Consider the following 70,235-nt stretch of genomic DNA (forward strand, 5'->3'; position numbering starts at 1 on the left):
CAGCCCTTTATCAGACACATGGTTTGCAAATATTTTCTCCCGTTCGGTTTGTTTCCTTTCCATTTTGCCAACAGCGTCCTTCGCTGTGCGGAAGCTTTCAGTTGCATGTCTATTTGTGCTTTTGTCGCTTTTGCTTACGGTGTCAGACTTTAAAAAGTCACCACCAAGGCCTATGTCGAAGAGTTTACCCCTTACCTTTTCTTCTAGGAGCTGTATGGTTTGAGGTCCGACATGCAAATCTTTAATCCACTTTGAGTTGATCTCTGTGTGTGCTGCAAGACAGTGATCCAGCTTCATTCTTCTTCATGTGGCTGTTCAGCTCTCCCAATACCATTTATTGAGGAGATTCTCTTTTTTTCCTATTTTATATTCTTGGCTCCTTTGTCATAAATCAATTGACCATATATAGTGGGTTTATTTCTTGGCTCTCTAATCTGTTTCATTAATCTATGTGTCTATTTGTGCCAGTACCATACTGTTTTGATTACTGTTGCTTTGTGATATAGTTTGAAACCAAGATGCTCGATCCCTTCAGCTTTGTCCTTCCTTCTCAAGACTTCTTTGGCTGTTCAGGGTCTTTATGGCTCCATACAGATTTTAGGGTTGTCTGTTTTATTTCTGTGAAAAATGCCATTGGAATTTTGGGAGGGATTCCAGTGAATCTGTGTATTGCTTTGGGTGGTATGAACGTTTTTACAATGTTCATTTTTCCAATCCGTGAGCTGATATTTCTTTCCATCTGTTCGTGTCTTCTTAAATTTCTTTCATTAGTGTCTTGTAGTTTTCAGTATATAGGCCTTTCACCTTCTTGGTTAAATTTATTTCCAGGTATTTATTATTTTTGATACAATTATAAGCAGGATTATCTTTAAAATTTCTTTTTCTGATAGTTCATTATTAGTGGTCTGTCCCAGCATCCTCAGAGCCAAACAGCCTGCTGCCTTCTGAGAGATGCAACACCTGTGAAGTTTTCCTGCCAAAGTAATGAGCCTGAGTCTAATGGACCCTTTAGATCTAAACTCTCATTTACAGGAAATCACAGGGAAAGGGAGGCAGAGGACAGTTAGACGTCATCTCAACAAACAGAGACATCCTGAATGAGGGGTTTTTGACCTGGCCTCTTCAATAAGCCTTGGCATGCAAGAAAAAAGGGAGGGGCTGTTTACAGATGAGGAGAAATGGAAGTGACATAAAAGCAAATGCAGGGTGGGGACTTTGTATCATTCTTCAAACAAACCAGCTGTGAAACAGCATCTGGGGGACCGTGGAAATCTTGAACATGGACTAGTACTGGATGACACGGAGGAAGGAGCCTGCTCTGGTTACCTGTGGTGATAGCGTAGAGGTCGTGTAAGAATTGCTTGTCTCTGCCAGAGATTTGAAGTGTTTGTCTCTGCCAAAGATTTATCCTAAATGTTTAGGGGTGAGATGCCAGGCTGGGTGTTATCTCCTGTAATATATTTCACATACACACAAATAATAAAGCAAAGCAAATGTGGCAACAGGTCAAACCTGTTCATTTGTTGCTGGGACATTAGATTATTCTCCTATTTCTGGATGTTCAAACATTTTCAGGATAAAAAGGATTTAAGACTCTGGAGGAGGGAGGAAAGGCCCTGGCTCTCACAAATCTTGGTGGGCCCAGGTCATTTGGCAAAAGCACAAGGAAGCCCTGCCCCCAGGGGTCTCCCTCGGTTTACAGACGAAGTCACCTGTCCCTGTAGGCACTCCTCCTCCTGTCACCCCTGCGGCTGCTCAGAGCCAGAGGCGTGAAGCGTGCTTCCCAGCCCCCATGCAAGTCCTGGCCCACAGGGACCCGGGGGACACGGCCAGAGAGACCGGGTGGGGGAGCCTACAAGAGACTAGGGCTGGGTGCACTGTGCCACCCACGCCCCTCTCTTACACGGTCCCTAGATGCATGGCCAGAGAGCAAGGAGCAGGACTGCACCCAGGGCCCCCCCATCCCATGGCAGCTGCCCCCCACCCCAGCAAGGACAGCACAGCAGGCAGGTGGCTGGGCGACCGGCAGACTGGTGTGTGCGGGAGGACAACGCCAAAGACATTTCCCAGGCTCGACCCTTCCCGGGCAGCACCACACTCTACAGCGACACAGCCTGGGATCGCAGAGATCGCAGCTGGCCTTCGGGCCTGGGAGAGGGGGCAGATCAACGTCTGAAAGCGACAAGGGAGCGTGAAGGCCTCTGTGGGTTTCAGTTGGAAGTTTAGCCTTAGGGAATGATCTTTCAGATGCACAGGTTCTTTTCTAAGACTATTAACTACAGTTGTCACAAATCTATCATAGTGAAAAACTGAAAACAATCCTAATTTCCTAGAGGACAAAGCACGGTAGAGATACAGCATGGCCCCAGTTTTTAATTGTACTATATTGATAAGGTAAGCTGAAAACACACTGAAATGTTTCAGAACCCATGTCCGCTGGACGGCAGAGCGGCAGGCGCCTTTCACTCTCGTGCTGTGTGGTTTCCGTGTTTGCTGGGGCAGGACCACTTGCCCGACACCTGCTATGGCCCAGCACCCACGCCTAGAGCATTCTGCGCAGGCTGCGGTGAGACTGGCCTTTTGCAGATGAGGAAGCTGAAGCTCAGAAACACTGAGGGATGTAGCTGGTGAACCAGGGCCCCAGCCCGAGGCTACAACACAGAGCTCAGACATGTTGCAAATTCGGGGCCTTGTGAAAATGTAGCTTCCTGGGCCCCACCGCAGGGCTTCAGATGGGATTTGTCTGGTTGCAGAATGCAGCTCCCAGAAGCCGGAAGACCCAGGGTCTGAAATCCACCCACCCCCCGAAGTTCCCTCTGCTGCTTAAGTGCCCGCTGCCTCATCCTGGTGTCAGTGCGTCTGAACCGCCATGGAGGGGGCATTCACGCCCACAGCCCCCCGACACCCGCCGGCCCCAGGAGGGGGCAGGATCTGAACTCAGATCTGTCCGAAGTCCTGTGAGTTCCTAGGAGCAATGGAACCAGGAAGAAAAGGAGCCCCGAGACTGAGGGATAAGTGGGGGTGGACTGCGTGTCAGAGACGGGCTACCACGGGCCTGCGGGGTTCTGGAAGGTTCCGACATCTTAGCTGAGCACCTACACAGGGCCGACTCCCCGCTGGGGCGTGGGTGGGGTAGCGCCCGCCCTGCTTGGCCTGACACTGACCCAACTTGGATCCCCGGGGAGAGGGGCACTGTGGTCGCCCTGGGCCACTCCAGCTCTGCCCTTGTTGGGGGTGGTCCCCTTGGCCAGACCAGAATGTCTGCTGCCCATCAGGGGAGGATGGGGGCTGCTCCAGGACGCACCTGAGAATTTCACTGGGCGAAGGGAGCATTTTAGCCCCTCTTGTTCAGAGCTGCGGCGTCCCCGGTGCCAGCCACAGCCGGGCGCGGACTGGCGGTCCGGATGCCGGCTCCAGGCTTCCTGTCCGGAAGGCTGGGCTGACGTCAGCCTGCGTGGGGCTCGCCCTCTCCCGGCCTGTGCGGAGGCAGGGAGGGTCTGGAACCGGGGCTCTGGGAACCGGTGCCCGGCCCCTGGGGGGAGCCATGGACCCGGGGCCACGTGGGCGCACCTGGGGGGCCCCCGGCCCACACCTGATAGCGTCCTGGCAGGTCCAAGGAGAGAAAACAGGAACCAAAACCCTGCGGGAAAGAGAAGCCCTTTCAGACCCCACACTGGATGTGGGCTGGACAGGAAGCTGAGGGCTCTGGGTGGCAGGCTGGCGGCCCGGCCACCGCCGGAGGTCCGGCCTCCGAAGGACCGCTGCCCCCCCTGCCCCGCCCACCTCACCCGTTCTCACCCCCACCTCTTGCGTGGCTCTCCTTCCTGTCCCTCCTCCTGGGTTTCCAGCCCACTGGGTAAAAAGTCTAAAGAATAATAAACCTGAAGACTGGAGCCGGCTGTCCTGCACCCACTGTGCGGGGGAGCTGGGGGCGTCCTGCCCCCTGAAGGTCCCTCTCCTGAGCCAGCGCAGAGGCCCTGCTGGAGAGCCCAGGGGGGCCCACCCGCCTCCTTACTTCCAAGGGAGGGGTCAGCTCAGAGAGAAGCCAGACGGGAACCCAGTCAGCAGGCAGACTGCACGCGGGCTCCTGGCCTGGGTGGGAAAGGGCCTTCGAAGGGAGGGGCCTGCCTGCGCTCCGCACAGCAGGTACGCAGCCTGAGGCCGTGAGAGGAGGGCATTCGTCACTTCGGTGCTGGCTGCCGGCAGGTGACTCTGTCCTCCAGGCTGTCCTGGCTTCAGTACAGCCGCTCCGGGCCCCCTTGGAACAGAAGCCCAAGTGGAGGGGCTGAGAGTGGGTGAGGAGGGCCCTCCCAGATCCTGGGGCTCTGTGAACCATGTGAGACCCCGTATCATTTGTAAGGTGCAGGCACAAGGCTTGGGGACACCAAGGGGGTTCCTGACACTTTTCAGAGCCCTGGCACAGAAGTGTCGCAGTCACCGTGCAGAGCAACCCTCAGTGTGGACGACAGGACCTGCCTGAGTCTGGGAACCATCGTGACGGAAAGCTGTTTGCTCAAGTCACCCCTCAGGTGTGTGGGTGTGGGCGTGCGTGTGTCTGTGCGTGATGTGCGTGTGAGTGGGGAGGGTGTATGTGGAGTGTGTGTCTTCTGAGTGTGTGCGCGCACGTGTGGTGTGCGCGTGTCTGGGTATCTGTATTGCCCACCCTCCCTCTCGGGGTTTGCGGGGACGTCCTTGGGGCCTCACAGCTCTGCCTGGGCAGGGAGGGCAGGTCTGTGCGGAGACCGCGGGGCCTTGGACAGCCACGCCTGCACACACGTGCCCAGGCTCGCACCTGCGCCATGGCTGTGCTGAGATGGAGGAGCGGCGCCAGAGGGAAGGGGGCCTATTGCACAAGTGTGTCTGAAGCCTGTGGATGGTGTGGGCACACAGAGATGACAATGACTTGAGGCCTGGAGAGCAGCAGGCATGGGGACACTTAAATCCCTGTCACTTCAGTCATGTTGACTTCCTGGCCCAACTGGAGGCAGCGCAGCATGTCCCTGTCCCGATGGAGGGAAGTGCACAGTGACCGAGCGCCCCGGAGGATGTGGCCAGCCCGGGATGTCGGGGCCTGTGGGAAGCTGCTTGCGGACAAGGCCTCAGGCTCAGGCCAGCCTCGGCTCTGTGGGGTGAGGCGGGGTGAGGGGGGCGGGTCCCCAGGGGCTTTCTCTGGAGGCAGGTGGGGCTGCTGGTTAGAGGGTCTCAGAGTCCCTGGGTCCTCACACTCCAGCGATGTGGCCTGCAGGGGTCATGGGCCCCATGCACACGTGACCCCAGAAGACGCAGGCAGAGACAGTTGAACAGCCCACAGGGAGGGTCCCAGGATCAGAGAGGAGGCTGAGTGGTGTGGCCACGATCCAGAGGATGCTGGGGCTCCCAGGAACTGGAGGAGGCAGGGAGGGAACTTCCCCTAAAGCCTTGGGAGGGAGTTTGGTCCTGCTAATGCTTTGATTTCAGACTTCTGGCTTCCAGACTACAAGAGAATAGATTTCGGTTGCTTTAAGATCCCCCACCCCAACACACACACACCTGATCTGTTCTGCTTTGTTTTGGGTGGCTTAGTGAGGCCACTTGCCCTGCAGCGTGCAGAGCCTTTGTGGGGAGGGGGGTCTTTCATTAGGGGCGGGGCCTGGGACTCCCACTCTGTGGGGCTCAGGCTCTTGACCCGGGGAGGAACAGCACAGCCCCAGTGAGACCAGGGCCAGGGCCAGCCAACAAGGGACGCTATCAGCTTGTCCTCGGCAAGGGGACATCCATATGGAGCTCCAGGCTCAGCTCACGTCGCAGGGCTCCTCCCAGGGCTGCCTCCTGGGATCCCACCCCCGCAGGACCACCCCACTGTCTCTCGTGTTCCCACCCAAGGCTCAGCCCCAGCCCACGCGGGAGCAGAATGGCTCCAGGCTCTTCCAACTCAGACAAGCTGGGGGCCTCTCATGGGCCCGATCCCCACTGAGCTGTAAGCCATCCGGGGGTCTCTCGCTGGAGAGGAGGGAGAGGTCACTCACAGCCGCTGGCTAGAGGGCTCTTCTGTTTGGCCTCTTCCTTCTGGAGTGTCACCCCCTCCAAGCAGTCCTCCCTGACTATCTTATCTAAAGCTGCACAAGTACGGCTTCTCATTACACTCTTGTGCACTCTGCACAGCACTTGTCTGGTGGGCAGTGTGTCTAGTGCTCAGGGCATGTACTCAGGGTCCAGAGCACCTGCCTTTGGGTCCAGCTCCTGTGTGATCTTGGGAAAGTTGCCTAACTTCTCTGTGCCTCTGGATTACGGTGGCTCTGGCTCCAAGGTTTAGCGAGCTAAGGAGCTCAGAACAGTGCTGGAAAAAGGAAGCTCAGCGGGCACTGTGACCCCAGGAGGGTATAGACAATGGACTTGCAGAGAGTGAGGGTGCTGCACCCGGCACCCCCAGCCTCAAGGTGCTGCCCTGGAGCATGTGAGTGGGTGAATGACCTGGATCTGCTGCTTCCCAGACCTGCTCGTGTCCATCCCCCGGGAGTGACAGAAAACTGCCTGGAAAAGCAGACCTCCAGCCCCTGACTCTGTGTTAACAGACCCCGCCCGCCCCAGTGGGCCAGCATTCCAGGGTCACTGGCCCAGAGCGAAGCTGGTGGACGCAGAGGGTGGGCCTGGCCTCTGGCAGTGGGGACACCTGCTTGTGCTTCCCTGTGAAATTGCGGGAGAGCGAAGAGACGGTCAGGAAGGAGGAGGGGCAGGCACCCCTCAGACAGATCGCAGGGAGCTCCTCCCCCAGCCTTCCTTCCTTCCCACTCAGCTCCCGACTGCGTTCCAGACACAAACACTGAGGGGCTCCTCTTGAGCCCAGGGGACTCAGGTCCCCCGGGGAGGTGGTACAGCGGATTGGCATTTGCACCTCAGAAAACACCGAGCAAGGCCACTGGATGCCCCATGTTCCCACTGCCTCCTTCCCCCAGAAAAGGTGGAGGGTGGCCACCTCAGGCTGGCTCCCCAGGGCAGCAGGAAGTTGTCCAGCTCCACGGCTGACCTGCTGTCTTAATGACCGACGTGGCCACTTGGCAGCCAAGCCAGCTGGCTGTGACTGTAAAGCCTGGTGAACAAAGTAGACCATTAAAAGGCGATACGGAGGCACTTGCCTGCACCCCAGGCAGACGAGCTGGAACGAGGCAGGCACGCTGCTTGGCAGGACAGCCAGGTCTCGCGTCCTCGTTCACAGGCTGCGGGCAGGACTGGAGGTTTAGGGCCTGACGGGCAGGGAGCAGATGGGGCTGAGTCATGGCGGATGAGAGGTCACATTCTGAGGAGAAAGTAGTTGACCCACATTGTCCCCAGGGTCCCCCTCCTTGGTAGAAGCCTCCGAGGACCCTTCCCACATGCAGTCCCTCCACTGCCTCATCCATCCATCCATCCATCCTTCAGGAGCCAGGCACTGTCCAGGGTTCTGGAGACACAGTGAAGATCCAGCCACAGCCCCTGCCCCAAGCAGCTGAGGCCAGGGCAGTGACTGCAAACCCAGATGGCCAGCAGTGCCGGGCAGTGATGTGAGGCAGCAGGCGGACAGCTTGTGGAAAACCACAGGAGAGCAGGATGGTGCGTGACAGTGGACCTGCAGGCCTGGCTGTGCCCCTCAGGGCCATGGCTCTGGACGCCTGGACCCAGTAAGTAAGGTGGTGCGATGACTGGGGCTTGTAGAGAGAAAACACACAGGAGCGTAGGTCCTCTACGGGTGTTACCCCAGGCCCCCGAACCACTAAACACAGAGGCAGGGCCAGGAACGTGGACTTTAAAGGCTCTGCCGGAGGCTGTGGTGTGAACCCCCACCCCAGGGAGCTAATGGGCCACAGGCCCCCACAGCCATGCTGAGACCCTCTGCCAAGGCCACATGGACCAGCTTTGTGTCCTTGGACAGCCCTGGAGCCACCTCCAGGCCTTGTTTTCTGGAGAAAAGGGGGAACTGGGGCCAGAAGTCCTCCAAGAACCTTCTGGCTCTCGGCCTCTGCCCTGGTTTCTGGCCTGGGACCCAGGCTCTGCCTGCAGTACCAAGGCGTGTGCGGAGCCGAAGCCAGGAGCTGCTCGACATGAGCCCGTGCAGTCTCCTCACCCGCCCCCCAGCTGTCACCTCCAGCTTGTGCGGTCCTTGTCACCCTGTACCGTCTCAAACGTCCAGGGGGCCTTTGTGTGGCACCTGCCAGGGAGAGTGGTCGGCTCAGGCTGAGTCACGGCTTGTTCTGCTGTCCTTGAGCCTGCGGTCTCCACCACTGGAGAGAGCCTCCCCAGGGAGGAGCTGCGGACGGACAGACAGACAGAGCAGGGGAGAGGACCCGTGAGCTCAGCTCCCATGTGGACCAGCGTAACAGCTGCCAGCCTTTGAGGGCATTTCTGGAAAACTCAGGCTGCTCTGAACGGGCTGGGGTTTACTTTAAACGTGAGCTTCTTCGTTGCCAAGGCTGTCAGTTGCCCAGAACCAGAATCGACCTGGGGTGGGGGGGGCGGCGACCAACAACACATAACCCGACTTGGGGGGGGCTCCCCATGGTCTTCCTCCCTGCGGCTGAGCCGATGGGCACAAAGCTGCCTGTGGGGCTCTCCCGGGAAGTCCACAGCCTTTCCATTCACACAGGGGACATCAGAAAGGGCTCTTACGGGTGAATGCCCGGTGTTCACGATGCGAGGATGCCAAGAGTGGTTCAGAGCTAGTGCCCACCTGTGGGCAGTGTGCAGGCCTGAGGAAAGCATCCAAGCAGGCCTGCCCCTGCTGAGTCCTGTGTCCCGTGCGTGTCGGAGTGTCCTGCAGGCTGGAGCTCCAGCCTCAGGGAGCTGGGCCCCTCCCCGTGGTGGCCGGAGCACCCACGGTACAGACTGCAGGGCATCAGTGGCTGCAGAGCCGATCAGGGCTGTTTCGTACCTGCTCGCTGACACAGGCCAACTCCCAAAGCATCTCTGTTCAGGCAGCAAGGTGGTATGGGTCACAGCCTCAGCCTGCTCACCTTCTGGGGCCACTGTCACCACAAGAGTTGTGCCTGACAAAACAAGCTAAGGTCCATTCACATTGTCACCGTCCTCACCTGGGGGAGCCCGTGAGGACAGGGAAGGGGGCTGAGGCTTGTCCTGGAGTCAGAACCCCAGGGAGCCACGGGCCAGTGGGCCTGACCCTGGGGCTTCATCCGGCACTCACTGGTTCTCCATGATGGAGAGGAAGTAGGGGTGGACAGCGGGCCGCCCGGAGCTGACGCCGGCGCCCCTCCGCCCCCCTCCCTCCCAGCGGTCTCTAGTGTCCGCGCAAGTGCTCCAGCCACCATGCGCTGCTCTGCCACGGATGCTCCAGCCTCGTGGGTCCCCGTGTCACACCCTGCTGTGCACAGTGACACCCCACTCCCTCCACACCACGTGGACCCCACCCACCCCCAGCTCCACAGCGCCTGGGGCCGCAGCTGGCTCCCAGGCTCCCTGAGACGCGTCCTCACCCTGAAGAGTTTCCAGGATCGTCCAGTCTCGGTGGTGCTGCCCGCTGTCGCCTGGGTGACTCTCCTCACAGACACTGCCATCTGGGCGGGGTGGGGGAGGTGGAGGAGGCCGCAGGGCCCCCTGTGCAGGGAGAGGTGAGTCTCGTCTCAAGAGGGGCCTGTTGAGCCGTGCCTACTTCCCCGCACCCTCCCCCCACATCTCGCCTCCCCACCCACATGCAATCACAAACTTGCATCCAGCTTTACGAGCTGGAAATTTAACATCAAAAATCCTTCCTGCTACTTAAATTTCTACCTTAGGACCCGGAAAGACAGAGCAGATTTTCTCCCCCTGTTTTACGCCGAGCTGATTCAAGTGGGCACGTTGCCAGGGTGAGCATCACCAGGGAGCCTCTTCCCGCCGCCTCCGGGCGATGCGTGAGAACTTCACAGCCTCCTCCATCTGGCCAAACACAGCCCGGAACGGCCTGAGGGTGAGCCCAGGGGCACGGTCTCCTTGGTCTCCTCCGGAGGCGGAGACGTCTGGAATTGCGTAGAGCAGACGCCGAAAGCGTCACAGGGCTAGCGCTCCCCTGAATGTATTCCATTGTTTTAATCTGAATTGGTTCTTTTGAGAAAGGAGACGCAGATCTCATGGTGTGTCCCTTTCATGTGCGGGAGCTCTAATCACGTGGTATTCTGTAGGTGCCCGAAAACTTGTATTTCTAATTCCTCCGGAGGCCCATCATGAAAGAGCTTGTTATGACTACGGGCCTTCCCCCAGGACGTAGGCACTGCGAGGGGGAGACAGCGCGAGCCGCTGCCTGTGAGGAGGGGCCTCGCAGCCTTCAGCGTTTACAGCTCAGCCTGCAGTGACCGCTCGGGGTGTCTGCGCCCTGCGCTGGTGATGCAGTTCTAGCATTTGCAGGCCAAGAGGGCAGGGACCATCTCACCACCCACAATTTCATCCCTGCAGGATTGGGCCACCTTGCCAGGCCCAGAGCAGATAAAGGGCCTGCTCCACCCCAGCCCTGGTGTGCAGAGAGGGGATGAGGGGGTGCCCACAGAGGAGGCAGAGACGTCTGGAAACCCCTGGCTGCAGAGAAACGGCTGAGGACTGTGTCCCTCCCTGCTCCCATTTCCTGTCACCTTTGGAGGCCATGTGTCTGTCCTTCACGGCCTTCTCCCAGCTCTGGACAGTCCTTTGCTGCTAAGGGTCTCAAGAATGCCAGGAGGTGAATCTTGCCACTGGGCAAAATGTTCCTTTCATCTGGGATTCCTTAGAAAGAGTTCTGAGCCTCACAGAGGGATGTGGGCTGCTGAGCGGATCTCGTGAAACTCTGAAATGAGAGGAGACTCTGAAATTGGAGACTCTGAATTGGAGGAGGAGCTCTGAAACTGGGGAGATGGCAGACATTAGCACAGGGTGGTAGGTCACCTTGAGGTCAGACGACAACCCCTGGCCTCTGCTTCCCGGTTCCACACTGCGTACAAGTCAGCCTCAGCTCAGCAAACACTAGGCCCATGATTCCTGTTGTTTGCTGGCTGGCAGTCCAGACTCTGCGTGGAACAGGAGAGAGAAAGTTGTGACTCCTACTCTTGAGATGCTTGCAGTGTAGACTTAGCAGAGATGGATTCTGAGAAGATTATGTCAGAACCAGACAGCACTATTATATGTCAAGCTCCGGAAGAGATTCCTGAGGCAACCAGGAAGGTGGATGTAGAACATCCTTCCCATCCCCCTCCCTTAGTATTTAGAACCCCAACTTTTAGCTGGGTACATTGCCTTCAGATGAAAGACTACATCCCCCACACTACATTATGACTAAGTGAGGAATGTCCTCTTGGTTGGAATGCAGAGGTGATGACTGCCGCTCAAGCAGCCATTTTGGACCATGAGGTGGCACGGTCAGTATGAAGGAGCAGCATGTGGAAGAAGTCTGAATCCCAACTCTTATCTGAGCACATTGTAATCTGGATCACCCCCCAACCCCAGTTAGCTGGGCATATTCCCCATCTTCTCTTGCAGCTAGATGTGGCTATGTGCCTAAATTTTGGCCAACAAATTTTAGGCAGATATGTTGCATGCCTCTTCCAGAAAACATCCTAGTGGCTGGGCCACGCCCTCTGCTGTGGACTGAATGGTGTCCCCCACAAAATTCATATGTTGAAACCCTCACCTCTAGTGTGATAGTATTTGGAGATGGGGCCTTTGAGGGGAGACGAGGTTTGGGTGAGGTCATGAGGGTGGGCCCCCCATGACGGGATAAGTGTCTCTATAAGAAGAGGAAGAGACACCAGAGTCCTCTCTCTGCCAAGTGAGGACACAGGGAGAAGGCCGTCTGTAAGCCAGGAAGAGGGGACTCACCAGAGCACAACTCTGCAGGCACCCTGATTGCAGACTCCCCAGAACGGAGGGGAAGAAACGTGTGTTGTGTGAGCCCCCAGTCTGTGGCGTTTTGTTACAGCAGCGGAGCACACTGACACCGCCTCCTCCATGCCGCCCGTCCGCTGGCGGGGAGCCCAGGCGGCCGTGCAGGTCCAGCAGGGAGCCCGCTGATGGTGCAGAGGCGAAGCACCGGGCGGCGTTCCGTCTGGGCCGGGGCGCCTCCCCCCGCCCCCCAGCTGTCTTTGATTTGCAACATATTCTGAGATACAGCATCTGTCTGAAACCTGCGCGTGTCTGGCTTTTGCTCTGGTTTTCCGATGAAAGAAAAATGAATTAATTTGCCTGAAAATTCTCACCCCACAAGTTAATATACATTTTCCAGCTCTCATCTTCCCCAAATAGGCCATGTCGCCTGCGGCTTCCCCAGTAAATTATCACACACGGTGGCTTAAACCAACAGAAATTTACTCTCTCACGGTCCTAGAGGCCGGAAGTCTGCAGTCAAGGTGCCGTCAGGACCACGCCCCTATGCAGCTTTCGGGGGGGAGCCTGCCTGCCTCTTCCAGATCCTGGGGGCTCCAGGCGTCCCTTGGCTTGTGGCCCCCCCCCATCTCTGCCGCCATCATCGTGCGGGCTTCGCCTCTTCCCTGTGTCTGCCCCTGTGTGTCTCCTGTAAGAGCACGCGCCACGGGATTCAGGGCTTTTGGGTAATTTGGGTTTAGGGTGTGTTTGGATCGTCCAGGACAGCCTCCCACTGAGGTTCGTAACTGAATCTGCAAAGACCCTTCCCAAATGAGGTCACGTGGAGGGGTTCTGGGGATTTGACACGGACATGCCTTCTGGGGGCCTCCTACTGGCTGGCCACCGTGAGTCATCGTAAACAGAACACAAACGGCCTTGGAGAAGGCCTTCCAGACCCCGGAAGTCCCCGGCCAGCCTGTGGCAGCCCCAGGAGGCTCCCAGGCTCCTCCCTGCGGCTCGGACGCCCCTGGGCCTGCTACGCCCAGCGCAGCCTGCGGCCACACACCTGGACCCGCCTCCCGGCCTGGCTGCAGGGGCTCGGCCACCGACCTGGGTGGCCCCTGGGCTGAGATAAATCCTTCTGGGTGCTTCCCTAGCTGCTCCTGCTCCTCTCTGCCCCCCGCCTCCCACCCTGAGAGCCGCACGGCTGTCGGAGGATCCGCTGGGCTCAGGGTCCTGAGCGCTCCTTTGCCTAGGAGGGGGCCCTGACCGCCCCTCTGGCACCTGGTGCCCTGGACCCCTCCCACCTGCATGCCGCCTCACCTTCTGGGGTCCCCTGCCGTCACAGGCTCTCCTCCCCCAACACTCAGGAAACTGGCGTTGGCAGTGTTTTCTTTCCATGGGTTTTCTCGACCCTCCTACCCCTCAGGGTCAGCTTGGGGCCCCGAGTGGCAGATGCGTGGAGGAGGTAGGCACCTCAACCCGAGAGTCAGGCCAGCCCTGGATTCCTGCCACCCCCCGGCAAGTGGGAGCAGACCTCAAGCCCACGGGAGGGGTCCCCTAATATGGAGATGCTTTCTCAGTGCCCCCTTCCCAGTGTCATCCGGTCAAGCCCTGTCCCCCTTCCTCTCTGCCGCCCAGCCTCCTGCAGTGGCCTCACACCCTCGTCAGCAGTGCCCCCGGCAGTTGTGCAAAGGGACACTTCTCACCAAGACCACCGCACAGCCTCCCCTACTTTTCTCTCTCCCTGGCCCCGGTCCTCGCCCCTCCACCTCCTCCTCACTGCCAGTCCTTTGGGACCACCTAGGGGACCACCGCTCAGGAGCCCTGCATGAGGTCCAGCTCCCCTGGTGGCATGTTCTCTTGTCCTGGGGGCCACACGACTGGCCCAGGCTGCAGCCAACCCACCCTGCCTGTCATTTCCAGAAGCCACTCCCTGGCACCCTCGTTGCACCCTGTGCGCCTGCAACCTCGCTCCCCACCCCCTACCTGAGCTCCTAGGGCCTGTCTCCGACTTCGCAGCCAACCAGGTACCTCAGACATCTCCCTGCCACCTCTACCATGTCCCTGCAACAAGCAGAATCCCACCAGATGGGAGAGCTTTCAGGAGAGTTCCCAGACTGGAAGCCCCCGGGGCAGCAGCAGGGATGGGACCACCCAGGGTTGCGCGGGGCCCGGCCCCCAAGCCCTACCCCTCCCTCCTACCCCCCAACCTCTGCAGGGGCTCCCAGCAGCCGAACCCCCCAGCGAGTCACCCTGCAGGGGGGCCTGGGCATCGGGGCGAGGAAGTGACCCCCTGGGGACTTGCCACAGAGCAGGAGAATGAAGCCAGGCCGAGGGTGCCGCCCAGTTTCCCTGGAGCAGAGACGGGGTGGAAGGAAGCCGCCCTCCATCGCCGAGGGAGCACGCGCAGCTCCTGGCTTTCTGGGGGCTAAGTGACGTGTTCTCAAGAGCTCGTGCTTAGAACTGAGATGCCCACATGGCCGTAGCCGCGCTGGGAGCAGAGCCACTCATCTCCATCGCCGCCCCGAGACAGGTTCCTGACACGTCCGACTTGGAAGTCGTTGGTTCCTCCGGTTGCCACCCCACAGTGCTTCCCCTTTGCTGGACCAGGATTGGAAGAGGCTGGGGACACCTCTCCTGCCTTTGGACTGGGCTGTGGCCGTATACGGGCAAACCAAGACCTCAGGTTCCCTGATTCCTGCCTGTGCGGCCCCCTCCCAGACAGCCCGGGGGGTGGGTCCGTGTCCATGGCCAGGCCCGCCCCAGGGACTGCCTCTAGTGTAAGAGGCAGAGTGGACCAGCGTGATGTACTGCCTCCAACCACACCTGCTGTGACTGCCCTGCGTGGATGGCCCTGCAGCCATCAGGACCAGTCCTACTACTGTTGGTGCCTGGCCACCAGCGGCCACGACCCCACTGTATTACTGTCAGTGCTCAGCTGTCATTAGGACCAGCCCCATTGCTGTCACTGTCACTGCTCAGCCTTGTTGGCCAGGGCCACCCCGCTAGGTGGTCTGTAAATCCTTGAGCAGGAAGGGATGTCTTTAGTTGAGCAGGGCCTGGGTTGGCCAAAGGCCACAGGACGCAGTGAGACGTCACCTCTCTAGTGTCAGCCCACCCCCGCCAGGTGAGGGGGGAACGGACGGGGCATGGAGTCGGAGGAGGATGAGACACCGCACGCCCACGCGGCCAAGGGTCTCGGAGCAGAGGCCTGGTCTCCATCTGGTGCGGCGGCCACGTTCCTCAGGCCGTGAGCTAAACGCAGACAGGGGTGCGTGTAAGCGGGCCTCGCCGTCCCTGAGCGATGACCAGTGATATGAGACCTGTTCACATACAGGGAAGTGGTTACGGTTTGTGCGTGGGCGCCCTTGAACCTGATGCTGACCGAAACAGCACCTGCGGCCCGTCAAACACGCACCGTCCATCGGCTTCAGTTACCACAGAAAAGGGCACGCTGACCAGAAGGAAAGAAGGTCCGTGTTGAAAACACAGATGAAGCGCCCTCCCCGGGCGCCAGCGCCGGGCCTCCTTCGGTGACGAGACCCCGCCAGGTGCCGAGGCCGCGCTGACTCGCTGCGTCTGCCTGGCTGCTCCTTTTTTTGAAACCTTGAAGGGACACATCCCTGACTTGCCGAATGCTCTTTGTTCTGACAAGACGCAAAGCTGTGCTGGGAGCCCTGCTTCTCCGGAGCGGTTTCTCGGAGGAGGCTGGGAAGCGGGCTTCCGGGCTGGTCCTCAGTTTGGCTCAGATAAAACTCTTCTATTCTAATCATTGCTTGTTTGCTGGTTATTTTTGTCGACACCAGCCATCATAATGGACAAAGGTCCCCAGAACGGACCCATCCTCACACACTCACAGGTCCTCCGGTGGTCCCTCCGCAGGCCTGGTGAGGGGGGACAGGATTCACCGTCTGTCCCCGATGTCTGTGGAGGGAAAATCAAAATGGAGTTGTTGTTGCTCGGAGAGCCTCTCAAATGAAGCCGGGAGGCCACTGAGGACGGGGATGGAATCTGACCCTGTGACCCCTTCTTGTCCAACGTCGGCGTCCAGGACACCTGCCACACACTTGGGACACCTATGGGACCCCCACCCTATGAGAGCCACCCGTGAAGGACACTTGTCAGAGCACAGACAGCTTCATGGCTTTCGCCTTTATAAACCCCTGGCTGTTTCTCTTCCCTGGAAAGCTCGTGTCTCCCAAATTCCAATCCTTAAGCCCCAAATGAAGGTCCTCTGGCCTTGGCAGCCTCCACACCGGTTGCTGCTTGATGGCCCTTAACGCCTGCCCTGACTCCTGTGTCTGGCGTAGTTCAGGTCAGTGGTTCCCACCCAGCGCTGGTAACATTCGGGGCCAGGAAATCCTCGGTGTGGGGCCGCCCTGCACTAGGCTCTAGCACCCTAGCTGGCCTCCACCCTCCCTGGCCTCCACCCACTAGAGGCCAATAGCACCTCCCTGCGTGGAGACAACCGAAACATCTGCAGACATCGCCACACATCCAGGTCCTCATCCCCACGTGTCCCCATCCTCAACACCCTGTTGAGAACCTCTGATACACAGACGGTCCAGGCTGAGGACAGAGGTGGAAGCCCCCAGTGCCTCTCCAGCCCCAAAGCGGCCGGTGCCAGGACACAGGGAGAAATCAGGGGAAGCTGGTGGCGGTGGGCGGGGAGGGGCAGGAGCCTGGCTCACCCTTGTCCTCAAGGCAAACGAGGAACAGAGGGAGGTCAGGAGGGTGAGGGCAGCACCGAGAAACGCGAAACGCCCTCCGAATGGAGCAGTGACTTGAATAACTCTCAGAACATTTGCGTGGAATAGTTTGCATTTCAGTGACTCAAGCTTTCAGAACATGCAAACTCTTGGGGCCCCATGGGTGACAGAAACCCTTTGTGCGGCAAAGCTGGGAGAGGGGGGAGTGTGGCCTGGGCCAGAAACGGATCAGGCTGCTCCTGGCACCACGGGGGGAGGGAGGAGGGTCATCCCTGGCGCCCCAGCTAGCAGCATGTGCGTGTGTTATTCGGAGCTGGAGGTCAGTTAAAATAAGAGATGAATGACTTAACGTGAAAATGACAAGTGTTTGAAGTAATGAATATTTGCATGATAAAAAGAAGAGATTTAATTTAAATACAGACATTTGAGGAGAGATGGCCTCCACCCTGCGAAATGAGAAGAGTGCCCTGGGGAGGTCGCTGGTCTTGGGGTTCCCGGCCTGTCCTGAGCCGCAGGGATGCCTCCTGCCCCTCCTCCGTCAGGAAAGCCACGCGGCCTGGACACTTCTGCACAGACCTCCCCAACACCAGAGACACTTGGAGCTAACCATCTTGATAATCGGTCATTCTAAGACAGGGCATGAAATCCCAGACACAACACCTCTATCTTTCTTTCCTCAGTTTCCAACCGTAGCGGGTGGAATGGTGGCCCCTAAAAGGTACGTCCACTCAGAGCCCAGGAATGTGACTTCATTGGAAAAGGGGTCTTTGCAGACTTCCAGGTGAGGCCGTCCTGGACTGGGGGAGGGCCAAGCCCTGTCAAGCGTTCGTGGGTGAGAAGAGAAGGGAGACGACAGACGCAGGGAGGGGAAGCCGCGTGGAGACGGAAGCAGAGGCTGGAGGGGTGCGGCCACACGCCACGCATGCCGGGAGCCACCAGAAGCTGAAGGAGGCAGAACAGTACCCTCCCCTGGAGGCCAGGGGCAGTGTGGCCCTGCTGACTCCCTGGGTTTTGGACTTCTGGCCTCTAGAACCATGAAAGAATAAATGTGTTTTCTTAGCCACTAGTGTGTGGAACTTGGATAGCTGCGACCCAGGGACATCACATCCGCATGCCAACCGTCTCTAGATACGCCGCTGTCGTGAGGTTCTGTGGGTCCCCGGGGGCACCCTGCACGCCCCTGGGGTTCCGTGTGTCCCTGGGAGTGCGTGCATGCCCCATGGAAGCATGTGTGTCCCGGGAAGCATGGGCGTGCCCTGCTCTGCACCTCACTCTTTGCACTTGGCAGGCAACTAGAGGATGTATTATCCATAGAGAATTTTAAAACAATAGTAAAATCAACTCTTATTACCATGTGCTGTAATTCTGAACAGTCCATGAAAAAATGCTGTTCTTCTTGAGAGGACCCTCCCTGTCCCCCCCGCCTTGGGAGCCAACACATACCCAGAGCCTCTGCTCAGGCCCAGGGCCTGGCCTCACAGCTGGATTCGGGCCCATTTACACCGTGTGCAAATCATCCTGATGTGGCCCCAGAATGAGAAATGAGAATTTTTTTGTCATATTAGTTAGGTGACATTATTATAAAAATATTAGGGAAACTTCCAAAGAAACCCTAAAGTCTCAAAAAATTAAGTGTAGAACTACCACATCCTTCAGGAATTCCATTTGTGGACATAGACCCAAAAGAACTGAAAGCAGAAACTGAAGCTCATATCTGTACGTCTGTGTTCATAGCGGCGTTGCTCACAACAGCCCGGGGGAGAGACAGCCCAGGTGTCCCTGGGCAGACGGGCGGATGAGCTCTGTGGTCCAGCCACACGTGGACTATAACTCGGCCTGAAACAGGAAGTACACTGACAGGCTGCCACACAGATGAGCCCGGAGGGCGTCGTGCTCAGTGACGCGGGGCAGACCCAGAAGGACAAACACTGTCTGATCACTTACATCAGGTCCCTGGAGGAGTCAGACTCACGGAGACAGAAAGCAGGAGAGGGGGTCCGGGGCCGGGGGTGGGAGGGGCAGTGAGTGTTTAATGGGGACAGAGTGTCTGCTGGGAAGATGGAAACTCTGGAGACGAGTGATGGTTGCCCAACAGCGTGAATGGACTGAGTGCCACTGAGCTGAGCATTTAAAAATGGTTAAGATGAGAGATTTTACATTGCGTATTTCACCACGATTAAACAAACAGTTTTTTAACTTGCTAAAAGGAAACAGAAAATCATCATTAGAAAAAGATATTTTAATTAAAAAAGAGAAGAGAGGAAGCTGGCAAGGTAAGAGCCATGGCTGCTGGGATCTGCTGTGAGGGCATCGAGTCTGTGATGAGGACACGTGGTGTCTGTGACATGGTGGCTGGGTCGCGCCATCCCCACCGGCCGCCCCCCTCCCCCGCACGCACGCTCCAGTGGAATCCAACCAGAGAAGGTCCGAGGAGCCTCCCAGCTTCACGCGGCTGTTCCGCGTGACCCGCGGCGTTTCCCAGCAGGGCTTCACGTGCCCTGCCGACCTGCTTTCTGGACCTTCCCACAGTCTTACCAGGAGCTTAGTCTTGGGTCTTAACTCATAAATGGGTGCATTCCAAGGCTACTCAGCCCTGAGAAACCCTGAGAAACGGGGTGCTTTTTGCTGGCGGTGCGGGGCTTCTCTTCAAGAAGAGGTGTGGCCGTCCTGGAGAATGTCCTTCCGGGCCTGGGTGTCCCTGAGCTGTCCCAGGATGGGCCCAGCAGCGGCTGGGCAGCCGGCACGTAGGCCCGAGCTCCCGGCTGCAGGGATAGGCCGGCCTCATTCCCACAGGGTGGGCCTGGACCAGAGGAAAATGGGCTCAGAGCCCCCGGGGACACACACGGTCCTCCTCACGTTCATGCAGGTGTCCTCTCCCTGCGCTCAGGGAGAAGGTGGAGTGTCATGGGGCCGGTGACCCCGGCGTACAGCCGTCTGAAGGACTCAGACACTCCAGAGAAAGCCGTGCCTCCGTCTCCCAGTCGAACCCACTTAATTTGGTTCTTTGTCTCGTAAACAGAGTCCCTGAAACAGCCGTTCCCCAGCTCAGGGATGGGGAGAGGAAGGCCTGGGGCAGACGTCAACATTTATAGAGCTTGCAAATCATTCTACGGTGCTAACACCTCGTGAAAGAGAAGCTAGCATGTGAGATGTGAAAAATGAAATACGGTTATTTCCTTTGTAGAATGTCCTCACATCTGGAAGGCGAGAGGGTCCCTGGGGACTCCTGGCGATCACAGCAGGGGCAGCTTCCTATTTCAGTGAGCTTAGTTTCAAAGCGCATCTTTAAAGTCTCATTTAGACGTTGCAAACAGTAATTTGGAGGTGGAAATAAAGATGCGTGGGTGCTTCAAAACCTGCAGCACGCTGGTCTCATCTCCTGATTCAGACGGGCGTGAGGATGCGTGTAACCGTCAGGGGTGGGGAAGGTGATGTGGCGGGGGGTGAGGGGCGGGAGGAGAGCTCTCAGATGCACTGCTGGAGGCTTTGAGGCAAATTCTGAACACACTTAACTGTCCTCCTTCAGTTCAATATACACGTATTGATACGGGGACAGACGATTAGCTGGTCCTGGACCTACATTAACTGTGTTATTAGCCTTCGCTCACCAGCCAGCAGCAGGCAGAGGCCACCCCCGATGGCAACAGACGGCCCCCTGTGAGGTGGCGGTCAAGCTCGGCAGACTCTAGCCACAGCTGCTCCATCCACAGCAGGATTCCTGCAAGGGCCTCTCCCCACAGCTGCCCGGCGGCCACTGTGAAACTCACAACTGGGCAGGGGCCTCTGGGTGTCCACGCCCAGGGGCAGGGCTCCCCCATCAGCCCTGTCGGCCCCTCCTGCCCGGAAACACCAGGGGCCTCCCCTTCCTGCGATGACCCGTGGTCCTTCCAGGGCCAGCTGTCCACGGCTTCCTCTGAGGGAGGCCCTGTTTGTCATGGGGGCTGAGGAGTGGACAGAGCAGTGCTCCTCCTTCAAGGACTGCCCCCCACCCCAGTGTCCTCACCTCTCTCCCACAGCCCTGTCCCAGCTGCCCAAGGCCTCGGATCCCAGAGCATCCTTGTAGCTGGGAACCTTCCACCCTGTGGCCACGTGAGCCCTGGTGGAGTAGCTGGCAGTGCCCTCTTGCCATCTGGCTTGTCCAGCTCTGGGCCTTGGTCACCATGGGGCCCCCCGGGTTGCCATGGCCAGATGGACAAGAGGGGACTGCAGGGCTGGGGGACAGAGCAGCCGTCCCGTGAGCCCAGTTAGCACTGGGTGTCACAAATAAGGGACAACCCCTCCCTGCCCCCCTCCAAAAATAAGACAAAGAGCTGACCCTGAGGCAGGAGGACTTCCTGTGCCAGCTGTGTGGGCGGGCAGGGGCGGCCAGTTCTGGGCTGCGGCCGGACAGCCTTCCCTTTTCTCGGGCAGGGCCATTTGCATTCCTGGGTGCAGCCTGTTCAGTTTCTGCCCTGCCCGGCCCTGGGCTCAGGAGAACCAGTTCTGGAGGGTGTGGTTCTGGTCCGTGACAGCAAGGTCAGGGAGCCCCGGGGAAGTCGCCAGCTCAGGAGAACTCCAGGGCGCCGGGGGCGGGGGTTGGGGGGCGGACACGCGGCGGTGCTGGTGCAGCCCTCCAGGACTCAGCAAGTGCGCGGTCCCCTCCCGGCTGGGAGTCAGGTTCCCACGTGCCTCGGCTCAAGGTCAGCTGCGCCGTGGCACGCGGCCGCGCAGCCCCCGGCACAGCTTTATTAGTGACGCTCATCAGCACTTACTTGTTCCTGCCCTGCACCAGGCGACTCACTGGCTGCTCCGCAGGCATCCCCTCCAGTCCCCGCCTCGCTGGGACTCGGGCACTGCCGCGTCCACCTCACAGATGAGGATGCACTTTGCGTGCAGCCCCGCTGCGAGCCTCTCACACCTGCTTAGTTTCCCAGGGGAGCGTTTGCAGGGAGATGTCCCCGCTGGGTGGTGCCGGGGCTGGTCTCTGTGCTGGGGCGTCCTCACAAAGGCACTGAAACGGGCAGCCCTAGTGACCCTCAGGACAGCCGTGCAGCAGGGGACAGCATGAGTGTCCCCAGGGTGCTGGCGACAGCAGCTGGCCTGGGCCACGCCTGGTGACCGGGCGGTGAGGACTGAGCCACAGGCCACATCTCTGTGGCCCACCCTCTGTGTTTCCATCCAGTCTGGCTCTTCAAAGGGAGGGGATCACTTTGTCATCTGTCATGGGTTGAATTCCGTTCCCCCAAAAGATATACCCACATGATAACCTCGGTACCCTGACTGTCCCCAACCTAACCTCTGCACCCTGACTGTGACCTGCTGGGGAAATGGGTCTTTGAGGATGTAATTAGTTAAGAGGAGGCCAGACTGGAGGAGGGTGGGTCCTTGCAGGATGACAGGAGACAGGCACGCAGGTGGAGGCGGCTCTGCATGGCAGCGGCTGTGCTGGGAGCGATGCTTCTATGAGCCAAGGAGGACGAGGGTTTTTGGCAGCACCAGATGCTGGGGGACATGGGACATTAGGAGGAGCACTGCCCTCCTGACACCTTGATTTCAGACTTCTGACCTCCAGAGCTGTGAAAGGTGAGAGAATACATATCTGCTGTTTTAAGCCACTCAGCCTGAAGGACTTTGTTACGGCGGCCACAGGAAACTGACATGCCATCGTGTATGTCCAGTCCGGGCAGAGGTGTCCCTGGAGGAGGCCTCAGGCAGGGCCAGGACTCTGTTTGCCCCCTCCCCTCCCCCACAGGCTCCCCCAGCCTTCCCAGTGGGTCAAGTCGTCCCCCACCCGCTCCTTCATCCCTTACTGAGCCCTGCGGGCCTGGGCCTGGGGGCACAGACCTGACCACCGCCCAGCCCCCAGCCCCCAGCCCCCAGCCCCCAGCCCACCCTTCTTCTCCTGGAGATCAGGCCTGCAGGAGACCGACAAGGGCCGCAGAGCTTTGTAGCCACAGGTCCAGCAGGGGGACTCCCACGGGAGCCCTGGGCCTGGGGTTGGAGCAGCCCGGTCCTAAATGCCCTGCTCCCTCCTGCTGCTCTTGGGACACGGCCATCCTGGCATCTCTCCTCTTTCACCCCAGCCAAGCGCCCCAGGGCATCGTGGGGCAGGGAGTGACTGGGCGTGCTGTGTGGTGGTCCAGGCAGGTGTCAGGGCAGCGGCCGGCTTATGGACACGCCTCACCTCCACCCCAGCTGGACATAGTGTTGGGGAAACATCACCCGCCCCCTGCGTCTGGGATGAGCTGCTCCCATTTCCGGCTGGCTCAGCTCTGGGATCCCAGCTGAGGTCACAGATGTCCACACAGTGACTTGGGACCTGGAGGAAAACTGTGCGTCTCGAGAAGGTCAGATGAAACCCCCGGAGACATCGATTCTCACAAAGGACCCGCGAAGCTGCAGAGCCACGTGGTGAGCCCTGCAGAACCACAGAGGAGGCCACGGCCAGCCGGTCAGGGCAGAGCGAGTCCGGCAGCTCCGGGTGCTGCCTGGATTCGGGCCAGTGGATGTTGGGTTCTTTTCTTGTGAAAGGAGGTGGGGACTGTGCTTTGTAAGAGTCTCCTGCCCCCACAGCACAAAAGGGGACAGTAGCTGCCAGAAGGGGAAGGGCACTGGGGAAGGGAGGTGGCGGGAGGAACCCCAGGTCACAGGAGCTGGACAGTGGCAGGGACTGATGGGCGAGTGGAGCGCCCTGGGCCCCATGTCATCACAGCAGGGATGGGGGAGGAGATGGCTGCACAGACAGCAGGGACAGGCCTGGGGCAAGGCATGCTTGTCTCTTGCTGGGGACAGCCACCACCTGGCTGGGGCTGCAAGCGCTCCGTGTTGAGGGGTTGCAGACCCCCGGGGCACCCATGGGGACTTCCTTCATGGCACAGGCTCTGCCCACGTACACACCAGGACCCCCACCCATGCTACAGAGGAGGTCAGGTCCCCTCTGCACACACAGGCCACACAGGATCTGCCCCTCCCCACACCCGGCTCCAGCCGCTCCCACCGGCTCGCACCCCTGCAGTCGCGCTGGCCCAGCTGGTGTCCAGCTGGACGCCTGCCCTGCCCTCTGCTCTGGGGCAGCCCCAGGGCACCTCCTCATTGGGTCTTGCAGAAGTGCCCCCTCTCCCAGGGCCCTCCTGGCCACCCAGCGAGAGGGCTGCCACCCCACCCTGTCTCTTGCTGACCCCACTCAGCGTCACCCTCCCCCTCGTTACTGACTGTCCACGCCCCAGCGGGTGGTCTCCCCCACGCGGATCTAAGCCACGGGATCAGAGGCGGTCAAGGTCCCTGGTGCAGCCCCAGTGCCAGGCACAGGGTCGGCGTCCATCTGAATTCAGTGAATGGACAAACAAGCAAAAGTGAGTGAATCAGTTTAAATACTGCCCGTGGCAGGAAGCCCAGTACAGCGGCGGGCGGTGGCCGGCGAAGCCTCGCTCCCGGGACCCCTTCTCTCCCTGCTGACCCAGCCCAGTCTCAGAGCTTTGTGACATGGCGTCTCAGTGCAGAACAGGGTCCCTGTCACTCCATGGGGCCCTTCCAGGCCTAGACAGGGTGAGAAGCCAACTGCTTTGGCCCAATGTGGAGGTTCCTGGGAACAACCAGAGCTCTGCTCTCTGGGGACTGTGTTCAGCAGCAGAGGTGGGGCCAGAGGGACCCACAGGGTGACCACAGCCCACTGGCCATGGGCAGTGCCCTCAGCAAGGTCACAGCAAGTCATGGCCGATGCTGGTGGCCATGGGGCCACCTGGACGGCCGAGGGAGGACGCCGCACGGAAGTGGCCTGGACAAGAGAACATGTTCCGGGCGGCTGCCTGGCACGGGGAGGGGCGGCTCCCTCTGAGACGCCGGAGGAGCCAGGTGAGACCGTGAGGGTCACACACCTATGACACCTGCCATTCCTACCGTCCACCAGACCAGGGTGGCCCGGGGGAACTGGCCACCAGACAAATAAGGATCCGCAAACATTCCTGAGAACATGTTTTCTGCTTGGAGACAGACGCTTAATCACAGCGCCAAGTCAGTCACAGATCCTGCTGTGGTTCCCCGGGTGCTGCTGGGGGACAGAGCCACTGTCCTCGCGTGGCTCTATCCCCTGGGAGCCCTGGAACCAGCTCTGTTGTCAGCTCTCCCGTAACTCAGACCTTCACTCACTCTAACCGGCGCTTCCTCCGAGGAGCCCAAATCAACGGTGGTCACTCGTCATCCGGACACACGCCCGGAGACCTGGACCCTCCGCCGGAATTTACACGAGGGAACTTGGTCTTACGTCATCCCCTAATTTTTCATTGCTCACCTTCTGGAGGTCTCCCGGCAGGAAGGCAATTCTATTAGGGATGTTCTCAACCACTTTTTCAGTGTCTTCTGGCTTTAATTTGCTAAAAGGAGATTGGCCCCTGCTTGCGGGTTTGGGCGGAGTTTTGATGGGTCTCTCCGGGGCTGGGGCCGGGCCAGGCCTCTTTTCCTGCTGTCCCCCTCCTACCACTTAGCTGTAGGTCATGCCCCCGTCCGGCCACCCTGTGTGTGTGTGTGTGTGTGAGACGAGGGACACAGTGAGGCCCTGTGAGCAAGAGGGCGTGGGGACCCGAGTGCTGTCCACCCCTCCTCCTGGTCCTCCTGGTCAGCGGCGGGGGCTCCCAGGGTGGGCAGTGGGGCTCACGCATACTCGGCGCAGCTCCACAGCCAGGCCTCCCCCTCAGTGCTCCCGGGACAAGCCCCCCGCTCCACTCAGCAGCTGATGGAGAAACCATGCAGCTTCTCGGGATTCCCAGGCCAAGGGAGCTAAGTGACAGGCCACATGGACGTCAGGGCGTCATGGACGGAGGTAGAGTGGCTGGGCCTCTCACCCTGGCAGGAGTGAACAGGGCCCTCCCTCTGCCCTTCAGCACTTAAGGCCTCCAAACATGTGTCCTCTGTGTTCATACTTAGTAACCGACTCCTGGACAAAGGCAAATAGAATCCACCAACAAAGGCATTGGGTTAATTCTGACCCCAAAACAAGCTATCGAGCTATCCAATGACACACAGGGACAACTGGGAGGAGGTCCCTCCCCCACTACTGGACGTCTGACCCCACGCCCCCAGCCTGACCACGTGGACCAGAGATGCCCAGGGCTCCGTGCAACAGAACCACACTAGTACATCCGAAAAGATGCCACAAACAGCAACAAAACAGGCTCATATTTATCTTCCTAAAACACATCTTCAAACGTGCACTTCACACACCAGAGAGTCCCTGGAGTGGCGAGGCTGGTGGCAGCTCTCTCCTGCCGAGACCTACTTGGTGGGCTGGGCTGGAGGCCGCGGGCTCGGACCACAGACATTTATTCTCTCACAGTTTGGAGGCTGGACTGGGGATCCAGGTGTGGGCAGGCTGGCTTCTCCCGAGGGCCCTCTCCCTGGCGTGTAGACGGCCGTCTCCCCCCCATGTCCTCACGTGGCCTTTTCTCTGTGTGTCTCTGTCCTGATCTCCTCTCTTACAAGGACGCAAACCACCTTTGGTTAGAACCCACCAGTGTAACTTCACTTTAACTTAGCTACCTCTTTAAAGGCCTTCTCTCCAACCACAGTCACATTCTGAGGGACTGAGGGTTAGGGCTTCCCCGTGTCAGCGGGGGCGGGGGGAGGCACAGTTCAGCCCGTGACCTCTTCCTCTGTGATGCGCTGTGCCAAAGCTTTCCACGTGTCAGCCCTGCGAGCCTTTCAACCCTTTGGGGTAGGAGCCATCAGAACCCCACTTGCAGAGGAAGAAACCGGCCGTGGCCACTGACGCTCAAGCAGCTTCCCAGCACAGCCGCGTCTGCAAGGCTCTGATCGTCACCACTGCCTGGTGGCGTGACTCTCGCCTTGTAATTAACATCTCTTTGCAACATTATTCAGAGCTTCCTGTTAGATGTTGACGCTTAGTTCGGTGCTCAGACTCACCCCTGGGAGTCAAGGGAAGGACCTGATGTGAAGGTGTTGCTGGGTTTGCCCGGTGGGTCTGACCCCCGAGCATGCGGGGGCACCAGCCAGGCGGCTCTGCGGCCCCTTCTGGTGTCCCTCGCACAGCCCGAGGGCTTGCAGCCTGTCTGGCCCCCCCCCCCCCAGTGTTGATAGAAACCTCCCGGAGCTTTTCAGAGTCCTCTCAGTGGGCTCCTCTCTTGCCTGTGGGGTGTGGGAGTCAGGGAGGATGGACTGGCCAGCAAACCCAAAAGAGCTTGAGCTCCTCAAACTTTGGGCTGTGGCGGTGTTTCCCAAACTGACCAGCCCGTGGAGCACCCAGGGCAGCTCGGGAAACGGCAGAAGCGCACGTTAGAATTGACAGTCCAGAAGAATAATCTCGACAAAATACAGCAGAAAGGGATCAAAACTGGGTTACATGCAGTACTGTGTATTTTTTGGGGGGGGGGGTTTTTTGGTTTTTATTTTTAAACATTTTTTATTGAGTCACAGTCATTTTACAATGTTGTGTATAACGTGTACTTTAGGGTGAGCGAGTGCACAGACACTCGTGCAACGCGCACACACGCACCCGCCCTGCCCCCGCCCTCGGACACCTCAGTGAGGCACAGGTGTCGGGCAGACCCTGTCGTCACTGTGGGGACTGGGTTCCCGGGGTCCCCACGGCTGGCGGGCAAAGGGCAGAAAGGCCCGGGCGGCTCAGTCCATCTGCCAAGGGGAGTGGGAGGGAGGCTCCCAGCTGCCAGAGGACGGCCCAAGAGCCGGGTGGCCCTGCGGGGGCCCTCGGAGCCACCGCAGCTGGCGTGCCGGGGTGAAGACCACGCTCCAACCACACACCGGGTGGGTCTGCTGGGTCTGCTGGGGTGAGCAGGTCCCCACAGGTGGTGTGAGCGGGGGATGCGATGACATCAAGGGGCATTCAGTTCCACGACCCGCAGGAACAGCAAGGGCGAGCCACGCTCCCCAGCTCCGGGGCCAGTGCAAGCCAGGCCGGCATGGGAGCGGCCCCAGGAGGCGGAGGCTGCCGGGTACAGGCCCTTCTGACGGAGTGGGAGGGTCGGGTGTGGTCAGGCCCCCAAATCCACCGCGCAGGTGATTCAGCTCATCAGCTGGTCTGCGTCCAAACCAGAACCAGGTGAGGGACCTCCCCAAACAGCACCTGCTGGGAAGGTCTTCCTTCCAATTCCGAACCCGCCTCCCCGTGAGTGGGGCATGCGGCTGGGTCAGCCGAGAACTGGAGGTTTGTCCTGAAGCTGCAGCTTCCTGGGGCCCCTGCGGGGAAGGGCCCGTCCTGGGACCAGGCCCCAGTGTGTGTGGTTACGCAGCGCCATCACCACGCTGGCTGCCTGACGGGGCCTGTGTGCACGTCACCAGGCGTCGCCCTCCCACGGAGGGGGCTAGGGGGCCCGCACAGACCCCGGCCCGCGGCATGTTGGCTCCGCAGGGGCTGTCTCAGCTGAGGACCGCCTGTGTTACGGAAAGAAATGTGCCCGGAGCAGCTCCGGTGCATTCCATGGTCCTTACTTGGTTTTTATTTCCCCCACAGCAAGGCCACACGCACTTCCTAATGAGTCTTCTCGGGGAGGAAAAGGCAGGCGAACTTCACCTGGTACATGGATTTTCTGGTCCTGCAGCCTCCCAGCGTCAGCAGTGGTCTCTGACGCCCCAAGTCGGAAAACAACCCCAGCAGCCGAGAACCAGAGGCCGAGCGACAGGCTCTCCCCGGGGAGCAGCTCCTCCGCCCACCCCCTCTGCCCCGGGGACCGCGGACATCAGTGCGCCCCGCGCGGCTTCCCGTCTCACCCCCCGCTTGGCAGGGGGAGCGGAACCTTCATCGCCTCTCCCCACTCCTGCTGCTTGCAGGTTGTCAGGCTGAAAAAAGCCGCATTGCTCAGCCCCCACCAGGTGGGCGCTGCCGCCGGCTTTGACGTCTCTGCCTGCTGGTTTGCTTCAGATGACAAGTCCACGCAGCGAGGCTCCTGCGCCCCGGCCCCGGGCACACGCCCACACGTGGCCAGGCATGTGCACACGCGGGCAGTCACGTACGAGAGGAGGCCACCGCCCTCGTGGGAAGGTGGCCAGCCTGGGAGACGCAGGGCAGCATCCCTGGGGGCCTCCGGAATGTGCCGGCCGCAGGGCAACGTCAGATGACCAGGACCGGCTTCCTGAGCGACGCGTGCTGCCCGCCCTGCTGTCCTCAGGGTTTCTCATGTTGACACGGGTCTGCAGGAGCACACGCAGGGTGTCTGGATACACGAGGAGGCTTGGGCGGCTGGGCGGGGAGGGGACCGGCGCCGGGTGCCTCCGCAGGGGCCGGTGCATCCTCCGTGTTTGCCCTCAGGAAACCTACCTGAGTTGAGCCTGAGTTGAGCTCTCTCAGCCTTTTCCTTCCCTCCCAGCCACAAACTCAATGGGCACTTAGGGCCTCAGTTTCTGCACCTGCAGGATGGGCTGGTTCCCCCGCCCTGCCAAGAGGCCCTGAACGGAGGCAAGGAAATCAGGCAAAGTGCCAGGCAGGCAATGGGCTGTCAATAAAGTCCCCTCTCAGGGGGTTATGTGCAAATCTATTCCTCGTCCTCCCACCAAACACTTCCTCCTGCAACCGACAGCTGCCTATTGGAGTGGGGGCAGTGACGGGGAGGAGAGGCAATCCCCCCAGGCTATGAAATCTCACCCCAGGACACTGCCTGTCCACTCACACCTCAGGTGGACCTGAGATGACCTGGGAGGCTGGGGTGGCACTTCGAGAGGTTCAAAGGGCAGGGCCAACCCCCTGAGATCCACAAGTGACCGCAGGCCCTGCATAAACAGGCTGGGAGGCCAAGGCAGATGGAACCAGGGAAGGAAAGAGGACCATCAGGCCAGGAGGGCACCAGCCACCCGAAGGGCCCAGCTATGTGTGCCCAGGCTTTGACTGGAGCCCCAGAGCCATTTGGGACCTCAGGTGACACCTTAGCGCTGAACTAGGGTGGGGACACAGTGAGACGCGGCCAGCAAGCCCCTGCTGCTGCACCTGGCTACAAATGCCTGCTTCCAAATGTCTCTCATGCAAAAGAACCATAACCTTCCATCTCGTGTGTTTCAAGTATGTTTTTTCTAGGCTGTCGTCTCTGTGCCAGTTTGGTCTGAACATCTCGTGCCAGGTGCCGTGGCCCCGTGTGCGGGGGGGCTTCGCTGCTCAGAGATGCTTCTCTCTCCAGATGAGTCACCATCACCCCACTTGCCCAGAGGTGAGTGTGCCACAGACCCCAGAGCTCCGGAAGCTCACTTTCAATGCGAAACTGTCATCCACCTGAACTTGGGCCAAAAGTAAGTGTATTTCAAGAGTTTAAATAAAACCCCTTGCAGTGCGGTAGGACTGCTGCAAAGAAGCACTTTGTAAAATACTAACACACAGCCTCAGGGCCCCCCCCGGGGGAGTCGGGGGAGGATGAAGGAAAGGACCCCCCTGCACCCTGATGGGGGTGACCTTCAGGGTGGACAAGGTGGCCGCCCAGGCGTCTGCCAGTGGGTTGCGGCTGCGGCCGACGGGCTGCCTGGGGCTGAGCCTGGAAGGGAGCCTGCTGTCCCCATGAGAAGCCCCAGCTCCGCACGACGGGCAGCCTGAGCTTATAGCGGCAGAACGTGGGGACTGTGGGGACCTGGGGGAGCTCCCCGTGCCCCCCCTCGCCTGAGCAGACGTGACACACGCCCCCCCCCCACAGCCGCCTGCTCCGTGGACACAGGAGGTCCCGGTAAAGCTGATGACATGCAGGACCCCCGTGTAAAGGTCGGGCAGCCCTCCTGCTGGGAGCGCTCAGCGCCTGCCTCCCGCACGAGTCTCAGGTCGGAACGAAGCGTCAGCGCAGCCCGGGGAAGACGCTGCCCCCTCGACAGGCACGTCCGGGGGCCGCGCCCCGCGTCTGCGCTGCCAGCGTGTGGGCTGTGGCACCTTACATCTGGGCGTGTGCATGTCATGCCAGCGTCCACGCACGGGAGTGCGAGCGTGTGTGTCAATGTGTGCGTGCGTGTGAGTGCGTGAGCGGGTTGGCCGTCCTTCTCCCCAGAGACAGAGCCATTCCAGAGCCCGCCTGGCCCTCTGGTCTGAGCCGTGCGCAGTGCGGGCGGCCGACTAGCTCGGCTCCCCTCTGGTCACAGCCCCTGATGTCCCCAACCCATCCCCAGAGCTGGTCCTGGAGCAAAGCCTCTCCCATCCAGTCCTGACAGCAAGCATTTCTCGTGCTTTTCCGAAAGGAATTGCCGGCTTTCTCAAAATGCCCCCTGGGAGAACTTCCACCCCCTGAGCGGCCAGCTGAGCCCAGGTCCCTGAGGAGTTCATGGGGAGGGGGCCTTTGGCCCCTGCGCTCCTGCCTCTGCCGGTCTCCACGCAGCCCCTCCTCCACTGCCCCTGAGCACCTCGCACCATCTCCACCGGGGGGAGAAGGGCCGGGGAGCAGGCAACACTGGCAGCGGGGCCCACTCCTCTTGGGCGCCCCTGGAGCCCTCGGACCCCTCCCCTCGACACAGGGTCCAGAGCCGGCCTGAGAGCTGTCTGCCATCTGGGAAACGTGGGACAGCGGCTGTTCACGGAAGGCTGCCCCCGCTCACACCTCCTCTGGGACCCTGAGCCCAGGCCCAGAGGGCCAGTCATCCTTCCCCCAACCCCGACCCCAAGGCATCTGGGGGTCTCTGCCTCCTGGAAGTGGTGGCCCAGAGACAGACGACCAGTCAGATGAAGTGTGAGAGCCCCACCCCCAGAGAAGGCAGCAGGGTCGGGCTGGAGCCCTGAGGGACCCTGAGCCGGTGTCCGAAGTGAGGACAGTCTTGCAGAAGACACACCGCGAACCCTGAGCCTGTCACCTCCAGGTCATGCCCAACAGACGGCTGCGCCCAGGGTAACAAACTCCCACAAGTAAGAGAGAGCCTAGCAGCCCAATCTGTTTCTTCTTTTTTTTAATGGATGTGTAGCTGATATCCAGTGTTACAGGGGTCTCAGGTCTACACCACAGTGACTCACAACTTTCAAAGGCTGTTTACAGTTACCGTGACACACTGGCCGTCCGCCCTGGGAGGCGCAGCGCGTCCTGCAGCTCGTTCCTTTCACACAGAGGCTCGTGCCTCTCAAAGCCCTGCCTCCCTTCCCTGCCACCCTGGGAGCCGCGGGTTTGTCCCCTGTGTCTGTGGGGCTGTTTCTGTTTTGTTATACTCACTGGTTAGTTTTAGTTTTTAGGTTCCGTGTAAGTGATGACATGTGGTATTTGGTTTTCTCTGTCTGACTTATTTCACTACAGTTCACACCGCCCAGTCCATCCATCCATGCTGTTACAAATGGTAGTGTGTCGTTCTTTTTTATGGCTGAGTAGTGTTCCATTGTGTGTGTGTGTGTATCTCACATCTTTATCCATTCATCTGTTGATGGACACTTAGGCTTGACAACCCAATTTTAAATAAATGAGTGGAAGACTTGAAAAAGCACTTTTTAGAAAGGTTACCCAAATGACCAATAAATCAGAAAAAGGACCCAGCACCGTCACCCATCAGGGACACGCCAGTTAAGACATGAGTGAGATGACACCATACCGCCGTCCCCACCAGAACGGCTGAAACTTACCAGCTGCGGGGACGGAGCTCCCTCTCATTGCTGGTGAGTAAAACGTACAGTTCCTTCAGGAAGTTGTCTGCCAGCGTCTACTGAGCCTGAATGTGCAAACCCCCGACGACCCAGGACCCAACAGAAGTGAGCGGCTCTGTTTACCGCGCCATCGTCCACGATCATCAACACGGCAGCCAGCCGCTCTGTCCATAGTGGGATGGACAGACTGCACATCACACAGCAGGACGCCGCACAGCTGCGAGACGGGCAGGTTGGTGTCCACGGAGCGCGGCTCAGGCCCTCACAATAGGATGTTAAGCCACGAGTCGAGACCCCAAAGCGCCCCCTGCAGGGCTCTACGGACATATTCAGCCGGTATTCATGATTGCGGAAAGAATGTGTGCGGTCGGGATCAGAGCAGTAATTACCTCCGGGGCTGGTGTGGGCTGGAAGGTGCCCAGGGAGCCAGCTGGTCACTGGAAATATTTTACACCTTGATCTGGGGGCTGGTTGCACAGATGCGGCAGGTTGTGTCCTACAAAGATGGTCGCATCAGGGAAGGGAGGGTAGAGCTCAGTGGTAGAGCACGAGCTTAGCATGCATGAGGTCCTGGGGTCAATCCCTTGCACCTCCATTAAAATAAATAAATAAATGAATAAGTAAGTAAATAAATAAATATCTAATTACCCCACCACCACCAAAAAGAGAAAAAAAGAAGGCGCAGGTGATATCTATGTGCCCTCAGGGTAGGAACGGGTTTCCTGCATGAGACACAAAAACCTTAACAATGGATAAGATAAAATGGACAAATTTGACTATATTAAAATTAAGTACTTTTACTCAACAAAATGCGCCTGCGTGGAAGTGCAAAGAGGGGCAGCAAGCTGGGAGCTAATCCCCACTGCACGCAAAGCCAACCGAAGACAAGTGTCAGGACTGACAAAGCCCTAGGGTCGGTCAGCAACGGCACGGGAAACCGGGCGGCAGAACGGCGCGGGCACGCCCAGGAGAGCGGCGGGCCACTGCCAGAGGGGGAGGCCTGCGCTCACTGCGGTCAGGAGGAGACGAAACTGCGCACACTTGACTGGCCCAAAACATTTTTGATAATTCCAAGTGTTGGAGAGGATGTGGATCCCCAGGCCTCTTACACGTTGCCGGCTGGCGGTGTGTAAAGCGATGCAACCATTTTGCAAAACAGGCGTTTTCTTGTCAAGTTAAAGTTCTGCGTCCCCGTGACCCAAATTTCATTCTTAGCTCCCCTCCCAAGAGGGTCCTCAGTGGGTGTGTCCAGGGGGCCTGTTCGTAAGAGCGAACGCTGGAGCAGCTGGACAAGAGAGAATGGATCATCTGTGATGTGACCACACGATGAGAAGCTCTGCCGCGGCGACACTGAATACCTGCAGTTGCCCCCAGAACACAAATGGGCACAGGGACCGCCTCAGCCACACCCGCACACAGGACGGCGCGGCCGCCGGGTCGCCCGCCGCTACTGCCACCCCGACAGCGAGTGCAGGGACTCGGGATGCAGACAGGCGGGCAGCCCCACCCTGCTGCCACCCCCAGCGGTGCCCCGAGGGGACTCAGGGTGTGGACGCACAGGACACAGGCCCTGGACAGCTAGGTGCACATCAAAGGAGTGATTTCTACGAGCCCAGACTTTGCACCTTCCCACACAGGAAAGTGCTAAATCCCTTCACTTGAGAGGTCTGGTTTTCTTCAGTTAACAGTCATCTTTTGATGTTCCAGCCACCTGGTCTTTGCTGCAAAAACTCCTATATCCTGGCTTCTAACTCGTCCCTTTGGAGCCGTCCCTCAGAGCGATCTGAGAGGCTGCTTCCCGGGCTTAAGTCCTCAGAAAGTCCACTGAATAAAACAGAACACTCAGCTTTTAGGTTATGCCTTTCATTTCAGTCGACACAAACAAACCTGGGGAATATAATGTTGAATAGGAAAAATCAAGGCTGAGAAACTACAAATAAAATGGACGCCAAGCGCAGTCACGTTCACCTGTGCTGGAGGAGGAGGGGCTTGAGGTGGGAAACGCGGAGGCAGATGGAAGTTACTGGCCAAGTCCCGGTTCTGGGGCTGCTGGGCGGGTGTGGTGGTCATTACGTGATTATCAGTATCGTAAAGTAAAAGCGCATCAAGCAGGGACCGATGTGGAGAGCGTGCTGCGAACCACAGCTCACCATCAGGCCAGCCTGTGCACCGAGGTCTGGAATCTATTAAAGTATCCATTAAAAAAGAGAGGGGGGAGGACCAGGAGGAGAGCACAGAGGGTTTTAGGGCAGTGGAGTTATTCTGCAGGATATCGTGATGGTGGATTCACTTCATCAGACACATGTCCAAACCCGTAGAATGCACAAAACCAAGAGCGAACCCAGCAGAAACCGTGGGCTTTGGGAGACAACGATGCATCAGGGCATCTGTGACGGATGCACCCTCCAGAGGGGATGCTGAGGCGGGGAGGCTGTGCCTGTGTCCGGGCAGGGAGCGTGTGGGAAACCTCTAAACCTTCCACTCAATTTTGCTGTGAACCTAAAACTGATCTAAAAATAATCTATTAAATTTTTTTAAGAGAGAGGGCTGGGGAGAGAATTGAGGAGGAAGGAGAATTGCTGCTAAACATTTTATGTTGTTTTTTGCTTGACCATCACCTGAATCTCCTAAGTCACAAGTGCTGTCTGTGTCAGAGGACCCAGCTACATCAGGAAGCCCACTCACTCCAGGGAAGGGCACCTGCAGGACATGCCCAGCTTGTCATCAGCACCAGGTGAGGGAGAATGTGGACCTGAGTGCCCCGAAGAACCAGCCCTGAGCATGCCCTGTATCACACTGGTCCTCATGGCACCCGCAGAGCAGTCACTGTTCCATGCCTCAGCTAAGCAGGAGAGCTGCCCCTGTGCCTGCCGTCACATCAGGAGAGACCCTTCGAGCTAGGCCACTTCACTCTGCATGAGCTTAGGTCCTGGAGGGACAACTAGAACCTTGGTTCAATTCCCAGAACTGCTGCCCTCCAACTTCGCCATCAGGGCTTCCTTGAGGGTAGGCGGGGTGGTAGTGCAGGAGAGAAGGCCTCTCTCTACCCACGTCCCCTCTGGCTGTATGGGCCACTGTCGCTGGGATGTGAGGCCTTGTCAGAACTCCCCGGGCAGGGTTGGCGGTGGCTGAAAGATTCAGCTCAGGCTGTAGGCCGCAGGCAACTGGGGACACCAAGGCAGCCCAGTGCCCAGAGCTGCCTGCTGCATCCAGCAGGAATTTGGGCTTCGGCGAGGAGTGTAAGGAAGGCCTTAGCTGCCCCCACAAGGAGTGAGGGCTGAAACACTCCTGAGCTTGAAATGCGGTTTTCCCCAGAAAGTGGTCCCTGCACAGCTTTGTTTACCAGCCCCTCACACCCAGGTTTTAGAAGGGCCACCTGCCCAGTTACTGCCACCTGGCCCAGTCGTGTCTGGGGGTGGCGGATGACAGGGGTGGGGTGGGAAACGCTCTGACGTGTGACCTGAGGTGTAGATGGGCGGGAGGGGGTGCAGGTGCAAGGCTGCAGGCCCTGTGCCTCCCCTGCAACCCCCTCCTCACAGGCCTGGGACCCCAAGACCCACAGCTCCAAGAGATGCTGAGGAGGGCGGGGTCCCCACACTTACTCCTAACAGCAGGGCCTCGGAGCCACTCAAACAAGTCTGATCAAGGCCCCGACGGGGGCTCCAGTACCACATTCACACACTCCCCAGGCTCATCCCTCACCCCTCTTCCTTCCATCGATGGCTAACACCAGCGCTCCCCCAGGAGGACTGGAGATGAAGTGGTGAAGTCGTGGAGGCTGCCGGGTCCCTGGTCCCTGTCGCAGGTGGACTTGCCACTCCCGGCAGAGGCCGAGGCGGTCTCAGTAGCCCTGGCGAATGCTGGCTGGCTGGATGCTGCCCAGGGCTCTGCACGTCCCACCCCCAACACTCACACAGCCCCCGGGGTAGGGGATGGCGGGAAGGTCAGTCTCAGGTGTCCTCGGCCAGTGGGACAAGCGTCATTGGCACCAGCAAAACACCAGCCCGTGCCCCGCCTGCACCCTCGCCCAGCCCCTCCCCACCCCCGCCCCACCCGGCCTGGAACTTCCCAGGCTGGGAGCCAGGGCCGGCCTTTCAGCACCTTGGCCACCTTCCTGTCGTGTGGCCGTGGCGTGTGCCTCCTAAAATGTTCCGATGACGTGGGAACGGCAGTGCGATACGGACCTGAGCTGCTCCCTGGAGAGGGGCTGCTGTCACCACCCCCGTCCTCGTCACGCCCTCCTGCTCCCACAGGAGAGGCCCGAAAGCGCCAGAACACAAGGCGGAAGGGGAGCTGGTGTCCAGCTCCAGAAGGACGGATGGGGAGAGCATTAACCCAGAAAATTCCATCATGGGGGAGGCAGGCAGACGGGAGCCAAATGGTTCCCTGGTTTGCACCCAGCTGGTTGGATCCGCCCGCCTCCCTGCCTTTCTCGCCTTCGCGGATGGAAGGGAGGTCCCCCAGTCTTGTTCCTGCGGGGAAGGCAGTGCTGAGGGAGGAACCGGCCTCCAGAGGGTCTTTATTGCACAGGCGAGTCCACAGTCGGGTGGCACATTCTTTGGGAAACAGAGTCTCTCAGAGAGTCTGTCGCCCAGAATCGAGACATGAGAGTCTTTGTGGGTGACTGTCGCGGCTCCAGCCTGGCGACTGTCCCGCCGTGAGGCCCATGTGACTCCTGGAAACTGCGGCGGGAGCAGAACCCGCCGGTGAAGAGACAGCGGTCCTCCAGACCAAGGCGGGCTAGGGGGTCCCAGCTCCACCCCCACCGCGGGGGGTGGCAGGAGGGCTCCTCCCCAGGGAAGACCGCACGTCCCTAACCTCCAAGACTCAGGCCAACACCCGGTGCCCACCTCCAGCCGCCCGAGGTTACTGAAGATCTTCCCAGGGGAGCCCGGAAGCCTCTCGCTTCGGGCTGAGCACAGGTCGGAGGAAACCGGCCGCGGTCGGGGAGGGGGTCGCAGGACCGCGGGGTCCTCCCGAGACATGGTTTCTAGGAACACGACTCGGCCTCTACAGAAGCATCGCTGGCTTCAGAGCAAGGGCGCTGGCCCGCCGGTGCCCGGGGCTCCAGTCTCCGGCCAAGCCGTTTCTGGAGCCTGGGCCAACGCCCGGTGTGCAGAGGCCAATGTGCCCATTTCTGTTTCATTCATCTATTGCTCAGTGACGAAGGCCCCCCAAACTCGATGACTCAGAATAAAACCCAACCATTTGTTGCCCTTCATGAGGCTGATTTGGGCTCAGCTGTCCCGGGGCCGCTGGGGTTCCGGGTCCAAGACAGCCTCAGTCGTGAGGCTGCAGGCTGTGTGGCTGTGGCCACGGGCGCGGGGGCGGTCGGCTGGGGGCCCCCGGCGCTCCTCCACGAGGCCTCGCCTCGTGGCTGCTCGGACGGCCTCCCCGTGCAGCAGCTGGGTCCACAGCGGCAGGAAGTCGGCGCTCTGGTTTCTTGAGGCCAAGGCTTGGACTTCTCAGAGCGTGGCCGCTGCTGCGGTCGCTGGGTCAAAGCCGGTCACAGGGGCTGCGGATTTCAGCGAGGGGGAATCAAGCCTGTCTCTTGATGCGGAGGGAGCGGATGCGTGCACAGATGGGAGGGCTGCAGGGGCATCCGGATGGCTAGCTGCCGCGGTATCGGTGTCCCTGCAGAGCGACCTCCTCGCTGTCCAGGGCCAGCTTGCAAGTCAAAGGAAAGTGTGTTGAGAGAAACTATCGCAGTCTGAGCGCACACCCGCCGCTCGGTGCCCAGGCACCTGGGCCTCCGCCAGGTGAGATGACAGCGCCCCAGGATTCTTTGGGGAGCGCAGCTCCTCCCTGCAGGGTCTCCATCAGCTGGTGGCCTGGGGGCCGGAAAGCAACGTCCTTCTCAATCACCAGTTCCCACAAGAGCGCCCATCCCCATCTGCCCTGGCAAAGTGGACGGGCAGTAGGAAGTTCTTGATGGGGCAGAGCGGGGAGGCCAGAGGTGGGTCCCAATTATTTCTGCCTCTACCTCTAGGCCCAGGAGCCTAGCACCCAGCCCCTTCTACCCATCCCACGGTGCAAAACCCTCCCATCTTTGCAGCTCCCTCCCCACCCTGGCCGGCAAACCAACCCAGGGCACTGGCCTACAGCGGGGGCCACTTCCTTGGGTAACGGGCTTGGATCCAGGGCTGCTCTGGAGAGCTCAGCTTACTCCTATCTGCACGAGGTCATCCATGCAGGTCTCAGGATTTGGGGGCCTAGCTCAGGGTGGGGAGGGGGTGGGCGGGTCCCAGTGTCTGCCGCGATGCCCATGGTACTTCTGTGGTCTAGAGACGGTCCCGGCAAGTCTGGAGTCTGGGATGTAAATGAATGGTCACTAAGGTCAAAACAGTTCTTAGACCGTGTAAATTGTAAGCAGCATTTAGCCACCAGCCACTTCCCTTGCAGGGATTTAATCTAAGCAAAAATCGAAGCTATGTGCAAAGACCTCTTGTGCGCGAAGAGATTCTATATTCTATGTGCAGCAGTGAACAGATGTGTCCCTGCCCGGGGGAAGGGGGCTCAGTGTACCTTGAATAAGCACATGATCGGAAATCAGCTTGGCCGAGATGGGACTGCACCAGCCGGCCAGCTCTCCGACCGCCCTGGCTTCTGAACTTTCCCGTTTCCTCTGGACCTCAGCCCAGACAGCACGCTGGCAGGCACCTTCCCTGAATCTAAACCCAAGTTCTGCCGCAGACGCAGGGTGCAGCCGCAGAGCCTCACGTAGCTTGCTCACCGCACTCGTCTGCTTGTGATCAACATGTCCTTCTGTGGGTTGACTTTGTGTCACAGCCCCAAGCACTGGGCCTGTCACACGTCATGCAGCCGACACGCAGGGGCAGCTGTCAAAGGAATCCACGCTTAAGTAATGAGCAGCTGCATGACTGGTCACTGAAGCCAACGGTTGATCTACCTGCTGGAATATTCTTCAGCAACTTAAAGGAATTGTAGGAAAATATAACACGTGAGAAAACACAGACGCGGCCACGTCAAGGGGTGCAAAGCGGTCGTCAAGCTGTCTGCACAACTCGGTCCCAAGTCAGGTGGCGGTGGTGCCCAAGAACTGAAGCAGGGGCCCTCCCGGCCGGCAGTGGTGCCGCAAGATGACGCAGCCGTGACGGAGGAGGTTTCGGCAGACATAGAAAACAAGCTGACGGTGACGGGGGTGGGGGGGGGAGGGGGAGGGACAAACTGGGAGTCCGAGATATGCAGATACTGACTACAATATATAAAATAGATACACATGCGTGTACTGTGTGACACTACATTCAATATCTTGTAGTAAATTCTGGTGGAAAAGAATGTGAAAAGCAATATGCGTATGCATGTGTTTGAGTGAGACATGATGCTATCCACGGGAAATGGACACACTGCAACCCGACTATAGTTCAATAAAAAAAGATAATACTTCAACCTAAAAATAGTAATAATAATGCGAGGAAAGCTGGAAATTTCACAAATTTGCGCAAATTAAAAAAAAAAAACACAAAAACCACGTGTGGCATCCATCCCAGGGAAATGAAAACCTGCGTCCGCCGCGAAACAAGTGCACGGACCTTCGCGACGGATTTGTCGCCCCCGCCCCCACCCCACCCCCACCCCCCCACCCCCCCGGACAGGGAACGCCCCAGAGACCCTTCAGCAGGCGAGCGAGTGAGTCAGCGGGCGGCGCCTGGAGTCCCTGCAGCAACGAAGAGAAACAACCCGCACGGGCCCCCTGCGTGGCGCCACTTACAGGCCGCTCTGGAAACGACGGACCATGTGGGGAGAGAGGTGAGGGGCGGCGGGGGTAGGAAGGGCCCCGAGGGCGTGACTGTACAGGGCGAGCCCAGCGAAGGCCCTGAGGTGTCGGAGCCCCTCTGCGCCGGGACGGCGGTGGCGGCGGCTCCAGGCCCACACGTGGTGACGCGGCAGGGCGGGCTCTTGCACCGACGCCACTCTCCTGGTTTTGATATTTCACTGACGGAAGATGTAACCATTCGGGGGGAGCCTGAGGGGAGGGTCCCTGACCACTCTCTCTCCTCCTCTTGCAACTTCCTGCAAATCTATAATTATTTCAAAGGAAAAATATTCAAAAAAAAAAAAAGAGAAAAAAGACTGAAAAGGAAGATTCTGAATGGTGACAGGATTTATTTGTTAGTGCTGATGTTAACTTTAAAAAAAACACTATTTTGTTTTCTATATTTTTCATGCTTTCTCCAAGCAGCATAGATTACTTTTGTAGCCAAAAAATAATCATAATCTAATATTAGAGGAGCTGGAGGAAGGGTATACAGGAATTGGCAACTCTTTTGTGAATCTAAAATTTTTTTCCAGATAAAAGGGTTTTCTAGAGCAAATGACAAAAGAGATCACATGCTGCACAGGCGTAGTAAAAAGACAAAAAGTAAGTAACCTGAATAAAGTGAGAACTCTTTGCTTTGAGAAAAATCGCTAATTGAGGAAGTCTCCGCAGTTTCTCACCCTTGCTCAGCCCAGTATCCAGGTGAGAAGCCAGCCCCGGGCTGACCCTCCCACCGGGCCCCCGCGGCTCAGCGCTGCTCTTCCAAGCCCCCTGTAGGTGCTCAGCGCTGCTCTTCCAAGCCCCCTGTAGGTGCTCACCTGCTCCATCCGCCCCTCCCCAGGTGGCCCTTGGGACTGGAACTCAGGTCTTCACTTTGGGTGGGCCGTGAGCTTCCTGCCTCTCCCGAGCTCTGATGGGCCCCCGTCTGGAAGGATGGTGATGATACGGCCCCTTCCCAGGTGGCCCCTGCATCGTCCTCCCTGGAAAACCCCAGGATAGGTGGGAGGGAGTGATCGACCTCAGAGTGCCGGACCTGGCCACAGAGTCTTCTCAAAGCCTCATCTCTGTGGAGCGGACACCATCCCCAGTAGGGCCAAGTCACCGAGAGAGCTGACTGAGGTCACACCTGCAAGCACACCTCCAGGGTTCGCCCACAGCTGTGGCTCAAGGTGTTGGTTCCCACCCACCAGGGAGAAGGGGGTGGCCCCTGGGTCTTGGCTCCATCATGCACCCCACCTCACTCAGGGACCGGAGCCCAGGGTGGCTGGATCAGGTGGGAACAGGAGCAGGCAGACAGGCTTGGAGAGGGGTGAGGGGTGCAGAAGTCTCAGATCTTCAGGGTCCACGAAGCAATCACTATCAGAATCTCCTATGGCCACCTCTCCTCTCCAGCCTCACTGGCCTGCCTCCTGGAACACACAAGCTTACCACTGCCCCAGGGCCTTTGCACGTGCCATTCCCATGGCATGAATGGCCCTTTCTCCAGGTGGCTGCCTCCTTACGACCCTCAGGCCTGTGTCCAAACATGATACTTTCAAGGAGGCTTTCCCCGCATCCTGTGTTAAACGGTCACCCCAACCTCTGCACACCATCTGCACTGTGCTTTGCCTCATTTCGGGCATGTGCCACCCTCCAGCATTCCTGGTTTCACACATTTGCTGGCCCTTGTGGGTAAGCCCAGGGAGAGCAGGGGCCTTTGCTGGCCTGCTGCTCTGAAGCAGCATTTCAGCTCCTCGCCTCCATCACCCGGGCAGGCAGGGTGGGTGTGAGTGCTTCCGGCGGCTGGTCCACACCTGCCCCCCAGCGCCTGGCACGATGCATTAAAACAAACCTCCACAGAGGGAGGGGTGAGAGGATCCAGTGGTTGTGAAGATCAGAAAGCTCCTGGATGCGTTGTCAGTAAGCCAGGTTGGGGAAGGGGCACGAGACATGAGGGGTGGGGGTTGGGAGCGCAAAAGTCACGTGAGAGGGGTGGGTGGGAGGCTGGAGCCCACAAACACATCCCACCGGCTCCCACCCCACCTATCTGCCCGCTCACCCTCCACCTCCCTGTCCTGCACCCCCGGAGGGAGCACAGATGGGTGGTACAGGGAGGGTGACCGGATAGGGAGGCAGACACCCCAGAGAGCAAAAAGCAATTATCAGTGCAGACAGTGAGGCTGTGACGGGGCAACTGGATGTGAAAACTGACCTCCTTCCACCAGGAAAGGGCCGCCTGGCAGCCCCCCGCTAATTCACGCCGCTAACCGCCAGCTGGACTGCGTTCTCCTGCGCGGCCCCTGAGAGCCCCGCGGACAGAAGGCCCTCGACTTCATAAGGAGCTTAAGTAGAGGGTCCCCTCCACCCCCGTAAACACGTTAAACGTAAGTCTATGTAGACATGGACATGTAAGTGCTTTCTGTCGTTCACTGCTGGTGGGCACCTCCCCGTGAATGGTGTTTCTGTCTGGGGCAGAGTGACTCCTGTCCGGCCAGGAAACGAGGCCCTAGCTGAAGCCGTAAACTGAGTCTCCCTGGGCTCAGGCAGGAAGGGCCGGCACGGCGGTCCCTTCCCCAAGCCCACACCTCTGCCTCCGGGGACCTTATCCTCCCCTGGCCGGCCGTCCCTCCCAGGCCAGGGCCTCCATGCCCAGGGCCACGGGCCACGGGCCACCGCGCCGGGGTCAGGAAGGGCTGCCCCCGCCGGCGAGACCTGACGGCACATTCCCAGGGTCTGCCCTTCTCGTGTGTTCTGAGTGCAAACATGAGGCTTCCGGGTGAAGGCGAGAAACGGACGTTGATGCATTTCCAGTAAAGCCTTCAGCCCCTGGTGCCTCGTGCACTCCAGTGTGCGCCTCCTCTGGGCCTAGCTCCAGGACGGCCCCTCATGCGGCCCCAGCACCCCTCCACGCTCCTGGCCACCGCCAACCTGTCCTCCACCTCACAATTTTCTCCTTTCGGGGATACGGTAGAAGTGCAACCAGACAGGCTGTGGCTGTGAGACGGGCCTTGTCCACTCAGCACAGCTCTCCGCAGACCCACGCAGGGTTTGTCGTGTCTGCTCCCAGCACCGCTGAGCGAGTTCCATGGTGTGGCTGCACTGCAGCTGGTTTAGCCATCCAGCTGTTGAAGGACGTCTGGGCTGTTTCTGGGTTTGGTGATGAGGGAGAAAACTGCTGGGAACACCTGGGCACGTGCTTTCGTGTGAGCACGAGTCTTTTTCTCTGGGATAAAAGCAGACGTTCAGTTTTGTAAAAAACAAAAAAAAACAAAACAAAAAAGAAACACCCAGACTCCTTCCCAGCGCGGTTGCACCGTTTTCCATCCCTGGGAGGGGGGCAGCCCAGCACCTCCACACCCACCAGCACTGGTGCGGCCGGCGCTGTGGTCCAGCTGCTCTGATGGTCTGCAGGGCCTCACTGGGGTCCTTCATCCCCTGGACGTGGAGGATGGGGACCTGCCTTTCATGCACTGTTTGCCATCTGTATGTCCTCTTGGGGGAGAGGCCCACTCGCGTCTTCGGACAGTGTTCTGGCTGAATCGTCCGGGTTCCCACTGCTGAGTCTGGGTTCTCTGTGTGCGAGTCCTTTGTAGGGTGTGTGGTCTGCACACGCTTTCTCCCAGGCTGTAGCTGGTCCTTTTATCCTCTTCCTGTGAGCATTCACAGATAAAAGTTCTTAATTTTGATGAAGTTAGTTTTGTCGATGAAAATAATCAATGAACAGTCCATGACAGGAATAGAAGAGTTTTATTTTAGCCAAACTGAGGACCAGCCTGGAATCCCGCTTCCCAGACTCCTCCGAGAAACTGCTCCGGAGAAGCAGGGCTCCCAGCACAGCTGCGTATGTTGCCAGGACAGAGAGCATTAAACAAGCCAGCGATCCATTTCCTCAAGGTTTCAAAAATAAAAAAGAACAGCCCAGCACAGACACAGCGAGTCAGCGCAGCCTCGGCACCTGGGAGGGGTCTTGTCATCAAAGGAGGACCAGCACTGGGCCCCCCAACCCCAGGGAGAAGGGCATTTCATCTCTATTTGTAGCATGAAATTCTTTACTTCTGGTCAGTACCCCTTGTCTGTAATAACTGAAGCCGACGGACAGTGCGTGTTGGACGGGCCGCAGGCACTGTTTCTGTCAGCATCAAGTTCGAGCGAGCTCGCGCACAAGCCAGAAGGCCTCCCCAGGCCTCAGGAGGCGAACAATTCTGTTATCAGGGTTATCGGTTTTCCCTTTTATGGACTGTGCTTTTGGTGTCACGAGTGAGAACCCTTCGCTTCACCTTTGACTGATTTTCTATTTTTCCTCAAAGTGCTGTCGTTTTTACGTTTTCCATTCAATCTGGGACCTACCTGGAGCTGATTTTCTTTGCATTCAGTTGTTAGACAGGTGGGGTCCCTCCCATTGCCATGTGTTGACAAGGCTGACCTTCCTCCGTCCCCTGCACCCTCCTCAGCCTCAGCTGGGCACACCTGTCGCGCTGTCCCCTCCATCTGCGGGGCAGTCCTCTGCCAGCGCCGCGCCGTCGTCATCACTGGAGTTTCACAGCAGGCCTTTGCACAGGGTGGCGTGCCTTGTGGACTGCGGACTCTGTGAGTGGGTTACCCACTCAAATGTGAGAAAATAAACATTTTTAATTCACAAAAGGGGGACGTAGGAAACGTCCTCTTCTCCTAGCTTTTGTCCTTTCCTGAGACAGCGGCGTCCCTGCGGAGAGAGGTATTTGAGGACAGCCCCAGGGCAATCACAGGTGTCCCTCTTATGCTTCCAAAGGGAAGGCAGGTGGCTGGAGGGAGCAAGGAATGGGGCTGGTTCCAAAGAGCAGGAACTGATCCAGCAGGTTCCCCCCAGTGCCCTGAGACTGCTTGGGGCCGCTGCCTCTTCTGAGGACAGGAGGTGCGCTTGCTGCTGGCTTTTCTGCTGGGGCGGGGTGGCCACTCCAGCCCCGGAGGCCTCAAGGCACAGGGGGTGATGCCAAGGTCCACGGTCTAACCGGCTGCCCACGTGTGGCGGCAGGCAGTTCCCAGGGTGAGCCTGCACTTCTAGGCGGGCCCACCGCGCTCTGCAGCACAGCGAAGGGACCGCTGGTGGCTGGGCTGCGGCTTGTTCCTGCCCCGTTTGATGTGACCAGGACCTCCGTCATTGTTTATCCTCCTCTGTCCTACAAGCATGCACATGAGGAAGGCTGGTAAGTGGGCCCCTCTGAGCAGTGCCAGCCCTTCCACAGGGCAAAGACGAGGAGGCGGGCGAGCCTTTGACGCCTGTGAGTTGTCGAGGCGGCTCAGCCACAGTCCACAAAGCCCAAAACTTAAAAGGCAGGTGCTGGCGTCGGCTGAAAGCCTTGTTCAGTCTCTCCCCACGGACGCTCGCTGTCCGCCAAGTTGCAGACACTGTGCTAAACACGGGCCAGGACAGGCGGACACCTCCGCTCTGAGCTGGAGGGCCACCCACATAGACACACCAGTCCCCACTCAGAATGGGACCAGCCTGGCTTGGACCAGCAAGTCAGGGTCTGCAGGGGAGCGTTCAAAACCCCAGTGCCCAGGCTGCGCCCCAGGCAAGTCAATCGGAACTCCTGGGGGTGGGGCCAAGGTAACAGCGTTTGCTAAAGCCCCAGGTGCTCAGGGGCAGGCTGGTCTGAGCGCCCCCGTGCTGGGGTTTCCAGAAAGAGCCAGGTCACTGCGGGAGGCGTGAAGACGCTCCCAGCACGGCCTCCGAGAGCGTGCCTGGCCGAGTGGGGAGCAGGTCAGGGTAAAGGCCAAGCAGGACACTGACAAGACCCGACACGCAAAGACGAGAGACGTCTGCTGGCATCCCAGAGCTTCAGAAGCAATGAATTTAGCACTTTTCTGTTTACAGGAAGCTGCCAAGTTCTGGGCTCACTGAAATCACTCCTCTGATGTCCGGTCCATGAAACGGGGAGAGAATGTGCTGAGGGCAAGAGTCGTCCAGGACCACGAGGGACGGAGGATGCAGCCCGTGGGAGGGGTGGGGGTGGTGAGCACCTTTCCTTCATGCTGCTGCCCTCACCTGTGCCGGGAACAAGGTGCAAGGACCATTCATCGGGGAACGACGGTGACAAGCAGCATGGCCCCGTTTCGTTGGGAACAGAGGTGGGAGACGGGTTCACAGTCAGGAATGCTCACTGAACCTAAAAGTGGATTTTATGAACATGAGGGTGGACTGAAATGCCAATATGCAAAAGAAAACAAAGCAGACCTAAGACCTATAATGTTAAAAAAAACAAAAACGTACACTAAATAAAAGAAAGCCAATGACCCTTGGAATTCCTGGTTCATTCTCTGAATTCCAGCCCCACCCTAGTTTTCTCAATAAACGGAGCATATCTGGCCCCAAGGCCCGCCCGCCCGAGTTTCCGCTGCTGCCTGGACCGGCCAGGAGTCCTGGACCAGCGACGTTCTGGTACACCCCACACCTTTCTTGCTTCCCTTTGGTGAGGCCTCGATGTTGGGGGAGAGGAGGGAGGGGTTGGGGAAAAGAAAGCAGAAGGAGGCGGGAACAGCCCGTAGCCTCAAGCTAGGGATCAGCTGACCCTCCTATCAGCCCCCAGATCTCAGAAAGAGAAGCCAAGGGACGAAGAGAGCAGATGAAGGAGGAGAGAGGGGAGTGAAAATAAGGGAATGTTTCTGACAGGAGCATTAGGAAAACCAAATGCTATTCCCACCAGAGGGTCTTAAAATTTTTGAAAATAAAGTCATAAGTGAGGGTATTCAAAGTGACATTTGCTTCCAGGTGGGGGTCAGCCATCACATGGCAAGAGGGGGCTCAGACAAGGAGCAGTCAGGTGCTGTGGGAGTGAAGATCCAGCTTGTGCTGTGGTAACAGAGCCCCAAACACAGCAGCAGAAGCAAGACAGAGATTTCCCCTCCAGACACACATCCTGGTGTTTGCTCCGGTGCACATGGGACCCAGACTCCTTCCATGTCACTGCTCTATCATCCTCAAAACAGAGGATTTGCCTCGCAGCCCAAGGAGGCTGCTCCAGCTCCTTTCTTCTCATCTGGTCTCCAGGCAGCTGGAAAGGGCACAGGGGAGGGGAGGCGCAGTCTGTACATTTACTGGCACATTCCTCACTCCACATGGCTCACCTGGCTTCAAGACAGGCTGGGAGGTGCAGTTGTTGTCTGGGTGGCTGTGTATCCAGAAAGGGAGATGGACCCTGGGTCCACTGGGCGTCTCACCGTTTCTGCCCAAGGAAAGCTGTTTCCTGCACCCCTGGGGCCTGGGGTGCAGTCAGGCGGCGGCTGCTCCCTTCCGCTCACTTCCACCCCGGCAGGCTGTGTCTACCAAGAGGCAGTTACCTCCGTTTCCTCTTGATTAATGATGGGACACTGACCGTCAGTCGGTGCCTGTCTCTGTGAGACAGGTCACATCACAAAGATGAGCAAGCTCCTGCAGACGCGAGGGAACTTGCCGTTCTGACTGACCCCAGAAGCTCGTTGGTGGGGGCTGGACACCTGCGGGCTTTTCCTGAGACTCCAGCCCCGTGGTTTCCTGTGGGCCTCTCAGGGCGCAGGGGTGCCGAGTGCCACCGATTTTTTTATTTAATGTGCAGAATATTACTGTATTCAGCAAATGTTTATGACCACTAAAAACTGCTGGAAAGAGGTGGATATTAAATCAAATCAGCCCAAGGCAAACATTCAGTAAGCGCCCTCCGTGTGGTAGGCTTTGGGTCACACGTACAGAAACGGGACGACAAAAGAAGGGGCTTAATTCTGCCACCGTGACTGCCTCTGCTGGAGTGGGTTCTGCTCTGGGCAGCTGACACAAGCGCACAGTTACAATATCGCAGAGTGAATGCAGACTGGGGGGACCTGGCAGATGGCACTGAGGGCAGGGTCAAGACACAGACGAGCAGAGGCAGCGTGGACCTGGAAAGATGCCGGTTCCGGTGAGAAACAATAGAGAGCGGCATTGGGAACGCAGCGCTTTGTTTGGAACAGGACGCGTTTGTGCTGCTAGTGAGACACCCAGCATTTCTAGCTCATCATCTGTGGGTTCTTCGTATCAGGTGCTCCTCACCTGAAGGTGTCTGGAAGTTTAAGACTGGAGCTCAGGAGAAGGAACAGAGGTGGCGCTCGCGCGTGTCCATGTGCTGCCCCGACTGGCACGCTGCGGCCGCCCTGGGCTGGATAGAGCAGCGTGCTTTTTAAGAGACTCCTCTCTTTTTTCAGTGACTCTTAGAGTGTTTTTCCCAAGGTAAGAAAGTCATTATAAAAACTAAAGTTACTGTAATTACACTCCTTGAGTAATTATTTTTTAGAAATCATTCATAATAAAGATAATGCAGAGAAAGAGGAAAGAGAGAGAAAACGTCCAGGCCCTGCCGTTGGGGTGGCCCTGGGAGCCTCTGCGTTCGCGCCCCCTGTGGGCACAGCCCCGGGGACAGGGGAGCCCAGTGCCTCTTCCGCGTGGGTGACGAGACTCGGGGACGTCCTAGGTGGGTGGCTGTGACTTCAGGAGCCCAGGGCGGCCTTGGATGCAACCGAGGGGCCGCAGGACTCTGAAACTGAGCAGTTTGGAGAGCGGGGCCCTGTTAACACGAGCAGGCCCTGGAAGGGGTTGCCCCAGACATGGTCTCGTGGGCCGGAGTGGGGTGCTGAGCCCTGAAAGCAGTAGAGAAGCAAGTCTGAGAGCCCCCGCTGCAGGCAGGAGGCCAGGACTGCAGCCCGGGCTCCCCAGGAGCTCAGCTCAGCTCAGAGAAGACGTGCGGGCACCCATGCTGCAGGACATCTCAGCGTGTCCCCTGGAGAGTGACCCCAACAGTTCAGACTCTCCAGCACCCCCCACAGCGCCCCCCAAAGTAGGCCCATGGTCCTGTCTCTCCTGAACAGATTCACTGGCCACGTCTGCAGGGAAATGACGAGATGATGACAAGTAACAGGGACAAAGTTCCAGAATCTTCCAAAGTCAACCACGTAGCCTGGAGCCCCCATCCTAGATGTCCAGGGCGGTGTCTTTCTCATCTAAGGGGACCAGGGAATCACTCTGGTCAGCAGGAGGGGGACGGGTGGCTGGAGGAGCAGCAAAGAGGGTTCTGGGTGGACGGGGCCTTGCCAGCCGGCCCCACCATCCAGGAGAAGGGGGTGACGGCAGCTCCTGCAGAAACGGGCAGTGAAGATGGTCAGCATCATGGGCCCAACCTGCCGGGAGCCTCGCTGTGGGGTTTAGTTCTGTCACCCCAGCAGCTCGCGCAGCAGGTAGCTCCCTCCCTGCTTAAAGATGACATAACAGGCACAGAGGGACACAGGGACAGCCAGGCAACCGGCAAGATCCCCGCTAACCCACACAAGGAGCGGGAAGAGAGAAACTTTCTAAAGCAACCAGGTATTTTTCGTCCCCTTGGTTCACCTGAACTTTTTCTAACCCTTCTAAGCCAGTGGTTCTGCTTGATCTCAACGGCCAAGCCCACCCTGCACAGGGCAGGGGGCTGGGCAGGCGCTGCCACGCGGTGCCCGACGCTCCCAGCAGTCCTGTCCTTGTCCTGAAGTCCCAGGAGGGGGTCTGCTGTTCCTGCCGCAGACCCGCGGGAGGCTCGACCAGCTTCTCCCCGGCCATCCCCTCCCTCGGCTAACAGTGAAGGCTAACATGACACAAAGTGGGGTGGAAGACACTTACCTCCTGGAGAGGTCAGTGCGGCCTGCTTGTGGGAGGGGTGGCCCCTGGTCGGAGCATGAGTCCCTGAGGCGGGGAAGAGGGACCACGTCGGCATGTAGCCACCGGGGACCCGAGGCCAACGCACGTCCGGAACAGGACGCATGAGGGATTAGGGCAGAGTTCCTTCTGATTCTGCCAATCCGTGGCCCCGGCCTTTCACAAGAATTGGCTTACTCTCACTTTCAAAAATACAAAAGTCAGATGCAGAATTTACAAACACAGGACTCGGTGCCAGGTGAGATGAACTGGGACTTTCAGCTGATGGAACTCCTGGATGAACCTTTTTTCTGAGTAAAGGGACCCCGGTCTGCTGTCACCAGACACCCATGACTGTGCTGTCTGTTTCTAGACTTAAAGAGCTTTCTTCCAAGTCAGTGGATCCATGTGAAACCAGCTTTCCGGCAAGTTGGATTTGTGGTCAAGATGACTGGGTTAGGCACTTGCCTACAGCCACGCCCTCCTGCTGAAGGGTGCCCAGCCCCAAGCCCAGCCAGCTGGGAGCCGCGTCAGCACCCTGGACCCCGGCCCTTCTCCGCCAGTTGCCTGGGCCAGAGGGGACACCTGACCAGCGTGACTGGTCTACCCGCTTGCCAGTGGCCTGTTGGGTGGAAACCCAACAGGGAGAAAAATCTTCAACTTAAAAAATAAGAACTAATAAACATCAAACAAATAAGACATGTAGTAGTGAGAGTTGAAACTCAAAAGATACTTAAAGAGAAGAGCCCTGCGTTAACTCTGGGACTCTGCAGGGGCAGGGACATGAAAGGCTATTCCTTGCTGAAGTGGCAAGTGAAGCTCTGAGACGGGAAAATGAGAAATCGCGTCAGGGCGAGGCGGGGCGTGGGGTGGTGCCCACCCGTGGAGAGGGCATCAGTCTCACTGATGCCGGAGCCCCACTGCCGAGGTCCCACGAGCTGCCCGGGAGCTCTGCTCCTACCGTGGGTTCCCAGAAGACGCTCTGCCACCTTTACCCCTCTGTTATCTTTAAAATAAGCCCCCATCGCTTGAGCTAACTTGCATCCAAGGATACCTAACATATAAGGAACTGACCCCCGTCTCTGGCAGGGATGCTATGACCGTGTTCAGATGGACTAGCAAATTGTGAATGAACTGTTGCCGACTTTGGCAAAGCAGAGAGCCAGGAAGGCGCTGGCAGAAGTCTCGAATCAGTGGCCAGAGAGCTGATTCACAGGCATGATTTGTTTGATTTGTGTGACATTTTTTAATATGAGCTAATAAATCCTGACGGCTTGCTTCTTTCAAAAAATCAGAAGATGCCAGGAGACTGGGCTCACGTTCCCTATGGCAACCGTCACGTGGAGCTGAGAGGCAGCGCCCCTTGTACACGAGGCCAGGCCTCCACCGTGCACGCCATGTCCCCACCACCCACACAGGGTCCCTGTGCACTTGGAGGCCCCCCAGGGCTGAATCGTTCGAGAGTTGCTGCTAGAGAACAGAATTTTATACGAATCTGAGAAACTGAGCAAAACTCAGGGAGCCTGGGTGATACTGCCCCTCAGGGAGCCAAGCCCAGGGTCCCAAGATCTGACTCAAAAGTAGCCAGATGAAGACGGTGTGAGGCCCCCAGAGTCCCCCTGCTGCAGGGCCAGAGCTGTGGGCTGAGAGGGGTGCCCCGAAGTCCTCATGCTGAAGCCCCACCCCACAGGGTCACTGTGTGCCGGGGCTGATGGCAGGAGATGGGCTCTGATGGGACAGGCCCAGGCCTTTTGAGACGGCAGAGACCAGCTCTGTCTCAGCCACGTGAGGACACAGCCAGCTGGAGGAACTGCAGCCAGCCCCATCCAGACCCCGGGGCAGCCGGCACCATGATCTCGGACGTCCAGCCCCCAGAATGGTGAGCAATCAGCGTCTGCCGTGGTTTCTTGTTAAGAAAGCCATGGTGACTGAGACAGCGGGGGAAGGGCAGGAGGGAGGGTCCCAGCTGGTGGTGGCTCAGGACCCTGCAGCCTCCCCACAACGGAGGAGCCCCGCAGCCAAGAGGTGGCCCTGGCAGAGGAAGGGGCTCCCCGTCACACCAGGTAGGAGGGAGGAGAGACGTCAGGGCTCCCCCTACCCCTGACGCCCCCTCCTCTGATGACTGATGGAGGCAGACCCCGGAAAGCAGCCCGAGGCAAGAGTTACCCCATAAACAAAGGATGAGCGCTCAGCCCTGCCGTCTGCGTTTACTCATTTGCACACAAGGGAAGCGGGTGGCGGCTTTACACAGGACACAAATTAGCGCTTGGTGCGTTAGCACAGAACTCATTGCTGTCAGGAGGAAGTTCACCACTAATGACTCAGAGGTGTGAAACACAACACTCGAGGCGCCCTCCCGGCGCACAAGCACACAGTTCACTGCGCGTGCGCTTCCCGGCTGGCAGCCGCAGGACGGGTCCTGGGAAGAAGGGGGTCGCGGGCGGTCCCTGAAACAGAGATGAGTCACCCTCCCTCGGCACCGGAAGCCCTGCCCCCCCCCCACGCCTGAGGGAGGCACGGCATATCCTCCTCTTGGGGCGCCGGAAGCCTCCCCCCCCCACCAGCACAGGGTGTCCCCTGCGCCAGCCACCGCCTGCCCCCACCTTCCCATCCCGCTCCTCCCGCTGCCCCTCCCCTTAGACACCAGGACCTTGGATGGGCTTGACATCCATGTTCCTGCCACAGCCCCTCCCTCATTCCTCACTGACCTTTGTCTGTTAAGCAAGATGACATCAGAAGATGCATGTTTCAAAGAAAAACTCCCCCGCTTACCCGCAGGTGTGTGACGGGTTGCCCTGAGCTCCCCGAGCTCCCACATCTCATTCCAAACATGGTCTGATGGACCGCCGCCCTCAGCATCTCTGAATCGAAGCCTCGTGAACCCCACGGGGTCTGGGCAGTAGCAAGAGTGGAGGGGTGTCGACATCGTGGTTTGCAGGGACTACCTGTGTTGGTGAGTTCAGCATTCAGAAACTCCTCCAGAGGTGGTGCTGGCAACACAGTCTCCAATCCGCAGGTAATCCACAGGTGCCAGCCAGCCTGGGACGCCGCCAGCCCTCCTCTGGTGGGGGGTTTATGGTGGGCAGACCTCTTTGTTGGGGCGGAGTGCCAGTGCTCCAGCAGGGACCCCTGGGCAGGTCCTCGCTGCCCCGAGGGACGGAGGGACAGAGACAGGTGGCCTGTGTGGGCTGAGCTGGTCTGGGAAGAGGGAAGGACACCTGCACGTGGCAAGGCCCCTCCCTCTGCAATCGAGGGGAAGACCCCAGCCCAGAGAAGACGCAAAGAGGAGGAAATCCGACCAGCGGGGACTCAGGACCAGCCCCGTGGCTTGGATGCCCACGGGGAAGGGCTTACAGGAGCCAGCCACCTGCCTGGCAGCCACACCTGGGCGTTCATGAGACAGGCTGCAACCTGGGAACCCAAGGGGGCCGGGACAGGGGCCCTGACCAGCAGGAGCCACCCTGGGGGGGGGGCACAACTGCCTCCCTTGAGAACAGCCCGTATAAAGAGTGCCTGGAAGTCACAGAAAAAGGAGAAAACATGAGAAACATGAGCAGAGACTTCAAAAAGCACCAATGGAACACGGCCCTGCTGCGTATTAGAAGATACTGAGTATCGGTCCCGGTGGGGGAGGGACGCACTGGGAGTCTGAGATTTCCAGGTACTAACTACTATATAAAATAGATTTTAAAAAAACAAGGCCCTACTGTACAGCACAGGGAACTATATTCAATACCTTGGAATAACCTATGATGGAAAAGAATCTGAAAACAACAGATACGTGTGTATACGTAGAACTGAACCTCTTCACTGCGTACCTGAAACTAACACAACGTTGTAAATCGACTATACTTCAAAAAAAAACCGACAAAACCCACTGCAGAGGAACAGCAGCCTGTGGAGAGAGGCTTGGCCTCACTAACCGTCAGGGAATGCGCGCCCGTGGGCCGCACCCCCAGCCCTCGGTCACTGCGGGCGGGACTGAATCGGAGCCGCTGTTACCTGATGCGGTCGAGCCAGCATGTCCCACGTCATGGCGATTCGGTTCCCAGGATCTGGGTGCAGAGGGTCAGGCTCACAGCAACACTTCCGTCATCACCACAATGTCCACCACCCCGATGTCCATCCACAACGGGTGGGGAGACGGATCGGGTATTTGGGGTCACACACTGGAACACTTCACCAGCGTGAACACGAGGAGCGACACCTACACGCAGCAGTGGGGACGAGCCCCACAGATGAGGCCAGTCGGGGAGCAGGACCATCAAGTCAGACACGGGAGACCTACTGACCTGAGGTTCCCAAACTGGCAGAACCGCACAATGCCTTGTTGCGGGACGAGGGCGGATATGCTGAAGGGCAGCCAAGTCACAACTGTCTAAAGGCCCTTCACCTGCCAGGATCATGTAGAGCCACAGGGCGACGGTTTCACATCCTGTTCATCTCAGACACACAGAGCGATGCCTGGCACGTGGCAAAGGCTCAAAGATGTGATGGATGAATAGATGGGTGGGTGGATGGATGGATGGGTGGGCAGGTGGGTGGGTGGATGAGCTGTGACCACAGAGGGCACAAACACAGCTTTGAAGATTCTGGTGAACGTTCTATTTCTTATTCTGGGAAGAGGCTACACAGTCTTTAAAAGTTGCACATGTGTTGTACATGCTCCTCTGTATGTACTGGATATTTCATGACAAAAATATAAAATTGTTTTAAATCACGAAACATTTGGAAAAAGCAGTGTTGGGGGCGAACTTGTACCTACATACTGTGGATGCAAACTGACTACAGCACTGTGGTTTTAGCACAGAAATTGGCAAGTATATCAGAAGACAGTGAGTGCAGAAAGTTCAGGGACAAGATGAACAATCCTTATTTTTTTTCTTTCCTGAGTTCCAGAAGAGCTCAAGAAACTGAGCTGGACTTCGCTACATATTTGGCAAAAGTGAAGAAACGCCACGGGCTTGCCAAGGGAGGTTGGCATGGGCCCTCTTGGAGATGCGAGGTCCTCCCAGAGCTGGCTGGGCGAGGGGGAAAGCTCTGCCCGGATCAAAGGCTCCAGCCGCCAAGCTGCTCACCGGGATGGAAGCAAGTTTGCTAATTGATGCCATTAGCAGAAAGGGGTGGGGGGAGCTCTTGCTGACATTTCTGCAGGTGGTGGAGGTGGGGAGAGGGGAGGCGAGGAGGGGGAAATGCATGACTGGAGCCTGTGTGAGCCTGTGCGCAGCCCTGAAACAAAGGGTGATGAAACAATGCCATTTCCACTTTATTCTGTTCCTTTCTAAAGGAATGCTGGTGGCAACCCATGAAATGAATTTATAGCTAATAGTGTGTGACCACAGCTTGAAAAATAAGGTGTATTGAATAGTTTTCAACCTGGAATCCACAGATGGGCTTCTCTGAGCCCATGCGCCCCCTGGAATGGACTCTGTGTGTGTGTGTGCACAAATTGTGTGCATGTGTGTGCTGTGTGCATGTGTGTGCACAAATTGTGTGCATGTGTGTGCTGTGTGCACAAATTGTGTACATGTATGTGCTGTGTGCATGTATACACAAATCGTGTGCTGTGTGTGTACACAAATTGTGTACATGTGTGTAGTGTGTGCAATTTTCCTGCAAATGAGTCCTTTCCAACCGCAATTTCAGAGGCGCCCCTGATCTTCTGTGCCCACCCTGGTCCCTACGTCACAGACAAGGAAAGTCCAAGGAGGAAAGTCCAGTGAGTCCAGGCTGAGCAGAGGCAGAAGCCCCACCTCCTGCCTCCCGCCCGGGGCTGAGCCCAGCCCCTTCTAAGGTGCTCAGTGAGTCCAAGGTCACCCCTGTTACCAGAAGGGGAGGCAGGCCGGGTGTGCCCCCCCAGAAACTTCTGCCTCAGCTGTGCTGCCCTGAGGAGGGGTCATGCACTGACCACACAGCCAAGCTGCGCCCACGCCAGGACCCCAGGCAGGAGCACGAGCGCAGGCCGAGACGGACCGCGGAGCCGGGAGGAGGTACAGGCAGCCCCGACCTCGCGAGAGGGCTGACAGCCTGGCCGTGAGCCCCACGCTGTGTCGGTCAGCCCTGCCCCAGCGGCTCGCTGAGCCCCGCTGCGCGAGGCCCACGGAGACGGGCCACGGCGTCCCCGCGGGAGTCTGGGTCGGGCGGGACATGGAGCTGCGGCTGGCAATGCAAAGCCTAAACCAGTCAATGAAACAGGAGGGCTGGCCCAGGGGGAGAAGGGACACACAAGAAGTCAAAGAAGAACCACAAGGAAGCCTTCTCTGGGCGCAAGGACATCTGCAAGGCACCGGTTACCTGGGCCCCACTACTCACCTGTGGGCGCGGCTGACTTGTAAGGTCAGGTCGCAGAGGACGGGGTCCCAGTCCCCAAGGAACTGCTGGCTCCTGGCTGCAGAATTGCAAGCTCTGAGCTGAATCCCAGCTCTGCCCTGGCCCAGTGGCCTTGGGCTCTGGGAGTGCATTTCCCAAGGTGTGGACAGTGACACTGACAGTGACATCCACCGCACCTGGACCAGTGTGTGCCAGGCCCCTTCCCCTTCCCTGTGCCTCGTCCACGCCAAGCACCCCTGAGCCCTGCAGCGGCACCACAGGGTTCAGCACAGGGCCCCAAGGCCAAGCAAGTGACCTGCCACATGGCCCATCCAATTTCATTATTTCATCACAGTGACTGGACCTCACAGTGGGACATCCTCCATAAACCCAAGGTCAGGCCCAAGGTCACAAGCACCAAACTGCACCTGCCATCAAGTGATGCAGTAGCTACCTCACTCCACACCGTGTGCCAGGTGGGGAGCATCCCGCTGCGAGGAACAGAGAGTCAGCCCCACCGCCCGCCAGCTCACACAGGACGGGGACCCGGGGGAACGGAGGAGGCTCTGCTTCTCTGAGACGCCCCAGCCTTGACTTTGTCCTCACAGTGGAGGCCAGGCAGCTGCAGCCAGCCCCCCATCCCTCCACATGACGAGGTCCAAGAAGGAGGTTGCGAGTCACCTCTGGGCTGGACGTGCCCTTCCGAGGGTGAGGGGCGCCCTGCCCCTCCTCCTGCAGCTCAGGGCTCTGCTGATGACCCAGTCCTCCCCGGGGACGGAGTGCCCCTCAGGTGCCCCCAGGGGCTGGGGAGGCCGCGTGGCGTCTAGAACTTACAACGGGACCCGGAGGCTTGGGTGCGTGCAGGGAACCTCAGCACGGGGTCTCAGTCTGAGCCCGCTGCCCCTGCCTTCCACCCTGAGGGCCTTCATCTCCCTCTGCCCGGCGGGCAGCCGGCCACGCTAGTGCGGGCGCCTCTCCCTCCCGATGTCCGGGCTCTGACAGCCCAGGATAATTCACCGTCGTTTTATTTCAGCACATGGAGGACTTCATTCCACGTCAGGGGTCCTGGTGAAAAGCCTGAGGGGCTTGCCACGTTCCTTAACCTGGTGGGTGTGACTCCAAACCGGGTCTTCCCAGCACCAGGTGCTCGGCTCTTTCCACCGTCCGGCCGTCGCTCCCTCCTGGACTCTCCGGAGACCTGCTCCAACGTGCTCGCTTCGGGACCGGCCGGGGGTTTGCGGGGAGACACTGCCAGGTGCCAGGTGCCAGTTGCCAGGTGCAGGGACATCTCCTCCCTGCGGCTTTTCTGAGATTTCTCCCTAAATATTCAGATATGCTGACCACCCCAAACACTAGCCTCGGACCCCTCAGCCCGATAGAACTGTCACCTTCTGCGCGAGCTGCAACCAGTCTGGGGTCTGGGGGGCCTCGGGAGGGGAGCCGACCGAGGGGGGAGCCCTCCTTTACGAGTTCGCACCCTCCGGGGGTTTCTCCTGCTCTAAGGCACTTTCCAAAGCCGCCAGATAATCGCTGCTCCTCTTCTGCCCAGAGTTCATAGTCGGCAAGAAGACGGGGAGGCAAGACTGTCTTTCATGTTCCCCCTCAACGCCCAGTGCTCGGAAAGGACCGGCAGGTCTCCCAGGAAGTGACGAATGAAGAAAGAGGCACCGTATGTGAAGAAGACATTACCTGCGGGGACACTGATCTGCTAAAACACAGCTCCAAACTCCACTGCGAAAAGGTTCCACATCTTCCAAGAATAAGATGTGGCTCCTGGCTCCACGTGCAGAACCACCGGGGACCAGAGCAAGCGGACAGTCATCCTCAAATGCACATGTGAGTCTGCTCTGTGCAGAAGAGGCTCCTACAGCGTAGAAGCGGCGGTTCCCACCTCTCCTCACCAGCGATTCCAGGTGTCTTGAGTCCAGTCTCCCCTCGAGGCCCCGGGTTTCCCGTTTGTCTAGTTCAGCCCTGCGGAGGACGCCGTGGGTCTCTCCAGCCACAGCAGTCACCTCGGGGGAAGGCTTAAAGACGCCAGGCGCTTAAAGACAGTCCACACCGCAGCAGGTCTGCGTGCCGTGCTGGTCTTGTCACTATTCTTGTTTTAACCTCTGCTCACCTGCTGCAGGCTAGCACACCGGAAAAGTGACGGAGCCTGTTCGACGGATACTTGTTAATTAGCTACGTTAATTTTTCATATCAGCGATGTCCTATTAATATTTTAAATCTGAATCTCATAATACCAAAGTTTAAGGTTTTATATACGTTCATTTTTATGTGGCTTTTTTCCACCTCCAAATTCCATCCCAAGGGGGAGAAAGTCTCTTGGGTTCAGTCCAACCCCCCACGAGCGAGACGGCTAACGTGCCCGCCCGCCCCCAGCCTGCTTGCGGCAGGTGCAAGCCCCACCACCTGACGGCTCCGTCTTCCCAAACCGCCTGCCCTGGTGCCCCGCCAGCCACAGGTGTGCGCGCTCGGGGGTGCGGCTTGCCTGAAAGCAAGCGTGAGCCGCAGAGCTTAGCCAAGTTCTGAGGTCGGAGGGCAAAGGATAGTGATGCCATCTCTGGACACTGCCCACTGTGGGCCAGCCCTCCCGCCCCGTGTCTCCCCCAACAGGCAGGCACCCGGGACACCTTCCTGCCACTCAGCCACTCCGAGAGAGCAGCGGACACCTCACCTGGGGGGCCTCCCTGGATGCACAAAGGCAAGCTGACTTCACCCCCTGGCACTGCTGGCACTGCTCTTGAGGGCAAGAGGGAGGAGGGAATGCAAATCACAGGAAGGCATAAAAGGAAGTTCTCCCATCCGCTGGGGAGTTACAAAAATGCATGAATAACCAAAGGGCTCATTCATGTCCTCTTTTTTCTTTTCCTTTTTTTTTGATTTCACACATGAGTGATCTCATGTGGTATTTTTCTTTCTCTTTCTGACTTACTTCACTCAGAATGACGATCTCCAGGTCCATCCATGTTGCTGCCAAAGGTATTATTTTATTCTTTTTTTCATTGCTGAGCACTATTCCATTGTATGAACATACCACAACTTCTCATCTGCAAAACAGAAACGGACTCACAGACACAGTAAACAGTCTTATGGTTACAGGGGGAAAGGGGGTGGGAAGGGATAAATTTGGGAGGTTGAGATTTCCAAATATTAACTGCCATATATAAAGATAGATGAAAGACAAATTTCTTCTGTACAGCCCAGGGAACTATATTCAATATCTTGTAATAACCTTTAATGAAAAAGAATATGAAAATGAATGCACATACACACACACACACACATGACTGGGACATGATGCTGTACACCAGAAACCGACACACTGTAACTGACTCGACTCCAATAAAAAAAAGAGGGTGATGGGATGGAGTCCCTAGGGCATCCAGAGGAAGGATGGGGTCACAGAGAGCGGGCATAAAGTGGAGTGGCTCCTCACTGCACCCCAGATGACAATGCATGTTCGTTGTCCCCCCTGGGCACCCAGACCTCCTTTGGCCTTGACCTGACGCCAGGTCGTGGCACCCAGCTGAGGAGCTGGGTGCCAACCACACGTGGCCGAGTCCGCGTGAGCTCCCAGGGCCACGTCACCACCGATCCTCTTTGCTGGCGTGTCCCCGCCTGTGTGCCCTCCCTCAGACAGCTGACATCTAAACACCATCTTTGCGCAACTGGGCTCTCTAAGCCGTCGCAGCCCCAAATGGAGCATGACCATTGCTTCCCGCACACGGGGGACCACGGATTCAGGGCTGACTGCTCCATCTTCGTGAGCGCAGCCGGAATAACCCACCCAGTAAAACATGCTGCGGTTCTACACCCTGTGACCAGTAAGACTGACCACGGCAAGCCTCCAGGGTGTGCGTATGAAAACCCTCCAACTTTTACCCACTCGACAAGGGGGAATCCAGGAGGGTAGTGTTTTCTTGGCCTTTTTAGGCAACCTCGGAAAACTAGCAAATGTAGCTGAAATAATTCCCCCTCTAAAATGCACGTGGGGAGAGCCTGCTGCCTTAATTTGCCTGCCTCAATAATGAGTCCAACAGGGCGAGCGCTCCCTTCCTGAGCAAGCCTCACCTCCGCCCGTTCGCATGCTAATTTGCCAAAAAGCTCCAACTGTATCTGCATGTTTTTCCATCTCATTTAGCCTGATCACAACTTAGAGCAGGTGCAACTCCAGCAGGTGGCCTGAGCCCTCAGCCAGGTCCCGCAGTGGGGAGCAGGAATTCCCTTAAAGGGCCTCTGCCTGTCTGTGCTTGGCACTGATCCTGCAGCAAAGCCACCCACACGGGGACGTGCGTGCCGCGGCTGTTTCCACCATCTCATCCGCTGACAGACACTGGGCACCCAGGACCCCTGAGGAACTGCAAGTGTACAGGGGCCGCCCTCTGCCTCCGTGTGCCAGGATGCTGCTCCACTGCTGGCCGGGAAGTCATGGCACACACGTGCTGAGACGCCCCGGGGGCACCGGGGCCACTGCTCTACCGGCAGATTGACTGGCGGGATGGCCACGCCCCTACTGACTGCTGCCCTGCACTTAACCTTCACCAGTGTTGTCCAGCCCGCAGGCACCCCAGCAGTCAAAATCAGCCCCACAGAACCCGTCCTCGGTGCCCCTCCCATCACAGCGCCCTGGCATCCACCTCCACGGGCCAGGACTGACAGCCCCTGACACTGCCTTCCCACTAAGGTGCCCTGGAGGGAGACCACACGTGTGCATGTTAAAGTGGCCTGTGGGAGGACAAAGCCAGACCTCCCAGGCTGACGCAGAGACGGGAAACCAGCCCAGAGGGAACCAGCTGCCCCTCTGAGGTGTGAGGTCAACCCCTGGCTGCGTCCTGTAAGGGAGGAGACACTGTGGGTGGCCCCCAAAAACCTTCCCAGGTGGCTCCAGGAATTTGGATATTTAGCTAATACTGGATATTTGCCGCCCGAGGGCCCACAAACATGGTGATTTCCCTGCAAAGACCAGGTGCCTGGGTTCAGGACTGGTACCCTCTTCCTATTCTGAAGTCCATTCACGGATGCACGGACACACACACACACACACTCACACTCACATACACGGTCATGTGCTTGTGGACAATGTGCACACATGCACACACTCACACATACTTACACGCTAATGCACACTCACACGCTCATGGACATGCTCACATGTTAGTGGACACACACAAGGTCACACACAATTCCGTTGTCACACACACTCACGCACCCACACCACCCTAGGTACACAGCTAGTCCTAACCTCATTGTGAGGGCGCCCCAGGGCCCAGCTGAGGCAGGCAATTCGCAAGCACAGCTTCAGGCCATGTGGGCACTCGGGCCACGGGGAGGGGCAGCTGCTGGAGGGAGAGGGACCTTCATGGAGCACAAAGCCCCCCACTACCCACCCGCCTACAGAAGATGTCACCCACTGCCTCTTCCACCTCCTGGGTGCCTGCCCTGCCTGGCCCGACCAGCCCTGTGTCTTCAGGTCAGAATTCCTCCAGGACACGGCAAAGCAGCCAGCCCCACCCTGGCCCTGCCCACAGGCCTCTGGGTCAGCCTTCTTCCTGCTGGAGCCATGACCCCATCCTAGCTACGCCCCTCGGTCAGCCTCCCCACCCACTGCCCTGCCTTCATTGTAACCCCTTCCTCCTTGCTCTGTGGCTTCCTGACACTCACCCCAAGACACACACACACAGATACACACATACCACACATAGATACACACCAAACAAACACACACACCACAAACACACAGATACACAGAAATACACACACGTACATCTATACACACCATGATGATGTACACCATGATAATGGTGATGATGGCGGAGATGATGGTGGTGATGGTGCTGATGGTGGTAGTGGTGATGGTGCTGAGGTGGTGGTGATGATGACGGTAGTGATGATGGTGGCAGTGGTGGTGATGATGGTGATGTTGGTGGTGATGGTGGTAGTGGTGATGGTGGCGATGGTGGTGATGGTGGCGATGGTGGCGATAGTGGTGGTGATGGTGGTGATGATGGTGGTGGTGATGATGGCGATGGTGGTGGTGATGATGACGGTGGTGATGTTGGTGGTGATGGTGATGATGGTGGTGATGGTGATGACGGTGTTGTTGCAATTCATTGAGACCTTCTTCTGGGCTGAGTAGTAAGTATGCTAAATGTTTTACATCTTCTTCTAATCTTTAAACATTTTATGAGTCCCATTTTACAGGAAAGGTAATCGAGACTTAGAGAGATTCGACAATCTGCCAAAGTCCCATAGCTAGCAATGAGACAGGGGCAGACAGGAACGCAGGCCTCTGCCCCAAAATGCATTCTCCTACCACTGCCCCTACTCAGTTGAGTGGAAAGAAGCCAGGATAGTTCCCTTAGGACCCAAAGAAGAGTAGACCTGCAGCACGCTCCTGGGGAAATACAGATGGGTGCAAGGTGGCCCCACTCTCAGTGCCTCCTATGGCCCTGGGCCTTCCAGACTCTCTGCAAGGAAACCCTATCCTTCGGTTCCCCCTGGTTCTTCATCTGCCAACCCCTATGGAAACATTTGATCCAAAGACCCTTGTCCCAGCCCCACCCCTTTTATCCAGAGACCCCCGTCCCACCTGCCCACCCCTTCCCGATTCCAAGGTACATTCTGCTTTCTTTCTTTAAATATTACTGTATAATCATCATATAATGTTGTACAAGTTTCAGGTGTACAAGGTGTTGATTTGATACATTTACATATTGCAGCATGATTACCACCATTGCATTAGTTAATACCTCTATCTTTTTTTTTTTTTTTTGAGGTGAGAATAATTAAGATCTAGTCTCTTAGCAACTTTGAAGTTTATAACACGGCACCGATGACTATAATCACTGTGCTGTGGGTTAGACCCCCAGGTCTTATTGATCCGCTAGGAGCAAGTCTGTGCCCTTAAGCAGCACACCCGGCTTTGGGGGGCTGCAGCTCAGGAGCTGCGCCCTCTCGGGGCCTGTCCAGCAGCCATAGAAGCAGCTGAGCCCAGAGCCGCCCCGGAGTGGGCCGCCCTCACCTCCTCCCTCACAGCTGATCCCCCCGGCTCCCTGTTTCCTTTTACTTTTCTTGTCTGTTCTTTTAATCTGAACAGAGCAGGAAAGATTTTGGGGGGTTCTGACCCAGGAACCCCCACCTTCAAGTTGTGGGGGGTCAAAGCGCAGGTGCCCCCCGACACGCACCGCCCACTCAGCCTCTCCCAGCAGGGGTCCCGGATGCCTGGAGGACAACACCCATCCCCACGCCCACTGTGTGTCCTGTCAGTCACAGAGGGGCCGGCTGCTTAGACTCGGAGGGGACGGCTCCATGGCGACATCGTCCTGTGCCCCACAGGAGCTAGGGATGGGCGATGTCTGTGGGAAGGGTGAGGGGGCAGCCTGCAGAACCCAGTGTCCCAACCCCCAATTCTGAGGGCCTGCCCACTGCAACCCATTTCAAAAGCAAAGAAGCCAGCAAGTTTCAGAAACTGTGGGAACTGCCCCCACCCCAGCAACCACTTCAAGCCCCCCCCCAGGCCCCCACAGCTGGGCACCCAGAGATGCCCGTTGTCACCCTGCCAGTGGTCTCACGCAGTGGTGGGGTGGGGGAGCCAGGGTGTCTCAGCCAGTTTTGGGGGGTGGGTGTCAGATGCTCTCTAATCAGCCGTGTGCTCCCAAGGGCAGGGCCCAGGGAGGGCTGGGGCCCTTTCCTCCCCATGTGCTCATTCAGCCCTGAGCCAGAGCAGGGCCCAGAAGAGAAGGCCTTGGCCCAAGAACCCCCCAGGAAAGCTGCCCCCAGGGGCCTGCCTCAAGTGTCCCCAGAGGTACCAAAGGCCCCACGCAGGGAGCGGGTCGAGCTTAGGAAGATTCCGCTGGAAGATCCAGGAAGATTCGGTCTGAAGCAGAGCTCCCCATTTCTGCCCACGTGTTCAGCCATGCCCTCCCATCCCTATGTCTTGCCGTCCACACGTGTCATGAGCACAGACAGATCACATTGGAGACCGCCTGCAGGCCCTCAGCGAATGGTGACAAACAGAGCAGAGAGGAGACGTGCTCTGACCAGCGCAGACTTCAGCCAAGCCCTGCCCCAGCCCGGCAGGCAGCCAGAACCCTCCACCCAGCGGCTGTCAGCACACACAGTGACTTGACAGGGAAAACCCACCCTGCACCTCCCAAATACAGGACTCTCCGTTTTTAGAGCAAGGACAGGGGCAGAGGGGGAGGGAGTGCCTGGAAAGTCCCAACGGAAGACTTAACATTGAGTCACAGTGTCCCTGAGGCAGGAGGAAGTGTCTTGCATGGCTGGGCTACCAGCTCAGCTGCAAAACCAAAGAAGGGAGAAGATGAGAGCCCATCCCTCTACACGGAGGGTTAAAGAGCCCCCTGGTGGGTTGACTGTAGCCCTGGCATCCCAGGCCTCCCTGGAGTGTGACTCTCTGCGGTGTGATGGCAGAAGGTGCAAGCTAGCTCCCTTCCCCTTGAATCTAGGGTGGGGCTTGCAACTTGCTTTGGCCAGTAGAAGGCAGTCAAAGTGATGGCAGCCAGCTCCAAGACTGGACCTCAAGAGACCCTGAGGACTTTGTCCTCTCTTGGACCTTACCTGGATCATAAAAACATGAGCTGGCTGGCTGCCAGAGGAGCAGAGATGAGCATCCCCTGGACAGCCAGCCAGCGTCTAGAAGCACAGGTGCTGGCTGACCTGAAGTGACCTTCCCAGACACCTCATGAGAGAGCCCAGCCAAGACCAGCAGAGCCGCCAACTGAGTCCAGCAGAAACTCCTGACCTGCAAGTCATGTGCTAAATAAACGGTTTTGCTTTGGCTTTGTTTCATTTGTTACAAAGCAATAGCTAACTGTTACAAGTGGCTTTCCTGGGAAACTGTCTGGGTCAGTCAAAAATGATCTAGGACAGCAGAGGGAAATGGCCAGTACCAGAGATGCCACACTGCCCTGTGGACCTCGGAGTCACACTTGCCAACAGAAAGGCTGGGATATTTATGAGTGTATTTGAGATGAGTGTGGCCACACATCCTTAAAGAGTGACAGTTCTCAAGCCCTGGGCTCTAATCTAGGAACAATCAGAACTGCTATATACTGGACCCTTATTATGTGCTTGGACTACAATAAATATTCTGGATTGAATAGCTGTCAGGGAGACCAGGACCATTGGTATTGTTCCTTGATGAAAAGGGTAGGACTCTGCAGGACTCCAGAACCATCTCACCCTACCCCACCTGAATTACTGCAACAACACAGGCTGCACACCTCCTCTTTTGCTCCCTGAGGACAGAGAAAGGGTCTAGAGGCAGCTACACACCCACTGCCATCTCTGGGAAACCCTGGGGTTGGCCCATGCTTGAGGTTGGGTCAGTTTCCCTCAATAAAAGTCACAAGAGTCCTGTGACTCTTCACATAGAGAATTCCCCAAGGAATGTCCCTCTACCTCCCCCTCCCCTCCCCTGCCCAAAACAGTCACAGTGACCCCCATGCCCTAGGGCTACAGTGAATGAATGAGATGATACATCTGGGTGCCCCACATGGCACCAGACTGGGGCAGGAAACCACGAGCCCCACTTTTCTCTTCTTCACTCGCAGCCCATCTCACATTGGGGAGCAGAGTCCCTTTCTCAGGAAGAGGCACTGAAAATGAAGAGAGGATATAATGCCACACTGTGAGGTCATACAGCAACAACCATAACTAAGCCCTTGGTCCCAGTGTCAGAGGCAAGGCTGTGCTAGGCCACTGAGATTCAGGCATGCTTGTTATGCAGCACAAGCAGTCTCTCCTGACTGCTGCAGGAACAAATGCTGGAGGCCACCTGTCTCCCTCCTCCTGGGTCTGGTTAAGGTATCGGTTTCCTCAATAGCTGCATCTTTCCATGTATACCCTGTCTGCCTCCTTCCTCCCCTACCTCCTTCTCCAGTAGAGCATCTTCCAAGGACAAGGACCTGCCTCGCCAAACCAGGCCAGCCCAGAATGCAGTAAATGCCCAATAAGTCACTAGTGAGTCAATGAATGGGTCGATGAGTGGATGAACCCACTAGTCTGCCTTGGGCAGGACGCAGTATTCACTGTTAAGTGACAAGTGCACATATTCCCTCAGCTGACCAAGCCCTGTGTGTGCTGAGCGCACATGGCCTTCTGCACACAGTCTCATAGCCCACCCAGAAACACGAGCTCTGCTTCAAAGGGGGGGGCCCCCTGGACAGGGGCGCCCTGTGAAAATCAGGCTGCAACCACTCTCAGCACAGAGTTCTGAAGGAAGCAGGGGTCATTGTCATGGAATTAGAGCACTTCAACCAAGGGGATATACACACACATGTCTACACATTCGTAGGTATGCACACCTGCAGATAAACATGCCTGTGCATGTGCATGGAGGTGCCATCCAGAGCGCAGACACACACGTGCACACGTAGCACACACGCTCAGCATCCCAGGCCCCACGACTGTTCCTCAGTGGATGTGAAACCGTGGCACCGCCTCCTCCTACCAATGTTGCAGCGTGGGCGGCCTGAGTCTCTTTCAGCCCCCGTATGGTTAAACCCAAGGCTGGTCTGCGACAACTGGGCTGAGCGGCGATCGGCGTGGGTCTCAGCAGCCCAGGGCTCAAATGGCCACGTGCGATGACCTCGCCCTTTCTGCAGAGAGCTCGCCTCCCTCGGGTTTCCATGTGCGTGTATGTACGTGGGCACGTGCGTGCGTGTCTACAGGGCGACAGACCTCACCGGGGCTGGGCATGAACAGGGGCTGAGTTTGCAGGACAGGCAGGAATGGGGTCAGCCCCCAGCACTGCCTCCTCGGGCGTGGGCTATATGCGTCTACAATGCGTCTACACTTGCCAAGACAGAAGGTTGTGTCCTAGGACGGGAGAAAGCACAGGAACGGCCATGGAGGCTCCACCCCCGTGGCAGGTGAGGACACAAGTAAGCCTAGAAGAACCACGCCTGGTACCCAGGACTTCCTACCATGTGTCTGTGCCCCTCTTTCCTTGGCCCTAGGAATCTGCCCATCCTAATCCATCACCACTGACCTGCAGAGTTCTGTCTGGTCGCCAAACTCCATGACCGTATTGAGATTCCCATTGGTCAGTAGAAGAGATTGAGGTTCAGAGAGGCCAGGGTGGCCCAGGCTGGGCTGGTTTCAGGGTTACCATCCTGGAACCAGGGTTATCAGGTCCCTCTTACAGCCACAGTCAAAGGCCTGTGCCTGGGTGACTGTGGGTGCGGTGGGGAGGGCCCCTTCTCTAGGCAGGGTTGCAACCTCTCCCAGGAGGGGGGACCCAGGCGGACCTGGAAGGGGTTGAACAGGTGACCACCTCCCACTCTGCCACCTGTCCTCACTGCCGGGTGGGGGCTCGGGAGCCTGGTGCCCACCCCCCAGACCAGCTGATGTCCTGTCCAAGAATGTGCACTGCCCACCCCACCCCCAACCACAACCACACCCCGACTCTGGGGCAGCCCAGAGAAGCTGTCCGTGCCCCTCCAGGCCTTCCCTGGACCCAGCACTGCCTGGCTGCCATGGAGCCTCGGTCTCCTGGGCTGTAAGATGGACTGATCAGTTTAGCTTCTCAGAGATGCTGGGAACATTTAGTTCTAGCATCAAAGCTCCAGGCGTCCTGACCCCAGCACCTGGTTCCCCGCTGCGAGCTCAGGGCCTGCTCCCGTCCTAAACTCTCACCTGTCCTGGACGGGACCTACTGATGAAGGCACATAGCCCAGGCATCCAGGTGCCCTGATGTCCGGGCTTTCAGACCTGCACACCCTGCCTACCAGAATCTGCCCCTTCGCAGAACCCAGCCCTGCCTCCCTCCGCGCTGGCCGGGGCCCCCTGGAACCTGCAAGACCAGCCACGGGAAGGAATTGTAGAACCTCGGCGATCCAGCACCCCTGGCCTCTGGCCCCAAAGCCAGACACCACATTGGGCATGTGGAATAGGCCAGGCCCCCGCTCTGCCCACAGCTGAATACTCATGCCCGCCACCCTGGAATTCATTCAGTGGCTCTGCTGGGCAGCCAGACTTTCTGATACCCAGTCCAGGTGCTCACCCCCACAAACCCCAGTCACACTGCTTTCTCCCCAGGGCGCAGGGCTCAGGACCCAGCCCCTGCACCCAGGCTGACCCACCCCAGCAGTGCAAGAGAAGGCCCTGCACACAGGAAGCCGTGCACCGACTGCCAAGGGCGTTAACATGAAGACCGAACGCTCTAATTAAAGAACGTTTTACTGAATTTTAAAATGGTGAAATGCATTCAGCTCACTGCTTTTGATTTGCTACTTTCAGACTCAGTCTAAGGTTGTCGGCCTTCCCCTTTCACGGTGCAGGCACAGGGTCTGTTGGCCCCTGCTCAGGCTTGGGATGACCGATGACAGTGACCTCGTGACTTGCTCGAGGTCACCCGCTGCTCAGCGATGTGGCCCGCAGACCCCCGGGCTCTGAGAAGGGGATGTGGTTCATCCGCTCCCAGGGGCCGCCTGCAGGAGGCTTCACCTGGACGGCAGGCGCGGAGCGGTGAGGAGGCCCTGGGTGTGAGAGACACCTCGTGCGCTCAGAGACCCCGGGCTGCAGGGACAAGTCTTCTTTCAGCCCTCATCCCCTCCTTCTGTGACGGGGTCACATCCATTTCTCAGGCAGAGCTCTGCGACCAGTGGGCACAGGGTCACCTGGAGGGCTTGTTAGAACCCAGCCCGCCCAGCAGCTTCAGGGCTGCCCAGGTTCAGAAACCACTGCTGGTGCAGGGATCGGCTTTGAGAACCACAGCTGCAGGACATTGGCAAGGTCAAACCACCAGTGGGGAGGGCGTTGTAGACTGAGAGCTGCCAGGGCACATCCACGTGGGTGCGGGGGGTCAGAGAGAGATGGCAGGGACGATCACGAGAAGTCTGCAAGGCCCAGCCATCAACTGACTGTCACCACGAGGTCATCAGCCCTGGCCCGGAGCACCCCAGGTTCCTCTCTCTGCCCTTGGGGTGGGGGTGGGGGTGGGGGTTACCTTCCTAAGTCTGGTCCTGAGAAACACCTGGAAAGCAGGACCAGCCTCCCTTCCAGGTCCTGAAAGCTGGCTCCTTTCCTCCCTGCCTCCAAGTCCTCAAGCCGCCCCTCCCTGATCCGAACTTGCTCCCAGGGGCTTCGTCCCGACACCGCTTCCTCTTTTCTCTCTCCCAGCCAGAAAACGTTCCACTTCCTCAGACCTGCCTAACCCAGCACAGCGACAGAAAATAAACAGGCTCCTCCGCTAATTCATACTCAGGAGTGAATGGCTGATGGGACCTGCCAGACCCGCTCATTAGCCACAACGCCCCTCTAACTGGTAGAGCACTGAAATAAAGCCAAAGCTGAGTCCTGGACCCCACCTGCACGTGGAATCACCTGGAGGTTTTTACAACACACCTGTAGAGGCCCACCCAGACTGTGTCCAAACGGGGAGGCGGGGGGGGGGTGGCCCTGGATCAGTCGTTTCAAAACCTCCTCAGGAACTGAGGACGAGCCAGGCTGAGAACCGCTAAGTTAGCGGAGGGGTTTATGCCGCGATGGTGAGGGGAGCTTGTGGAGCGTCTCTTCTCGCGGTAATTTCCAGGACTTTCTCAGCTTTGAGCTCTGTCATCACAGCACCTCTGATCATCCCCACATTCATTCATTCATTCGTTTGCTCATTCATTCCTTCCACAGAATTTACGGAGCACCTGTGTGGAGCCAGGCTCTGCCCAAGGCCCCGGAGGAGCAGCAGTGAATGGGACAGACCCCACCACTGTGCTCACGGGGCTCATGTCCGGTCAGGTTGGGGGGATGAGCTGTCAGAGCGCCAGGTGTGGTCAAGGCCGCTGGGAGGGTGCTGCCTAGCTGGACGCTCAGGGAAGGCCCTCCAGCAAGAGAGCACGGGGCCCAAGGGGAGGGAGCCGTTCACAAGGGCCCTCCAGCCAGAGGGACTGAGCGTGCAAAGGTCCTGGGGCAGAAGCCTGCAAGAGGCAGGGTGCCTGGGGCAGAGTGCGACTGGTCGGGAAGGAAGTAAGACCTCGTAGGCCCTAGAGCAGACTTTCTTCCTCCTCAGAGGGCGCTGGGCCCACTCACGTCTAGCAGGACTGGACGGCTCCTTAAACAACACTGTCCCGGGGTTTGCCTCTGTCCAGGGACTCTTCCAGGACTCAGCCCTGTCCTGGGACCTCAGCGCCTGCGTGGATGTGCGTTTTGACAGTGAGGGGGTGCTGGCCCATCTGGAGAGCAAGTGTCACTTCCTGGCGCCACGGAGGCACCCATGGTTCCTCAGAGCATTTCCAGCGGGCTGGGGACACTTCTTGTCTGGCAGGGGTCGCTCCGGCCACTGGGTGGAAACTGGGCACTGGGAGGGCCAGGGCGACAGAGGCCCCATGAGGTCAGTGTCAGCGTCCACTTGACAGATTCAGAAACTGAGGCAAGAAGCCCAAAGCCCCAGCCTGTGACTCCACCCAGACCTGCTGGCCCCAGAGGCAGGCACCCAGCCCCGCCCCCACATCCTCACTGCGGGAGACCCGGCCCCACCTCGCCCCGCAC

The 70,235-nt window shown here is 58.2% G+C and overlaps 1 long non-coding RNA gene across 8 annotated transcripts; it reads left to right on the forward strand.

The window, feature by feature from the left end:
- The first annotated feature begins 1,427 nt into the window (after positions 1-1,427).
- LOC123611741 (uncharacterized) lies at positions 1,428-15,541 on the forward strand. 8 transcript variants are annotated; one of them, XR_006718824.2, is made up of 5 exons: positions 1,428-4,146; positions 4,411-4,529; positions 4,957-5,129; positions 7,396-9,913; positions 10,396-15,541. It is a non-coding gene; the product is annotated as an uncharacterized LOC123611741 (long non-coding RNA). The 8 variants fall into 8 exon arrangements; XR_006718827.2 differs by having other exon boundaries at positions 7,396-9,575; positions 9,741-15,541; XR_006718825.2 differs by having other exon boundaries at positions 7,396-7,634; positions 9,239-15,541.
- Positions 15,542-70,235: the final 54,694 nt, after the last annotated feature.

This window comes from Camelus bactrianus, chromosome 1 (assembly GCF_048773025.1).
Source record: "Camelus bactrianus isolate YW-2024 breed Bactrian camel chromosome 1, ASM4877302v1, whole genome shotgun sequence".
Taxonomy (NCBI): domain Eukaryota; kingdom Metazoa; phylum Chordata; class Mammalia; order Artiodactyla; family Camelidae; genus Camelus; species Camelus bactrianus.